Below are 72,089 nucleotides of genomic sequence, written 5' to 3' on the forward strand. Positions count from 1 at the left end.
ACTTCTTTTTTCCAAACTGTATCCCCTTGACCTCCTTTTGTTGTCTGATTGCTATGGCTAGAACTTTGAGAACTATATTGAATAAGTAGGGAGAGAGTGGGCAGTCTTGTCTAGTCCCTGATTTTAGTGGGATTGCTTCAAGTTTCTCTCCATTTAGTTTAATTTTAGCAACTGGTTTGCTGTATATGACTTTTACCATGTTTAGGTATGGGCCTTGAATTCCTATTCTTTCCAGGACTTTTATCATGAAGGGGTGTTGAATTGTGTCAAATGCGTTCTCAGCTCCTAATGAAATGATCATGTGGTTTTGTTCTTTCAGTTTCTTTATATAATGATCACGTCGATGGTTTTCCGTATATTAAACCATCCCTGCATGCCTGGGATGAAGCCTACTTGATCATGGTGGATGATTGTTTTTATGTGCTCTTGGATTCCGTTTGCCAGAATTTTATTGAGTATTTTTGCGTCGATATTCATAAGGGAATTTGGTCTGAAGTTCTCTTTCTTTGTTGGGTCCTTGTGTGGTTTAGGTATGAGAGTAATTGTGGCTTCATAGAAAGAATTCGGTAGTGCTCCATCTTTTTCAATTTTGTGGAATAGTTTGGATAATAGTGATATGAGTCTTCTATGAAGGTCTAATAGAATTCTGCACTAAACCCGTCTGGACCTGGGTTCTTTTTGGTTGGAAGACCTTTAATGACTGCTTCTATTTCCATAGTAGTTATGGGGTTGTTTAACTAGTTTATCTGTTCCTGATTTACCTTCGTTACCTGATATCTGTCTAGTAAATTGTCCATTTCCTGCAGATTTTCAAGTTTTGTTGAATATAGACTTTTATAGAAAGATCTTATGATTTTTTGAATTTCCTCTGAATCTGTAGTTATGTCTCCCTTTTCATTTCTGATTTTGTTAATTTGGACACACACTCTGTGTCCTCTCATTCGTCTGGCTAAGGGTTTATCTATGTTGTTGATTTTCTCAAAGAATCAACTTTTGGTTCATTTGATTCTTTCTATGGTCCTTTTTGTTTCTATTTGGTTGATTTCAGCTCTGACTTTTATTATTTCCTGCCTTCTACTCCTCCTGGTTGTATTTGGTTCTTTTTGTTCTAGAGTTTTAGGTGTGTTGTCAAGCAGGTGACATATGCTCTTTCCTCTTTCGTTCTGCAGGCACTTAGCACTATGAGTCATTCTACTCTTACTGAAGGATGTATTAATTAAATGCAAAATTAGTTTTAAAAGAACTTAAAAGGAAAGTTTTGTTTTATTTTTTTAACTGTCCTATAAGAAATAAACTGTAGTTTGGTCATTTTGCTTATTAATGTACCAAGGAGTAATAATGTAAGGATATAATTCTGTGACATAGAAATTTTGCATACACAATATCCATCCCATCAAATTATTCTTGTTATATTTGATTTTGCATTCCATTGCAATTCAAAATAAGTATCTTATATTTTCTGGCACTTTAGCAATAGGATATTCTCATTTCTCAAATAACATGTTTTTACATTTTTATCTCAAAATATTTATCAACAAATTAGGAAAAATAAATGTACTACAGAGTTTCCTTTATGCCTGTACTTAATATCAAAATATATCCTGTAAATTTTAGCTATTTTCGCAATTCCATTCACCATGATACATCAGATTTATTCTGGCTCTACATGTTTGACAGATTCAGCCGCACAAAAATGGTTGTCGTTATCACATAACAGACAAAAATGTTGGCAACTAAGAAGGTTGCAATAAAAACCAGTCAATTAGAATTAAAGGGGTAAATAATGAAGAAGATCAATGCATGCTAGCTGGTAAACAGTACGGACCAACAAAACTGCACACGTATGAGCTTTAAATTTTAAGTAAAATATATTGTATGGAAATATGAACCCGTTCTAAAATGATAATCCTTATATCCTATTAGAATATCTAAAATATTTATATTATTCTTTTGAATGTATAAGGTTATTTTAAGTTTTATAGTGAGTCTTTTCTTAGAGGCACTTGTCTCTTTACATTCTTGTTTGCTTTATGATTAGAGAGTGGAGAGCCTGGATTCCATCCCTCCACTATACCACAGCACGTTTAACAATTTTTAAATGAATTCATTTCCTAATTTTATACTAAGTGTGAAAGTCATACACACAGATAGTACTGCTTCATATAAAGAATTATATTCATAGTATTGCATTCAATCAATTAATAACTTTATATATTCACAGTTTAAAAGGATGTTTCTATGTGTCTGAAAATACATGGAAGATACCTGTATCCCAACACTGACCCAATACTCTCTATTGCTGTCTTATCCCATAAAAACCTTTTTGAGAGTATATCAAGCTATGTTGAAAAATATGCCAATGATTCTTCAACCAATAAATGTAATAAAAACAGCTGTCTATTTTTCTTTCCAATGATTCTGTGTGTTCATATAAGAAAATGGAACTATTATTTCAATTGCATTTCTTTAAAAACATGAAATACTACAGTCTGCTGACCCTTGCCTTTCATATATAACAAAGATTCTTGAATCTTTTAAGTTAAACCAGCATCTAGAAACTCTCTCATTTCTTTGAGGTAAGCCTCCTGCTCCTTTCTCACTCATTTCCTTCTTTTCTTATTGGAAATTGTGTGTATTTACATTTCAAATGTTATACCCTTTCCTGTTTCCCCTCTCTCCCATCGACCCTTTCCATGTTTCTGTGAGTTTTCTACGATTACTGCCTGCCCACTCACACCTCAACACTCTGGCATTCCCTACACTAGAGAAACCAGACTTCATAGGACCAAGTCCTTTCATCCTATTCATTCCAGAAAATGCCATGCTCTTCTATATATGAGGCTGAAGCCATGGATACCTCCATGTGTACTCTTTGATTGGTATTTAATCCCTCACTTCCTTCTTCATTCACTGGACAAAAGCTTATTATGATTCACTGCTGTCAGTGCTGTCCTTGCAGTAGGGAAAACAATGGTCAGTGATCCTGGACCTCAATAAGCTGAATGTTCAGACAAATGCATGAACACATGTAACCAGAGCTTGGTTCCCACTAAAAAAAAGCATGCAAATATTTTCCAAATGTTGTGTAATGAACACTTGCCGTGGGGTTCAATGCTGTTTCAAAATACTATTGCCAGTATTACTTGGTGGCCATCTCCATGAGTGAGTGGGTCATCATTTATTTGAGATTATTTATTTAGTGTTGAATATTGAGAGCCTCAGACAAATTTCTTCCAGCAGATCTTTACACACACACATGGTTCTTTATATGTTTTTTGTTTTCTTTGGTTTGGTTTTGTATCAATATATATAGAGCACAAAACTTAGCACTCTATCATTTTTGTACAGTACTCAGCATCTCTGGTGTGTGCCTGTCACACCCTCTCTGACCCAGATCTTTTTGAATTTATGGAGCTGAGATGCCATGCATTTTACACATAGTAACCATCTTCCTTCTCTCTCCTCCCAGACCCCAAATCTCCTGCTTCTTACCACTGTTGATAAATACTTTATATACACTGATATATGCAGGACCAGAAAATACCTGTCTTTTTTGCTATTAACTTGGCATCCTCAGGCTCCTTCCATGCAGCATATGTCAAATGCCTGAGTGATATTACACCCCAAGGAGAGCCTAAAGCTGATAACTCTACAAACTAAAACTTTATTTTTTCCAAATATCACTATTTGTTGATGACTCTTAAAATCTTTAACCTCCCTCTAGCCCTCCAGGCACCAGCGGTAAAAGAAAAAGAAAGGATGGGGGCATTGTGGAGTGGGGGTGGTGTCCCTCTTTAGAAAGGTTCATTGGAGCAACTCCCATCTGTGTTCTCTGGAAACCAGAATTTCAGTTCTCAAGTTGGAATAGGCAGCTTGTTCCATTAGCAAACATTTCATGAATACACTAGTAGTTCTGGTCTGTAGACTTGTCATAACAAACAGGAAAGAGCAGCAGTGGCACAATCTAGTATAACAGCCAGGCTTCTGTCAGTAACCTGGACAGAGAGACATTCTATGTTGTGGTTCTCTCAGGGAATTGAAGATCAACAGAGACTCAAGATGCAAAACATTGTTCCTGCTGCTTTATTTGTTTGTCATAGTCTATATTGCCAGATTTCCCTTGGAAATATATAAGGTGTTTGAAACGTTTGCTGCTACAAATATATTACTGTTGCTGAGTAATCCTGTACAACATTTTCTCCTCAGAGGTATAGAGACTATTCCAATCCTTTAGAGCTATTGCCGCTAATGGTGAAATGGGTAATCCAATATGTGATCAGAGGAGATGCTTTGACCATGTTTCCAAAATAAGAAGTTTAAAAACCTGTGAGCTTTAATGGTACTGCAAACTCTTAAAACCACCTCAATAGCAGTTACTTATTCTTACCCTTGTATGTAATAAAATAAAGTTAGTTAAAAAAGGTGAAAACAAGGTGTTTTTGAATGTGTAAGCCTGATGGTGCCTTTGATCAAAATGATAATTATCAAAACTATGATTTCAAGCAAGTTTATAAACTAATGTTTGCAAGATGTGAAGCTCCTATTTTATTATTCCTATTATGTTTGGCTAAAGGCACATGGCATCTAGTTGTAGGGATAAGGAATCACTTATTTTTGGAGAAAGTGTATGAGTGAGTTAGAGAAATAAAGGACATCATTTCAATCCCCAAGTACATAGAAGTCGGATTGGTAGAACCATCATCATGTTAAACAAGCAGAAATGAGTACTAAGACAGAGCCATTTAGCAATAACATCATTTTTCTCTTATTTGGCTAAACCATATACATCATGCCTAGGGAAATTCTTTTAAAGCAAGGATTTTGCTTTTTAAAAGCATGTATGTATGTATGTATGCATGTATGTATGTATGTATGTATGTGTATGTCTATATGTGTATGAGTACATAAGGACATATGTTTATATATTGTACATATATTTATATTTGTATATGTATATATGTATATATTTGTATATATGTGTATGTGGCCACATGTATATATGTGTGTGTGTGTGTGTGTGTGTATATATATGTTTATATATGTGTGTACATATATATATATATGTGTCTGTACGTGTATATATGTAACATACAAATGCACTCTATTTTCTAATTTTATGAAACAATTCTGATGTATACATTAGTACTCAAGAATTTTAAAAGCTGCTTTATAAATTTTGATTCAGGTTAAATTTCAGTTCAGAAAACAGATTCAATAAAGATAATTAATTTTTATGCTATCAAATTTCTCAACTATTTCATAAAAACATAAATATTTACTTTAGTTATGTGACTGTATACCTTTTAGCATGAAACATAACTAATTAGCTTTTCCAGCATGTGATATAATTAGAAGATAATACTAGACCTATGTGAGGGAGAAAATATATCAAAGTACTGCAATATGTGATAGATCAGAGTGATAGATAGATAGATACATACATACATACATACATACATTCATACATACATACATACATACATACATGCATATTTACACTGATTAAAGATCACAGATGATATTGTCTACTTTCCTGTCCATCACCGCTAACCTCTACCCCTCACCTTTTATAGTGATTGTCCCCTCCACATTGATATCCCCTTACTTAATGTCCCAGACAAATAAATAATCCAAACTTTTAAAATTGGTTAGAGTGCTAAACCAAGAATTCTCAACTGAGGTACCTCAATAGCTGAGAAAAACATCAAGAAATGTTCAGCATCCATACTTATCTGAAAAAGGCAAATCAAAATGAACCAGAGATTCTACATTACACCAATCTCAATGACTAAGATAAAAAACTGATGCAGTAGCAGAGTAAGCTAGGATGTAGACAAATGGAACACTCCCTCACTGCTGGTGTTATTAGTACCTGTAGAGCCACTTTGGATAGCAATATGGACGTTCAGAGAAAATTGCAAATAGCTTTACCTGAAGACCCAGCTTTACCACTCACTTCAACACATATACTCAACCTTGATCCACATACAAAAAGGACATGAGGTTGAACAGGTTCACAACAGCCTTACTTACAATAGTCGAATGCTGGGCACAAGCGTGATTTACCTCAACTCCACTGAGGAATAAATAGAGAAAGTGTGCTATATTTAAACAAAGGAACACTACTAAGGTATTAAAAATGAGGACACCAAGAACTTTGTAGGCAAAGGGATGGTGCTGGAAATTAGTGAAGTAACAGAGATCAAAAAGGACATAACATGGGATGAACTTAGTGACAAATGGATGTTAGCCATAAAGCTCAGAACTCCCATTATTGAGAGCATTTATCACATGAAAGGTAACATGTTAGGAGGCCAGATTGCAAATCCTTGCAAACAACTTAGAAAGGAGAACAAAATAATCATGGAAGGCAGAGGGACGGAGGGACTTATTTAGAGGTAGAGAATGATGGACAAAGTGGGGGGAGTTGCAACAATGAAAAGAGACAGGAGAGAATTCCAGAGGAAAAGTGTAATAAATGACAATAAACATCAGTGGTTGGTGGTGAACTTGGGTTTCCCCAGGAAAGGCCCAGGTGCCAGGGATGCAAGAGGTTCTGATAAACCTAATGGGATGATGGTAATTGAAATACCAAGCAGCAAAGAGATAGAACCATTAGAGACTGCCTCCTGTAGCTAGACGTGCCCACCAGTGAAGGAATGGTGCTTCCCACACAATTCAAAATCTTTATCCTATATACATCCAAGGTCTAAAAAAAGACAAATACAAAAACAGAGCAAAAACTGAAGGAAAGGCCCTTCAGAAACACACCACCATAAGAAACATTTCTTCCACAGACTCTAAATCCTGGCCCTATTCCTGATTTCAAATGTGCTTACAGATAAGACCCTAATATGTTTGCCCTCTGAGGGGCTCTGCCATCACCTGACTGTGACAGATGCAGAAACACCTAAGCATTTGAGAGCACCTGACAGCCACAAAAGAAGAGTTAGGGGAATGCCTTAAGTATCTGGAGGGGATTGCAACCCAATTTGAAGAATAACAGTATCAACTAAATATAACCTTCAGAGCCTCAGGAAATTTTCCACATCCTAGCGTATGCTTTGCCCAGTCGAAGACTTCTGCTACACAAATAGCAGAGTATATGGTGAAGACAACTGCCTCATCTGCCATATGTGTGAAGGGAGGCAATTGGTCCTGTGGAGACTTCATATCCCAGAGAAGGGGGATGTTAGAGGACTAAAGCGGAAGTGCGCATGTAGATGGGGGAGCACCATATTAGAAAAATGAGGAACAGAATAGCTTAGGGGATTCCAGAAAGAAAGACCAGTTTGGGAAATGACATTTGAAATGTAAGCAAATAAATAGATTATTTTACATATATAATGTATATAATTAATATTTTTTAACAGCAGAGATATTCCCATCTGTCTCCTTAAGGACTGTATATTGCATTATCTGTACTATAGCTTTATTGATAGTTGAAATCCATAAGTACTGTGAGTTTCTTATTATTGAAATTTCACATAGAAACACCCAATCAATGTTTTATCTTCTGTCCTTATAGCTTTAAATCTTTAGTTTGACAAAAAACATAATTAAATAAAAAAATAGTTTTTATTTCTGTTGCATATGGTTTTCATTCAATGCCTCAAACGTCTCCCAATTTAACTGTACATCTCTGCATTCCCTCCATTGTCATACTCTTCCCACTCTTTTCACATTTGACATTCCTGTACCTGACAGTGTTCCTCTGCAATCCATAAGTACATTTGTACATCACAAAGTGAGGATAGTCTGGACCACATCCCTTGACTTTTACACTAAACTAATCAAACTGATACAGTGTGGAGAATTAATATTCAGATTAAAGTGAAAATATATCCCATTTTTCTCTTAGGTCCGGATTATCTCATCTATGATGACTTTCACATGATCCATTCATTATCCTGAAAATTACATGCTTTCCTTTTCCAATCTGTAAAAGCACCACATTTTCTTTATGCATTCATTTGTTAAAAAACAACGTGAATATTTCTAAATATTCAAGAGTCTCTATACTAGCATGAATCAACATTTGGATATATTTTCCTCTCGTTATATCTTTAGGTGCATACATTTCCATGTTCCTGAAGAAACATCATACTGATTTCCAAAGTTGCTGTTGAGGTTTGCATTCCCACCAGAAGAATATCATTGTTCCCCTCTCCCCATAACACAGCAAACATAAGTTGACTCATGTGTTATAAAACTAAAATTTCTGAAAGGGAGTAAAAAAATCTCAGAATAATTTTGATTTGCATTTCTGTATTGTATAAGGATGATAAATATTTCACTTTCGATTCTTAGTCACTTGAGTTTCTTCACTTTTGAATATTTTGCTTAGACATGTAGCCAAATTTAATTATGTTTTCTTGATATATAGTGTTTTAGTTTTTTCTATTATTATTATTTATAGAAGCCCCTTTTTGAACATGTACATGGAAATAATGCTTACTATTTTTGAAAATAGCCACTTTAAACTTATTAAGATCAAATTACATAATGCACATATTCAACTCACAGAATTGGCAGATCTGTTTTAACCAAGCGAAATCATAAGGTCGCTTCATGAAGTATCCCTATATAATAAAATATTTTCTATGTACATAACATTGAGGAATAGAGTTCATATATTTTATTCTTTGAGAATTTCCGCCAATGAATTTTGATGATAATCTTTCAATTTATTTTACCCACTCACTCTATTTCTTTGAATCCTAAATTTGTATATCTTCTACATTAAAGTACTGTTTAATAACTCTATTATAAACCCTTACAAATAATTTTTTATATACAGCAGTTTTTAGGCCTTTTCACTGCATTCGTGACTGTTGACTGGCTTGAAGCTTTGCAGGAAACCACAGCTGCTATGTGACATGAGGGCAGCACCTCTTGTATCAAGAAGACGCTTTATGTCTGATCCCATCCACAATTTTGGGGACCTATAGTCTTTTTGCATCTTGTTTCAGGATGGCTTTTTAGCCTTGGGGAAGGGGTATAGCATGTATATCCAACTCATCATGGCTGAAATCAATAAAATGTAGACAAATGTAGACAATATAATGAATGAAAGGAAGGGGTCACTCTTGGAAAGTATTAACAGGATCGTCATAACCTCTGGCCATGTTAGGTAATGAAAGGTTTGAATTAATAAAATGAAAGAGAAAATCGGAAACATGGAGAAAACACAGATTATTTATATTTACAGTCCAAAATCTAGAATTTTTTTAAAGCATTCGGATTTACTGTGGGGAGCGGGTATAGCGGCAATCCCAAAATGGAGCCCGGGACTGCTGCCGCGTCTCATTAATAGCACCTGAAATTAAGCCATTCCCCATCGTGAGAGCTGCGCAGGCGCACCATGACGATATATCAGACCATGTGACGTGGACCTAGGAATGGAGGTCACGCAGACTGGACGGTTGAGGTGGTTGAGGGAGGATACAAGGGAGTGGGCTCGGGGGCTGGATGGAGGCATTGTTCCTGCTTGCAGACAAAAGGGTTCCTGAAAAAACTGCTTTGAGAAGAATGTGTGGTGTCTCTCCTTTCCTGCTGGTCGGGGTTGGAAGTGACAGTAAATACTAGATGTATTTATATACCAATATTAAATCAGCTCATTTTGCATAATTTAAAAAGCTCTATACTAAACAATTACAAAGAATCAGGTTTTTAATTTCTCCCACCTGAAATATCATAGGACCACATGTATTCAGTTGAAAAGAAATGAATATACGTTTAAATAGCATTTAAAGTGTCTAAGACTATTCAATAAAGTAGACAAAAGGATTGAATACATTAAAATTGTATTTTGAATCTGGTATTATCTAACAATGACAGACAAAATAAGGAGAGAGAATGAGACATGGGGACAATGAGGCAAAAGGGAAGGTAATGAGAGAGGGAGAAAGAGTTACAAACGACTGACACAAAGAGAGGAAGAGAGAGAATTACACACTAATTTACACATATACACACATATTCTCAATAAAATACTTGTGAACAGATTCAAGTCAACATTAAAAATAATCTTCTACCATATAAGCTTTCTTCAAATCCCAACATAAAAGTTTGATTCGTCCTGGGGAAGCTGTAGATATGGAGGATATAGTTCAACATAATAAAGGCAAGGTACAAGAAGCCCAGCACAAGCATCGTGCTAAAGAGAGAAAAATTCAAAGCAGTTCCACTACAAGCAGGAAGAAGACAAGAATAAACACTGGTTTCACAACTATGTATTACAGTATGTGTAATTTTAGCTAGAGCAATATGACAACCGAAGAAGATCCAGGGAATAAAATGAAAAATGAAGAAATGAAAGTGTTCTCATTTGCAGATGTCATGATACCATTTTAAAAACTCTAAAAATATGTCAGTCTCTTAAGACTGAAAAATACAGTCATAATAGCAGAATATCATACGAACACACAACATTCCTTAGCCTCCTTTATGCCAATCCAAACCATACTGTGAGGAAATATGGGTGAAATTTCCCTCACAATACTCTGAAAATACAAAACAAAATATTGTGGACGAAAGTATTTAAAATGCAAAGAGCACTATGAATTAGCTAGACGTGATCCTGAATAGAGACAATTTTTCTTTAAAAGATTAAGTTTCTTAAAGCTGAAAATGCATTCATGAAATAGTAGAATTCAAAGTGAACACTCAAAACACGTTATCTTTTTGTTTTCCAATTTCAAACTATGGGCGAGTCATCAGGGAAATATTCCACTTAAACACTCTTAAAATATATATCAAATACCCTGAATTCGCATTGTTAGAAAGAACACAGTGAGTTAGAAGACATATGAAGTAACCATGATACATCCAGATTATACATAAGAACGTTCCAGCTGATGTTCTGAAGGACCTTACAGCCTTGAATGAATCAAATCTTTTATAGTTTTAAGGATAACTAGATAGTATAATAATGTCAATTTTTGATTAATTAATAAAGTTAATGCCATAAATATTGATTAGAATATTTTACTACTACAAATCACCCACTTTTATGAAAATCAAAAATTTGACTATACTATTTCTATGGGACATAAGATAACTTAAAACGACAAAGTGCTAACATGTTTAGGGAGATAATTTTAAAGAGAAAAATGTGGGAGGAAAAATATGAGATTAAAAAAGTAAGTTACATACACAGTGTGATTTTGTTGGCAGAGTGAATATGTCAAAAGTTTGGAGTGACTTGGATTTATTTATTAATTTAAAAGGGTAGGTTACATGCCAGCAGGAGGATGGACTATCAGATCAGATCTCAAGAAAATGTCAAATGTTCCAGTTAGTATGACTATGTTATAGTAAACATAAAAATGCCAGTGTGGGAAATTGAAGGTTTAATTCACCTCACAAGTTCCAGTTCATAATCAATGGAATCCAAGAAAAGAACATAAGGCAGCAGCATGAAAATAAAGAGGAACTCTGCTTACTAATCTGCTCAGCTACCTTTTCTCTGTAACCTCCTCAGCTTACTAGTGCTGTTACCATCCACAGTGGGCTAAGTCACCTTACATAAACTAACCATCAAGAAAATGCAAAATACTGATGCCCGCAAGCCATTCTTATGGAGTCAGTTGCTCAATAATGCATTATTTAGACAGTCACAATAAGCAATCACAGCAAGCCATAAAAGCAAAATAGAAAACTTAGCCAACGAAAGATAAGAGTACCCCTTCATGAATGGAATTTGAGGTCAAAGTGAAGTTCTATGTGAGGAAGAAATTAGAAGGAATTATGCCAGATATCACACTTTATTTAAAATAAAAAGTGAAAAAAAGACAAAGCCACAATTAAAATATTGTTATGTTTGACACTTTGAAACCTCTTCTGGATTGCAGGGTAGAGTCAGGACTTGGTTTTTGGCTGGCAGCTCAATTGATAGTCCAGTATTTTGGTGGAGGATTTTGCATCAGAAGCCTTAGCTTTACCACAGAGGCTAGATCCAAGTTAAAAATCATAGTCAGTCAACAGTTTGCCAGATCTTGTGCTCCAAAGAAAGGAGCAGTTCATTTAGTGATGATTTGGTGATGACTCTAATTCATTTCAGAGTCATAGATATTGCCAGCATATAGAAAACCACAAGACCCATTGTCAAACACCAATATTCTCTGCATTGCCCACAGTCACCATAGTAATATCAGTGTTGAGCTCTACAGTATGATTTTTTTTCTCTTTCCTGTTGTTGCAGCTTATAAACCTTGTTTCTTTGACCCACAGAGAAGTTTCAAATAAAATAATGACAAACTTTTGCATTGAAAGCTATTGGTGACTTGTAGTTGTAGTTAAAAATGAGGACCTCAAGCAATCTTCACTCAGTCCTCTTCTTTTAGGATTGGGTTGATTAGCTATTGCTTTTGCTTTTGGTTTCATTTTGGTGATTTTTTGTTTTATTTTGTTTTCTTTTTCTTTTTGTTCTTTTCTACATGCAGAGATCAAGAGTGGTTAGAAGAATTTCAAGTACAAATTCAGATGGCTGGAAAGAGACCAGTCTTTCTAACAGGTCCACATTGTTTGCTGTACTAGGGATTTTTCTCTTGCCTTTAATGTTGCCCATTTCCACTTTTTGGATCCTTTTATCCTGGCATAATTAATACTACATATATATTATAATTATTTAAATTTCAACTCTGAATCAAAGTGCTCTATCTCCCTCCCAAAACCAGAGACATGGATTGAGTCTTGTTTGCTATTGTTTTGATTCGTAGATCGGGAATCATCCTGCGAACACTGAAGGTCCTGTTCCCAAATTGATTCTCTATAGTTCAATAAAGATGCTCTTGGCCAATCAGTTGTGTGGATTTCTACCAACAGGCTAGTAGACACAAGGGTGGAGAAAGGATTTAGGGTGGAGCAAGAGTTACCAGTCATGTGAGATCTAGTATGGAGTGGCCATTGGTGTAGCAGGCAGGATGTTAAAAAAACATTAAGATGAGTGCATATTTGGGGTGCTGAGCTATGGCTAATGTCAATTGAGAAATTGAGTAGTGCAGATTTAGAGGTGTTGAGAAGGGGGTAAAAAGGACAGCTTGCTATTTGGTAGAGGCTTAAAAAAACCTGACAATAGAGCTAAAGCACATCAAAAGTTCCTAAGCATATGTGGCTTTCAAGTGCATTGTAAGGGAACTTGAACAGCTCTTGTAGCTTGGAATTCCTGGAGCTTAAAGTGAGGCAGTAGGAACAACCTTCTGCAGAGTATTATGAGAGCAATCCATGACCATAAGGAGCATGTGCAAAGTCATCTTGACCATGAGAGTTAGACTGTCCCACATGTATCTTTTGATTATAACCATTTCTTCTTTGTGATCTTTTAGTGTTCCATTTGCTTAAAACTATTACTGAAAAGGGTAAAATGATTCTAAAGGCTACTCTTCATTGTCAACTATTCATTGGAGATTAATTAAACCCCAACGATAGAGGGAATATGTGAAGAATTTCTGCATAATATAAGGTCAATGTCAAATGAACTTCTTATATGTATCTTTGTGGCAGGATGTTTCAACTTTAACCTAGATCTTTATCAAGAAATATTCTTTCTATTATTTTTTCAGGCATCTGCAGATACATCCTTTTGAGGAATGAATTCTTCTTACTGGAGACTATAGAGGGGACCTGCATTTCAGTGATAATTAAACGTCACTTCAAGACACCAAAGCAAAATATCAAAGTGAGAATGGAATAAATTTATTAAGACAGTGTTTTGCAAACAACTTCTTTCACAAACATCTTTGGCAGGAGAATTCTGAAATTTTGCATTTCCTATTTGACTTTGCTGGTACTCTGACAGAATCAACTCTCAATTGTTTGGGACTTTATGGGGAATTAAACACTACAAACAGAGATGAATGCATCATATGCTCTGCCGTCTGTGTTAATATGGCTTCAGTGAAGAACAACTATGCTACAGCTATTCTTCTGTTTTTTCAAATATTATCCTCATACAAAGTGTGGAATCTAAGGGTTGCTGGATGGATAGGTCGAGAACACTGGCTGAGAGCTACAAATGCAGAAGTGGGATGGTACATGCTTGGGGCGTAAAAAGCCTGTGTGTAGATCATAAACAACTTCAAAATATTCATTGCTTTAATAATTACTTGGAAGTAGACTTCTGTAAAATGACTTCAGCAGACCAGCATGGTAGAGAAACAGTAACTGATTCCCTGGAGATTTAAATGCACTGGATTGTGAAACATGGACTTTGAGGTAGAGACAAGTCAGTGAATGAAGACTGGATTATCAATCCTCTGTTGTCTCTTAAGTTTCCCTGCCCCATGGTTTGAGGCCTACAGCAACAGATTTTTTGGAATGAGGAATAGAATGAAAGCCAATTTGTTGAAAATCCCAGTCATAAGAAAATACTGACATCATCTGTGACAAACATCAAGTCTCAGCATGGCTTCAGCATGTCTGAATGTCTGCTGTCAGCATGGGCTTTTACTGCCATCCCTTTAATAAATGCAGAGCTCCAATCTGCTTCAGCCACATCATCATCTCTTCATTCTGTTGCAGGTAGATTAGATCACTGTGTCTGCCTATGCAGTCTTTCTCTACATATAAGGACCCAAGGAACAATTCTCACTCCAGGGAGCTGTTGAAAGTAATCTTGAATTGCATTGGTGTTGTTAGTAGATGTAATGTCTTCAAATCCCAGAAGACCATGTTTGCAAAGGAGTTGATTGAGGAAGTCTTGGGTATTTCAGTATTAGGGGCAGGTTGGATCGATGAACAGGACCGCCTTCCCAGACTAGATCTTGCAGTTCACATACACGTGAGCCATGCTGACAGGGAGCAGCTTCCAAGAAAAGAATGTTTAGTTGAAGATATTGGTCTGTTTGAGAATGGCAAACCCAATGTATTCTAAACCATGCATTCTATTTGAATCCCCGTAGAAAACATGGAAGAAAGAAGCCTTTACTTTTTCATTTTTGCACTCACAGTGATACCAAATCCTCATAGACATTAGAACCTGCATACTGAATATTTATCCATATGTCAATGACCAGATAAGACATCTTGCCTTTTGGACTAATAAACTAATGGATTCTAGGACTTTAAAAATAGTCAGTCATTGTTAAATTATGTGTTCCATAGTCTGTGATCATTGTGACTAGTCCGATTTCTCTGTACAGAGAGATTCATCCTTTACTGTCTGTTGGGGAACACCAACTACTGCACCAGATATCTAGAGAAGACCTTTTATGGCATTTTGTCTCTAGTAAGAGTTTCAGGTCAGTTACAAATTTCCAATGGCCACATTACCTTAGTCGGATTTTCATATGATGCTTTGATACAGTCCTTCTTTTTTTCTATAGTTCTTGGCAACATAATTAAAATAGCAATTGTAACCTATTAAAGAAATGCACAGTAATCTATTTGCATGAATGCAGCAGAGAGGATTATAGGATAAACAAGAATTGGAAAGCAAGATATCCTTCCTTCCTAGGACCAAGACCAGGAAATCTTAACTACATAAAAATCTGAGACAAGTTGTCTGAAGTTTGTTCTTTTCTTCAATCATGGGGATCCTAGTGAAGGAGCTCAAGTCTGAAGAGTTGGCAAAAATTACCTTCATTTCTGATCCAGGTCAACTGCTGAATACCTCATTCATGGACCTGAAGAAACTCTGTATCCATCCTTCTATAATGTGTATATATCAATGTATCATTCATAGAATGGACACTTTACTGTTGGTTTGAAAGCAACAATTTGTCCCTGGAGAGACACAGATTTCTTCTTTCGCACATTATTTGACAGGCTGATGGTGGGTCTCATAAGTTCATTCCGGGATTTGCTTTACAATAATCATTCAGTTATCTGGAAGAAACACTTTTTAATGTAGTGAGATCTACTAGAACAATATCAACCATCATCTTCCATTCCCAGTTTAATGCTGAATCATTCTCCACTAATTGTCTGTGGTCTCTGATGACAGCAGCATCTCCACAGACTAGTCTGAATATTGCTCTTAGCACTGCATTTAGGATACATCAATGTGATTTCCTTACCACTTTCATTCCCAGGAGAGTTTTTCAATTCATTTCATCTGATGCGTCTAATCTACATTGTCAGCCAGGATGAGTTTTGAGAGTTTTTCTAAAAAAATAAAGAAAAAATGGAAGAAATGAAAGAAAGGAATCCGGCAAGTATATCTCACCAATTGACTCAGAAATCTAAAGTGTTAGTCAGTGGAAATACTAGTGGAAAGTCTGAGATCATGAAGTCTCAACTAGAAGCGCTTCTCTCTCCAAGGTATTAGTGTAGGAGAGAAACTGCACTATTGGTATCCAAAGCATGGAGAAGTTTACTCTGAGCAGAGGACACAATACTTGCCTTTTATTTCTTACTTAGGACCTTTTTATAATTGACAAAAAGAATAAATGCAATGAGCTCTCAGTAAAACATCTGTTACCTTCAAAATTCTTGGCATTTGGAATAAAGAAATGAATGATATAAAAACTCTGACTTCCAGGAGCCATAAGAACTGCGAAGTCCAGATGTTTCTGAGAGGCTCCCAGCTCTAGATTCCCATATGCAGAAGGCTCAGAACAAGTCTATCTCTTCAGTGATCCTACTCAACTCCTACAAGGACACACTGAGCTTTCCGAAGTACCATGTATTTCATCCTTTTTTTATAACAAGACAGAAGACCACCTTCCTTCTTCCCATCTCTGATCTCATCATCCTCTTCCTTCTCACTCCACAATGACTGTTTACTCTCGATTAGAGTTAAATTAGTAAACACTAGAGGTACTGAGGGGATATCTGAAGGGAGTTGCAGTCACGACAACACTTGTGACATCACAGAAGAAGCTAGTCCTCTCCAGGTTTCAATAGATGTTTCAGGGAGGGCCTACTGATTATGTCATTGTGATGTGCCATGGCTTACCTGTAAAACATCTTTCCTTACATTGACCAGATTCAAGGGTGCCCATTCCACGTATGTCTCATGTGACACAGTAGAAACCATTATGTACTCCATCTCTCTAAAGCTAGAGACTTCTCTTTGCTTTATTAGCAGTTACAAACTTGGGATGGAGAAAGGTAGTCAGTGGCTTGGCATGGGTAGAAAAGATTTTGGAACATCTAGTGTAGAAGATTCTTCTAGATAATATTTTTATTCTCAGGTTCATTCCTGAGATATAGAGTTCAATTTTCTTTGTTATCTATGTATCACAAAGGCCAGTATTTTCCCTACAGACCTTTAATTAAATGAATATTGTATATCACTTTCTTATTGTACTTTCCTTGACAGGGGACTTCATAAATATTCCTGAATGTGTACTGAAAAATTCTTTTTTCCTATTCCATTATCTGTAACAAAGTGATTTTGGCAACAAAGTGTGCCCAGCTATAGAGTGAGCATAACAGTGTGAGTACTGTGTACTCACTTCAATTAATAAACTCCTAAAAGCTTCTTTTATGTAAAAATTACCAGGCATCAGAAAAGCAAAGGGCAACATGGACTACAGAATTCGGTTCTCAAGTCCCATTCGATATCAAACCTGCACTACCTATCTTCCTGTGTTCCCATGGCCAGAATTAAGGGTTTTGGATGTTTTATCATTATTCGTCCTTAAGTAGCAACCTTAGATACAGGAGGATAGGCAGGGAGAAGAATGACATGTTTATCAGTCAAACCTCAAACTCAATATGTTCATAATACAGGAGGGAGTCTATTTGACATTGTCATTTCTGAATTCTACATTCTTGACCTAGTTTGGCAGATTCTATGTTAATATTCCAACGAACCACCTAGATGTAGGAGCCACCAAAAGTGTATCTATGTGTGTATATATATATATATATATATATATATATATATATATATATATATACACACACACACATCTGGCACCAAAATGATATAAAATTGATGAGCCTAAGAACTGCAATCGGCCAGGAATCATATATAGACATTTCCTGAGAGACACTGCTAAAGTATGTGAAATACAGAGGTAAATGATAGTGGCAAACCCATGAACTGAAAATGGACTTCTTGTTGGTAAATGTTGAGAAAGGATTACAAGATCTGAATGGGGCTTTAATCCCCACAAGGACAATGCCAATACACGAAACCTTTCTGGTACTAAATCAATATTCAAAGACTGCTCATGGGCAGACCAATGTCTCCAACTGCAAATGTAGCAGAAGATGGCCTTCGTGACACCAATGAAAAAAGAGGCCCTTGGTCCTCCCTAGATTTGATTCCCAGTTCAATGGACTGTCAAGAGGCAGTAAGGGGGTTATTGAAAAAGGGGAGGGGGACAGGTTAGGGCTCTTATGGACAGGAAACTGAGAAAGGAAATTACATTTGAAATGTAAATATAGAAGTATCCAATTAGAAACGCAATAAAAATTCCTAAAGAAATGATAGAGTTAAAAGAAAAGAAAACTGTCAATGAATCACACATATTGATACAGAAATCTAAAGGGTAACTGTCATGGAATGGTAATCAGAGAAATACTAGTGGAAAGACTGAGATGATGATGTCTGAACTAGATGCACATCTCTGTCCCAGATATCTGTGTCAGAAACAAAGTGCACTATAGGAATCCAAATCAAGGAGGAGTTTACCTTGAGATGACATGACGATACAATACTTGTTGTCCCTCCTTCCTCAGGACTATTTTTCCTGGGGAAAAAGAATGAAAGCCATTAGCTCTCAGAAAAACAACTGTAAACTTCCGAATACCTGACTTTTGGAATAAAGAAATTAATGATAAACAACCTCTGACTTCCAGGAACCATAACAAGCAATGAAATCCAGATGCTACCGAGAGGCTCCCACCTCCTGAATCCCATATTGGGAAGGCTCAGATCAAGGCTATGTGTTCAGTGAACCCTCACAACCCCTACACAGCACTCCTTGTGCTTTCCCATGTACCACATATTTCTTCGTTTTTTGAACTAAAACTTCCTAGGCCAACTTCCTTCTCCCCATCTCTGATATCTACATCTTCTTTGATCTTCCTCACAAATAGCTGTTTACACTGAAATAAAGGCCAATTAATAAACCCTAGAGGTACTGAATGAATGTCTGAGAGGCAGTTGCAGTCTGGAAAACACTGTGACATCACAGGAGAAGCTAGGGATCTCCAGTATACAAGAGATTTTTCAGGGCCAGCCTAATGATGATGTCACTGAGAACTGCCATGGCCGACCTGCTAAAGAGCTTTCTTTATATTGACCAGATTCTAAGGTGACCTTTCCAGGTGTGTCTCCTTTGACACAGTGGACACATTTATGTAGAACATCACTCTAAAGCTTGACAGTTCTCTTTGCTTTATTAGTGGTTACATGCTCTGAATGGAGAAAGTTATTACGGGTTTTGCATGTGTAGAAAAGATCTAGGAACATGGGATGTAGGACAATCTTCTGGATTATAATTTTATTCCCAGTTCCATTCCTGTGACAAACAGTTCAATTTCCTAAGTTCTATCTGTTTCCCAAAGGCCATTGTTTCCCTACAGATATTTAATTGAGTGGATTTTGTATTTCATTTTCTAATTGTTCATTCCTTGATAGGGCACATTATAGATATTCCTGAATATGTACTCAAAAATTCTGTTTTGCAATTCTAGTTTTTTGCAATGATTTTCGCAACAAAGCTGCTCAAGCTAAAGAGTGAATGTAATAGTGTAAATATTGTGTTCCTACTTCAAGTGATAAACTCCCAAATTTTTATTTTATGCAAAAATTACCAGACATCAGTAAATCAAAGGACAGCATGGACTATAGCATGGGGTTCTGTAGTCCCATTAGGTATCATTTCTGGAATATCTACCTTCCTGTGTTCCAAGGGTGAGACTTCAGGCTTTTAGATATTTTACCATGATTCTTTATTCAGGCCATACAAAAGATACAGGATGATGGGAAGGGAGAGGAATGCCTTGAGGCCCAGTAAAAGCTCAACTTCGATAGGCGCATAAGAACAGGAGGGAGTATATTTGGTATTGGCATTTGTGGATTCTCCATTCTTGACCTAGGACCTCAGAATCCATGTTAAAATTTCAACTAATTTCATAGATGTATAAGCCATCAAATATATGTACATATATATAAAAATAGATATAGATAAATAGATATAGATATATAGAGATAGAGAAGAGATAGAGCTAGAGACAGAGGCAGAGATAGATAGATAAATATATGCATAGATAGATAGATAGATAGATAGATAGATAGATAGATAGATAGATAGATGGATAGATAAATAAATAGATCAGACACCAAAACTAGATACGATTCAGATTAATAAAGCTAAGAAGTGCATGCTGCCAGTAACAGTTTATAGATCTTCCCTGAGAGACACAACTAGAGCATGTCAGTTACCGAAGTGAATGCTAGTGGCAAACCAGAGAATTGTAAATGGACCTCTTGTTGATAAATTTTCAGAAAGGATTACAAGAGCTGAAGAGGCTATCAACCCCATCAGAACAATGAACAAGAACTTTCTGGTACTATACAGATAATCAAAGACTGTACATGGACAGGCCTATTGCTCCAACTGCATATGTAGCAGAGGATGGCATTGGTGGACACCAAAGGAAGGTCCTCCCTAGGTTTGACTCCCAGTTCAAGGATATGTCAAGGGAGAGTAAGGGTGGTTTAAATGTCAAGGAATGGAAACATTTAGGTCTCTTATGGAGAGGAAACTGGGAAAGGAAATAACATTTAAATGTAGATATAGAAATATCCAAAAAATATTAAAATTAGCTTAAATTAAAAAAAAATTATGAAAGAGATAAAAGTAAATAAAACTGCAAGGTAATCAGACATATTGATTCAGAATCTAGAGGGACACTGTTAGGGAATGGTAGTCAGCATAACACTAGTGGAAAGACTGATATGATTAAGTCTGAACTAGAAGCATTTCTCCCTCCCAGATATCAGTGTCAGACACAAACTACAGTGTAGAAATCATGTACACGAAGGAGTTTACTCTGAGCTGAGGATACAATACTTGTCTTTCCCTTCCTCCTCAGGACGTTTTCCTTCTGGAAGAAAAAATAGAAGCCATGTGCTCTCAAAAAAAAAAAAAAAAAAAAAGCTGTACCCATCCCAACACCTGACTTTTGGAATAATGAAATTAATGATAAAAAAAAAAAAACCTCTGACTTTCAGGAACCATAACGAGCAAGGAAATCCAGTTGCTACTAAGAGGCTCCCACTTCCTGAATCCCATATGTGGAAGGCTCATGTGTTCAGTGAACCCTCACAAACCCTACACAGCACTCACTGCACTTTCCCATGTACCACATATTTTTTTTCATTTTTTTCAAACTAAAACAGAAAGCCAACTTTCTTCTACTCATTTTTGTTATATACATCCTCTTTGTTCTCTTTTCCAAATGGCTGTTTGCACTGAAATAGAGGCCACTTAGTAATCCCTAGAGGTACTGCAGGAATATATGTGATGCAGTTTTTTGTGACATCACAAAATTAGGGCTCTCCAGGGAACAAGAAATTTTTCAGGGAGGGTCAAATGATGATGTCAGTGAGAACTGCCATGGCCTACCTCCTAAATAGCTTTCCTTACATTGACCAGATTCGAGTTTGCATTTTCCAGGAATGTCTACTGTGACACATTGGTAACATTTATGTACTACATCTCTCTACAGCTGGAAACTTCACTTTGCTTCATCAGTGGTTACAGGCTCTACATGGAGAAACTCAGTTAGGGGCTTGTATTGAGTAGAAAAGATCGAGGAACATGGGATGTAGGAGATACTTTTGGATAATAATTCTATTCCCAGTTCCATTCCTCTGACAAACAGATCAATTTCCTATTTTTTCCCTGTTTCCCACAGGCCATTTTTTCTTTACAGATGTTTAATTGAGTGAATATTGTATTTCATTTTCTAATTGTTCATTCCTTGAAAGGGGTCTTTATAGATATTCCTGAATGTGTACTCAAGTATTCTGTTTTCAAATTCCAGTTTTTTGGCAATGATTTTGGCAACAAACGTGGCTAAGCTATGAAGTGAATTTAACAGTGTAAATATTGTGTACCTACTTAAAATGATAAACTCCCAAATTTTTATTTTGTGCAAAGAAATAACTGCCTGAGTAAATCAAAGGACAGTGTGGACTATGTAGTCCCATTAGATATGATCTCTGTAATATCAACCTTGTCGTGTTCCAAGGGTGAGATTTCAGGGTTTTGGATGTTTTAAAATGATTCTTTCTTCACGCCAAAGATAAGATACAGGAGGATTGGCAGGGAGGGAAGAACTAGAGGTCCAATGAAACCTCAACTTCATTAGGGTCATAAGAATAGGAGCGAGTCTATTTGGCATTGCCGTTTGTGGATTCTACCTTCTTGACATACCTGCTCAGAATCCATGTTAAAATTGCACGTAATCTCATAGTTGTAGGAACCACCGATATATATATATATATATATATATATATATATATATATATATATATCAGCCACCAAAACTAGATAACTAGATAAGATTGATGAACCTAAGAAGCACATTCTGTCAGGAACCAGATATAGATCTTCCCTAAGTGACACAAAAAGAGCATGTCAAATACAGAAGTGAATGTGTTGTTGCAAAAATATAAAAATAAAAAAGTTGTCTTATATCCCGCTATCTCTGGCACTGTAGTTTCCCAAGTCTCTGCTAGATATCTTGGTTGAATACATCACCACTCCTCAGTTGCCCAGTGTCTCTTATTGCCACACATGTTTTTACACTCAAAACCTCACATGAAAGAACACACAACACAATAATCTTTGACCCAATTGATAAGATATAGTAGCCCACATAAGCATACAAAGCCTGGTACGATCCATACCTTAGGGACAATAATAACAACCAGTAAATACACAGAGCAGTATCTTAAATTCACCTGCCATGGCTTCTCACCCTCTCCTATTCCTGTCTCTCCTTTTTCCTCTAGTCTCTTCTACTTCCTTCAAACTTCATTCCTGCCCATACTTCCTTCTCTTCCAATGATAGGCCTGCTTCTATCCTGTACCTGCCCCTCACCTGTACTTCACAAATTTAATGTGAAAGCTGTTCTGTAGAATTCACATGAGTTCTGAGTACAGGACAAGGCAGCTGTCCTTGGAGCAGTGGATTAGCATCAAAATACAGATAACTTTAGTGTAAACAACGTTTCCCCCTTTTTGTCCAGTTAAACAGACATTTCCTTTATATATATCAATTGAGTAAGATTATTACTATTCTACAATTTATAAAGCATTTGATATACTCAAAACCCAGTCTGTCACTATATCAGTTAGAAAGAGCATTTAGTTCTTCATTCCAGCTTCAGAAAGTCTTAAAATCTATATTATGTCTTGGCTAGCTTGTATACTATCTGATAACTATCCAGTAAAATATGTATATTCAGAGTTATACAGCCTGATAAGCAATGAGGCTATAATCCGTCTCCTACCCCGTCAGAAATCTGAGAGTGACAAAATATCTATACACATAGAATGTCTTAGAGGGCTTCTAGAACTGAGAGGTTGTAGAGACAAATCTCCAATAGCACAATCCCCTGTTAGCAACATGTGAGCTTAAGTCTTCAGCCTCCTGACACAAGATCAACTGACAGCCTATTGAAAGGCAGACTTGGAAGGGCTGATTACCCTGTATTGGCAGGGTTTATCCCTCAAATCCTCTGCATAATTTGTCCTTTTCTGGATAGTATTAATCTGCATATGAAACAGGCATTTTTTCCAGTGACTGCCTAACCACAAAGTATTGCCTCATTTGGAGGTAGAGATGTTCAAATTCTTCATTAAATTTGCCAAAGGGGAACAGTTAGGAGAAGATATGACTCAACAAAAGATACGTAATAACTTTAAATCTCAAATTTTGTGGATTTCTTACATTTTTGAAAAGCATCTATCTATCTAAGACAATCTGGACTGTTGTCTTTATATCTTAATTTTTTCTTGATAGTACTCTTACAAAGTCAGATGCATGACTTTAATATTTCAATCTTGACTCACAGGTTTAATCAACTCAGAAGTGTGTAATGACAAAAATAATAGAACTGGCTCTTGTAATTTTAAATTTTTTTCCAATTATTTCTATACCCAAACAAAGATAAGATTAAGCTTAGTTACCAAATACGATTATGACTGTATAACTAAATCTAGCTTATTCCTCCCTGCTAAATTTCAACCAATTTTCAATTCTTTATAAAAACATCTTTAGAATAACCACTTCCAGCCCCACCCCACAAATTCCAGGTAATTGAGACAATGGATCCACCATAACTTCTTCAAGTTGTACATGGGCGTTGAGATATCCTTAGGTGTAGGGGGTAGGAAAAATGAAACAAATGCGATAGCCGATATGTCCTGACTGGACCCAGCTGAAATTCACTGAAACCAGGATTCCAAGTAGGTACACTCTACAAAATACAACTCTCAGGAAAAAGGTTAAGAATCGATATATCTTTTGTTTGATTCTCCCGAATATATATTTGATAGCCGTCTACTGATATCAAACCTGATCAGTATGACTCTGTGAGGTTTCCAGAATCCTAATCACAATTTTTAAAAAGACAAGGACAAAATCTTTCTTCCAAAATACTCTGTTTCTTAATCTGAAACCAGAGAAGCTTGTATCTTGCACTCTCTCCCAGAGTAATAATATAAGCATAAAACTCAGTCACACCCATCCTGAAGATTAAACAATTTTTAAAAAAGGAATTTATGTATAAAATGATCCTGATATAACTCAGTACTTGGTGATATCAGGAAATAAACCCAAAGTTCCCATGGAGCCCACGTTAAGAGAATTTGAACTTGCTATTGTCGTAAATATCAAAAGTAACCACAAATCATCGCTAAGCGTCATCAACGAGCCATATAGTGGGATAATTCATAAAACTAATCGAATACCTTCTATCAATTCTAATATCAATAAGAAAACTTCAAACCAGGACTTTTGCCCAAAATATCTCAGTCTGTTAAGCTCTCTACCTGAAGCCACAGATTTTTCTTTATCGTTAATAACTTCTACAATATATGTCTGCATTCACTTTCCCTGTTGTTACAGACATTTCATCAAAACTCTCTACTTGGTAGTGCCTAATTTTTCCCTAAGTTCTGAGCAGTAGATGAAAATCCCCACCTGATTCAGGTAATCTCTCTACTCTCTTCTTTCTTTTTTTTTTTTATTAACTTGAGTATTTCTTATATACATTTCAAGTGTTATTCCCTTTCCCGGTTTCCGGACAAACATCACCCTCCCCCCTCCCCTTCCTTATGGGTGTTCCCCTCCCAAACCTCCCCCAATTGCCACCCTCCCCGCATAGTCTAGTTCACTGGGGGTTCAGTCTTAGCAGGACCCAGGGCTTCCCCTTCCACTGGTGCTCTTACTAGGATATTCATTGCTACCTATGGGGACAGAGTCCAGGGTCAGTCCATGTATAGTCTTTAGGTAGTGGCTTAGTCCCTGGAAGCTCTGGTTGCTTGACATTGTTGTACTTTTGGGGTCTCGAGCACCTTCAAGCTCTTCCAGTTCTTTCTCTGATTCCTTCAACGGGGGACCTAGTCTCAGTTCAGTGGTTTGCTGCTGGCTTTCGCCTCTGTATTTGCTGTATTCTGACTGTGTCTCTCAGGAGCGATCTACATCCGGCTCCTGTCGGTCTGCACTTCTTTGCTTCATCCATCTTGTCTAATTGGGTGGCTGTATATGTATGGGCCACCTGTGGGGCACGCTCTGAATGGGTGTTCCTTCAGTCTCTGTTTTAATCTTTGCCTCTCCCTTCCCTGCCAAGGGTATTCTTTTTCCTCATTTAAAGAAGGAGTGAAGCATTCACATTTTGATCATCCGTCTTGAGTTTCCTTTGTTCTAGGGATCTAGGGTAATTCAAGCATTTGGGCTAATAGCCACTTATCAATGAGTGCATACCATGTATGTCTTTCTGTGAGTGGGTTAGCTCACTCAGGATGATATTTTCCAGTTCCAGCCATTTGCCTACGAATTTCATAAACTCGTTGTTTTTGATAGCTGAGTAATATTCCATTGTGTAGATGTACCACATTTTCTGTATCCATTCCTCTGTTGAAGGGCATCTGGGTTCTTTCCAGTTTCTGGCTATTATAAATAAGGCTGCGATGAACATAGTGGAGCACGTGTCTCTTTTATATGTTGAGGCATCTTTTGGGTATATGCCCAAGAGGGGTATGGCTGGATCCTCAGGCAGTTCAATGTCCAATTTTCTGAGGAACCTCCAGACTGATTTCCAGAATGGTTTTACCAGTCTGCAATCCCACCAACAATGGAGGAGTGTTCCTCTTTCTCCACATCCTCGCCAGCATCTGTTGTCACCTGAGTTTTTGATCTTAGCCATTTTCACTGGTGTGAGGTGAAATCTCAGGGTTGTTTTGATTTGCATTTCCCTTATGACTAAAGATGTTGAACATTTCTTTAGGTGTTTCTCAGCCGTTCGGCACTCCTCAGCTGTGAATTCTTTGTTTAGCTCTGAACCCCATTTTTTAATAGGGTTATTTGTTTCCCTGCGGTCTAACTTCTTGAGTTCTTTGTATATTTTGGATATAAGGCCTCTATCTGTTATAGGATTGGTAAAGATCTTTTCCCAATCTGTTGGTTGCCGTTTTGTCCTAACCACAGTGTCCTTTGCCTTACAGAAGCTTTGCAGTTTTATGAGATCCCATTTGTCGATTCTTGATCTTAGAGCATAAGACATTGGTGTTTTGTTCAGGAAATTTTTTCCAGTGCCCATGTGTTCCAGATGCTTCCCTAGTTTTTCTTCTATTAGTTTGAGTGTGTCTGGTTTGATGTGGAGGTCCTTGATCCACTTGGACTTAAGCTTTGTACAGGGTGATAAGCATGGATCGATCTGCATTGTTCAACATGTTGCCCTCCAGTTGAACCAGCACCATTTGCTGAAAATGCTATCTTTTTTCCATTGGATGGTTTTGGCTCCTTTGTCAAATATCAAGTGACCATAGGTGTGTGGGTTCATTTCTGGGTCTTCAATTCTATTCCATTGGTCTATCTGTCTGTCTCTGTACCAATACCATGCAGTTTTTATCACTATTGCTCTGTAATACTGCTTGAGTTCAGGGATAGTGATTCCCCCTGAAGTCCTCTTATTGTTGAGGATAGCTTTAGCTATCCTGGGTTTTTTGTTATTCCAGATGAATTTGCAAATTGTTCTGTCTAACTCTTTGAAGAATTGGATTGGTATTTTTATGGGGATTGCATTGAATCTGTAGATTGCTTTTGGTAAAATGGCCATTTTTACTATATTAATCCTGCCAATCCATGAGCATGGGAGATCTTTCCATCTTCTGAGGTCTTCTTCAATTTCTTTCCTCAGTGTCTTGAAGTTCTTATTGTACAGATCTTTTACTTGCTTGGTTAAAGTCACACCGAGGTACTTTACATTATTTGGGTCTATTATGAAGGGTGTCGTTTCCCTAATTTCATTCTCGACTTGTTTCTCTTTTGTATAGAGGAAGGCAACTGATTTATTTGAGTTAATTTTATACCCAGCCACTTTGCTGAAGTTGTTTATCAGCTTTAGTAGTTCTATGGTGGAACTTTTGGGATCACTTAAATATACTATCATGTCGTCTGCAAAGAGTGATATTTTGACCTCTTCTTTTCCGATCTGTATCCCCTTGATCTCCTTTTGTTGTCTGATTGCTCTGGCTAGAACTTCAAGAACTATATTGAATAAGTAGGGAGAGAGTGGGCAGCCTTGTCTAGTCCCTGATTTTAGTGGGATTGCTTCAAGTTTCTCTCCATTTAGTTTAATGTTAGCAACTGGTTTGCTGTATATGGCTTTTACTATGTTTAGGTATGGGCCTTGAATACCTATTCTTTCCAGGACTTTTATCATGAAGGGGTGTTGAATTTTGTCAAATGCTTTCTCAGCATCTAATGAAATGATCATGTGGTTCTGTTCTTTCAGTTTGTTTATATGATGGATCACGTTGATGGTTTTCCTTATATTAAACCATCCCTGCATGCCTGGGATGAAGCCTACTTGATCATGGTGGATGATTGTTTTGATGTGCTCTTGAATTCGGTTTGCCAGAATTTTATTGAGTATTTTTGCGTCGATATTCATAAGGGAAATTGGTCTGAAGTTCTCTTTCTTTGTTGGGTCTTTGTGTGGTTTAGGTATAAGAGTAATTGTGGCTTCATAGAAGGAATTCGGTAGGGCTCCGTCTGTTTCAATTTTGTGGAATAGTTTGGATAATGTTGGTATAAGGTCTTCTATGAAGGTTTGATAGAATTCTGCACTAAACCCGTCTGGACCTGGGCTCTTTTTGGTTGGGAGACCTTTAATGACTGCTTCTATTTCCTTAGGAGTTATGGGGTTGTTTAACTGGTTTATCTGTTCCTGATTTAACTTCGATACTTGGTATCTGTCTAGGAAATTGTCCATTTCCTGAAGATTTTCAAGTTTTGTTGAATATAGGTTTTTATAGTAAGATCTGATGATTTTTTGAATTTCCTCTGAATCTGTAGTTATGTCTCCCTTTTCATTTCTGATTTTGTTAATTTGGACGCACTCTCTGTGTCCTCTCGTTAGTCTGGCTAAGGGTTTGTCTATCTTGTTGATTTTCTCAAAGAACCAACTTTTGATTCTGTTGATTCTTTCTATGGTCCTTTTTGTTTCTACTTGGTTGATTTCAGCTCTGAGTTTGATTATTTCCTGCCTTCTACTCCTCCTGGGTGTATTTGCTTCTTTTTGTTCTAGAGCTTTTAGGTGTGCTGTCAAGCTGCTGACATATGCTCTTTCCTGTTTCTTTCTGCAGGCACTCAGCGCTATGAGTTTTCCTCTTAGCACAGCTTTCATTGTGTCCCATAAGTTTGGGTATGTTGTACCTTCATTTTCATTAAATTCTAAAAAGTTTTTAATTTCTTTCTTTATTTCTTCCTTGACCAGGTTATCATTGAGTAGAGCATTGTTCAATTTCCACGTATATGTGGGCATTCTTCCCTTATTGTTATTGAAGACCAGTTTTAGGCCGTGGTGGTCCGATAGCACGCATGGGATTATTTCTATCTTTCTGTACCTGTTGAGGCCCGTTTTTTGACCAATTATATGGTCAATTTTGGAGAAAGTACCATGAGGAGCTGAGAAGAAGGTATATCCTTTTGCTTTAGGATAGAATGTTCTATAAATATCCGTTAAGTCCATTTGGCTCATGACTTCTCTTAGTCTGTCTACATCTCTGTTTAATTTCTGTTTCCATGATCTGTCCATTGATGAGAGTGGGGTGTTGAAATACTCTCTTCTTTCTTAAATAAAACTTAATCACTTGTTAATAATACCTTAATAGAAGAAGTATCTTGTGTAACTAGGATTTCCACACAAAATTCCCCTGTGGAGCCTATGTTAAAAAGAAAATGTGTATCCTGAAAGACTTACTAAACAACTCTCATTAAAAAGCAGCTTTAATCTCTTAACTCTCTGAACTGCCATTACTTATCACACAGCAGGGGACCAACAGCCTGTCAGCCCTTGCTTCTTCCCCATTTTTGTTTTATATTCTGCTCTTAAGTTATCAAGAATTAATATGGCACAGGTGTCCTCTTACTTAGAAAATAAAAAGGTTCTCTCAACTTTTTGATTACTAGTGGATTCTTGCCCATCACCTTGTTTTGCCATCTGTTGTTGTAAAAAAAAAGAAAACTTGTCTTTTACCATGCTATCACTAGCACCGTAGTGTCCTAATATAATAGGTAGATATCTTGGTGAAAACACATCCCTATTCCCTGTCAGCCCAGTGTCCCTTGCTGCCACACACTTTCCTATACTCAATCCCTCACATAGAAAACACACATCACAAAAATTTTGACCCAATTGCTAAGATATAATTGCGCACTTAAATATACAAAGCCCTTTACCATCCATCCCTTAGGAACATTAATAATAACCTGTAAATACACAGACCATAATTGTAACCTCACCTGCCATGACTTCTCACCCTCTCCTCTTCCTATCTCCCCTTTTTCCTCCAGTCTCCTCCTCTTTCTTCAAACATCTCTCTCACCCATTCTTCCTTCTCCTCCAATGACCTCCTTCTTTACATGGTAAAGAAAAGTTCTTTACATAGTACAAGTAAAGAAAACAAATTACTCCCAAAGCATCCTTCTATCATGTACCTGCCCCACACCTGTACTTTACAAATTCAATAGGGAGGTGATTTTGGTGAAGTCACCTGAGTTCTGAGTACATGAGTAGGCAGCTGTCCTTGGGGCAGTAGAATTAGCATCAAAATACAGATAACTTCAGGGCAAACCACAGCAAATAGCTTTGATATCCTAGTGAAATCTTTCAAGCCAAGTAAAACTGCAAATGTGATAATGTTCTAGTTTCTTCTCATGCTTGATGCTGAAAAGAGTGATAGTGTATGAGAAGAAATATTACATAGTACACGTAAAATAAACAAATTACTCCCAAGGCCAACAAGGCTCATAAGTAAGCAATTTGTTATAGAGTAACAAAGAGTAAGCAAAGTAGTTTTCTCATTCGGTTTCCCTTCACTGTAGGCAGCATTTTGAATTTACAGAGAAATGGTTGATATTGTATCATTTATCTTTAAAAGTACTCTAATAAGAATCTTTTAAAAAGCACAAATCTAAATATGTGTATAAAAATGTCATATCTACTTTAAATGATCAGAATGCACACCTGTGATTGTCAATCCTTATTAAATCCTATCAGAGAGCTGAGGGTACAACTGGGACAGAAATCAGTCCTCAACAGTCCAGCATGTGTGACAGTCACACCATTAGCCTGTGCCACCATTGTTCTTGATCCCTGGCCTTAAAAAGTCCCTGTCTTTTCGAACTTCAAATTGTTCCCTAATTTTTTTTTTTTTTACATCAGAGGCAGTAGTTAAAACATGTTAGCCAGCTTAACAAACAATTTTATTTTTCCAAATGCTTTTTAAGGGTGCTGGTCGTCACTAATTATTCTACATTTCCTTTGGTGATGGTGGAAGCACTGGTCTTCCACAGAGGAAATTCCTAAAAGACCTCGACCACTATTATTGCAAATGCCAATGGTGTTGCTCCCTGAGTGGTGGTAAGCTCCAGGAGGATTTTTATGTACTTCTTAGAATTAGAGAGATATGAGGGGAACAACCGAGCGAAACGCTGCATGAAGTTCTCAGTACAGTTGGTCCTTGGGGCTATGACTCACCAAAGAGCAATGAGGCTGTTCTAAAGAGTGGGCCATACCCCAGGATTTTTAAAATGTTGTGCCATTCCTCCTTCACAGCAATTGGCAATACTCCATGTCAGAACCAAATTTGAACCATGCTTTTACCCTGGATAGAATTTCAAATACTATACTGAATAGGGAGAGTGGGCAGCCTTACCTTGTCCTTCACTTTAATGAATTGTTTTAAGTTTCTTTATATTTAGCTTGACGGTCATTACAGGTTTCCTCTCCCTTGCTTTTACTATGTTTCTCCATAGGATTTGTCTCTCTTATCACTCACAGTCTTTTATCATGAAGTGGGGCTGGAATTGCTTTTTCTGCATCTAATGAGATTATCATGTAATTTTTCCTTCAGTTTCACTTATAGTGGATTATAGTGATGGATTTTCAGAATTTGAACCATCCCAACCTCCGACTAGAAATTAAAAATTACACAGCATAACCTACGGAAGTACTCGCCTGCATGCTCTAACAACCCCCCCCCCGAAAAAAACAAAAACAACATGCAAACAAAAAAAATCATTCACCCTACAGAACAGATTTTATACTAACATACACACTCAAACATCCCACCCAAAAAAAACCAAAAACCAAAATACATGCAAGCAAGAAAACCCTGCACCCACAACATCAAAATAGCATGAAGTTAATATCACTGGTCATTAATACCGTTAAGCATTAGTGGCCTCTATTCAACAACAAAAGGACAGAGGTTAAAATAATTGATGTAAAAACAGGATCTGTCATTCTGTTGCATTCAAGAAGCACACTCCAGCAATTGAGATAGACATAACCTTAGACTAAGGTGTTGGAACATATTTTCCAAGAAATAAAACAAGAAACAAGATGGTGTAGCCACTCTAACATCCAGCAATCAGACTTCCAAACAAAAGTAATCAAAAGAGAAGGGGAAGGACACTTCATATTTATTAGAGGAAAAACCCACCAAAATGGCATCTCAATTCTGGATGTCTATATCCCAAAGACAAAAGTAGCAACATTGGTGAGAGAAATATTGCTGAAGCTCAAATATCACATCGAACCTCACACATTAATAGTGGGGGATATCAATGTCCCATCTCACCAAGGGCAGGCCATTGAGACAGAAACTAAAAATAAAACAATAAAAATAGAATATATAACTGCCAGGGGTTTCAATTAATCTGACCTCATTCATATCTACAGAATATTTCACATGAACACAAAAGTACACACTTTCTTTTCTGTACCTCATGGAACATTATCCTGAACTGATCATGTTCACCCTCAATAAACAAGTCACAACAGACACAGAAAGACTGTGCTAACCATTGGATCTTCTCAGATCACCATGGATTTAAACTGGACTTCAACAATAACAAAAAGTCTATAAACTCATGGATATTCAATAGCTTGCAACTGAAGAACCACAAGTTCAGAGAAGACTTGAAAAAAAAGTTCCTAGAATTCAATGATAATGATGGCATATTGTCTCCAAACTTAAGGTACATAAGGAAAGCAGTGTAAGAGGAACGTGCACATGCAGCACAGAGCAATTTTATAAAGAAACTGGAGAGACCCCATACTAGCAGCTTCCCAGCACACATGAAATCTCTAGAATAAAAAGAAGCAAACACATATTAAAGGAGGGGATAGAAAGAAATGATCAGACTCAGGGTGAGAGTGATCCACCAGAAACAAAAAGAATACTAATATTAACAAAAACAAGAGCTAGTTCCTTGGGAAAATCAAACAGACAGACAAACCCTTAAATAGATAATGTAATACGAGGTAAGACAGCATCCAAATAACAAAATCAGAAATGAACAGTGAGACACATCGATAGACAAAGATGAAAGTCACAGAATCCTTAGGTCTCACTTCCAAAACCTGCTTTCTACAAAATTAGAATCTCTGAATTAAATGGATGTTTGTGTAGATGGATAACACTGACCACAGGTAAACTAAGGTAAGATAAACTATGTAAATAGCTGTACAACCCCTAAAAAGACACAAACAGTAATTGAAAGTTTAACCACTGAAAAATTCTCAGGGCCAGTTTCATTGAGCGCAGACTTCTACCAGATTTTCAAAGAATTCTCAACCTACTCCAAAACACAGAAACAGAAGGAAAATCACCAAACAGATTCCACGACACCACTGTCGCCTTGACACCGAAATCACAAAATGACTCAACAAAGAAAGAATTTCAGACGAATTTTCTTTACAGACAATGGTGGAAAAAATACTAGGTAAAATGCTCAAAAACAAAATGAAAAGCATTTCAAACTGCCATTCAGTGCAATCATGTAAGCTTTCTCCTGAGGATGCAGGAGTGGATCAATCTATGAAAACCCATTAAAGTGATCCACCATATTAACAAACTTAACTGAAAAAAAAATTGTGCCCTCTGCACTTCAAATTAACGTGGGAGCTCCCCTTGGATTTAACTTTTTGGTAGTTGCATATCATAATATATATTTTTTTAATAAAATACATATATATTTTAATAAAGTAACATTAAATTGTTATATCCTAACATCATAATATATAACTAATATTAATATACTATGTTAATATTAACATGTATTTATACATTAAATTATTATATTAATAAGGTAAATATAATTAATATTAATATATTTTGTTACTATATTAAATTAATATATATTGATATAATAATGTAACTGATATATTACATTAATATATCAAAAATAATATATTAATTATTAACATATTTAATATGATTTATTAATATTCACTATTACTCAATGGTGTGAAGGAGCAGAATTAAAGAAAGAAGGAAAAAATGCAAGACTATCTCTTAAATGCTGAAAATGCTTTTGACAAAATCCATCGTCGTTCCATATTTAAGGTCTCAGGGAGACCAGGGATGTCAGGCACATACCTAATGTAATAAAATTCTAAAATAAATACAAAAAATATTACATAAAATGCAATATAGCAAGCCAACAGTTAATATCTAAATAAGGGGTAGGGAAGCAAAAGGCAATTCTACTAAATTGGAGAATGAGAACAGACTGCACACCTCGCAGCATCCTTTCAGTAAAGTCCTTAAATTCCCAGCTAGAGCAATAAGACAACCAAAGGAGGTCAAGGGGATGATATCGCAAAAGGAGAACTCAGTGTATCACCATTCACACATCATATAATAGTGAACATATGTGATCCAAAAGTTTTACCAGAAATGACCTACATATGAAAAACACCTTCAGCCAAGTGGATGGATGAAAAATTAAATGAAAATAATATGCCATGCAAATGACAGAGAGGCTGAGAAGAAATTATGGAAGACATGCCAATCACAATGGATATATATATATATATATATATATATTATGAAATATAAATTAACTCTAACCTAGCACATGAGAAGCATTTCTGGTGTGAACTCCAAGTCTCTGAAAAGAGACACTGAGGAAGATAGCAGAAGACAGAAAGACCTCCCATGCTCACAGACGGGTAGGATTAAGAGAGTTAAAGAGGCCATCTTAGTTTTGGGTGTAGATTCAAAGTTCCTATCTTGCAGTCAGGATGACATGGTTGCCAAGGTGCATGCAGGAGAAGAGGCAATCTTGCAGTCACATGTGGAGTCAAAGATGACATCATCTTGCTGTTTGGGTGTCATATGGTTGCTCATTGTGCACATGTGACATCATTGGCTGTGGAAGCAGGGTCAACCTGAAACATCTCTGGCTTTCTACCATGCAGATGGTGTTACAGTTTCTAAATCACATCAATCACCAAAAATAACCAGGGTAAAAACCTGTGACAGAGGGATGGCAGCCATTACTGGAGAAGGAAATGGCTTTGATGTCCCTAAGAAAAAACTGCTCATGCCATGGCCATTCAGGCAAAGCAAGCATAATGGGATGAGGAGATCTAGATTTAGAGACCGAATGTTTAATGTTTTCTTGTGAAATTTTAGCCTACTCATGACGGTTCACTGTTATCAGAAAATTTTTAAAGTGGAATAATATGCAGGTATGAGCAATAAGGACATTGTGAAGCTGCAGTTAACTAAGTGGAACAAGTTGAGAAACCTGAAACTCCTCTGGGTGAGATCATTGAAAACCTTGAGAAAAAGGAACACTGGACATGGATCACTGAAGAAACAGATATCCACAGAAAATACAAGAGACATGACTGAGGAAGAAACAGCTGTATCTACTGGACTATGGAGCAATAGTTAGAGCCCCTACAAGGGGTGATCTCTATTAACAGAAAATTTGATTCAGAAATACTGTTGAGGAAAGCTTGTTGGAATTTCCAAACCCAATGACCCATAAAGAAAACACACAATTTGGTTATTATAATTATAATCTATAAACGTGTATTGGGTAGATCCAACGTTATCATAACTTATACTCCAACCATAAAACCCCTGCTACATGTGCATTCTTCAGGCCACATGGATTGTTTCCATCATTACTTCCTCCTCTTTTTCTTCAGTCCTCTCCCTTCCCCTCTTACCCTCTTCTGCCTCTCTACCTAACCCCACTGTCATTCCTCCAGTACCAACTTTCCCCTCCGGCTATCAGTAATAGGCTCTAGCATTTACTGACCGGTTAAAATGGGAAGAAGTTTCATATGTGATCACCAGTGTCCATGATAGAGGGCTAGTTGGTGGGGGGAGACCTCCTTTGAGGAAGCAAATAAATATCAGGATACAAATTGCATTTGCTTGGGAAGAGCAAATCTGTATAATGCTATCAATATCTGTCCAGTGGATTGTGAGAAAATGGGGAATATTCTTCCTAAAGACCCAGCTATACTACACCTGGTCTTATATCTGAAAAGACCTCTGCCATGCAGAGAGTACATGTGCTCCATCATGTTCCTAGTGGATTTCTTCATAATGAACAGAAAATAAAAATAAGCCAGATGCCCCTCAACCAAACAGTGGCTACAGATAATTTAGTTCATTTACACTATGAAATACTATACACATATGAAAAATAAGGACCCCAGCTCTGAAAAAAAGAAAAAAAAAGAAAGAAAAATAAGGACATTGAGAAGCTGCGGTCAAGAAGATGGAGTGAGAAAGTATTGTCCTGAATGAAGTAATTGAGACCCAAAATAACATGTATATATTCATTAAAAGAGGGTATTAGCCATTAAGTACAGAATTCACACACTAAGTTCTATGGAACCAAAGAGGATAAACAATAAGAAAGGGCCAAGAAAAATGTTTGAATTTCACTCAGAAGGAGGAACAAAGTAATGAGAAGAGGCAGTTGGAAGGAAAGGATTGGGTGACTGAGGGGATGGGAAGGTAAATAGGGTTTGAGAATCATTTCTTGGGAGAGATGAGCAAGAGGGACAGAGCGCCAAGAGAATAAACTGAAATCAGTGACTGTCCAGGGTTGGTACTATCTCTATGATTTGCCAGCAATCTGGGATGGGTGAGGATACCCTGGCGTCCATGAGGGTGACTTTAGCTGAGACTCATAACAGTGGGGATACGGACACCGAAATGGTCAATTTCTGTAGCCACAGAGGACCCAAGGTGGAAGGATAAGGAACCAAACACATCCCCAAAATTTTGACCCAGAAATTGCCCCCTCTATAAGAGACACACGGAGAGAGATGGAAGAGGAAATGAGGAAATGGCCAAAGGAAAAGTGGCCGGATGTGAGACTTATCCTATGGGCAGACGGCAAACACTGACATTATTAATGGTCCTTTCTTATGTTTGCAGACGGCAGTGTAGCATTATTGTCCTCTGCAAGGCTCCAACGAGCAGCCGACTGATACAGATGCACAGGCACAGGGCTTGATATCAGACAGTGCTCAGTGAGTCTCACTAAAGAGCTGAGGGAAGGACTGAGAGAGGTAGAGGAGCACAATGGTTCTCACATGAGTTCAGTAAACCCGTCGCCTGTCTGTGGATCCTGTTCTCCTACCCGGGCTGCGTTTTCAGGACCTAGTGGGAGACGATGAGTCTAGTCCTGCAGAGACTTTATGTGCCAGGAGACGGGGTGTACCCAGAGGGGTCCTCTACTCAATAAGAGTAGAAGGGGAGAGGATAGGAGGAAGAACTGTAAATGGTGGGTGCCTGGAGGAGTCTGGTGACAGGGCAGAATTCAGAATGTTACCTGGTGAATATATACAACCATTCTAACAAGGGGCCAAGGCATGACATCATGGGGGTGGGGCATGACATCATAGGGGTGGGGGAATGACATCATAGTGGTCGAGGCATGATATCCTGAAGCCAAAGAGAAAATAGATGAAACTAGAAAAAAAAATCAGCCCAAGAGGGAAATGAGACCTAGAGACACAAACATGGCAGGCGTTTACCTATGCATGGTATCGGCTGTGAGATAAATCATATTCCATCTACAATCCACAAATGCAGAGAGGACAAAGGAAAGGAGAAGGCACCTTGAGAAGAAAAGCATCGACCTATCTGAAAGGAAAAACTGGAACAGGTTCTGTGAGTGAGTGAGTGCGACTGAGGACAGGAGCAGAAGTTCAGAGGGGAAGATGGAGGGATAGCGGGGTGTAGAGAGAACCGGCCAGAAATAGAGGACATACGGGTTAATGCAGAAACTCGATGGAAGCACTGGTTAATTCATGATGTCTAGAGGGCCACGTTCCTGAGGATTTATTCTGACAGAGAATGCAGAACATGAACCTGCAATCCTTTGAAATCGAGCAAGTAGGACCTCAGGGTTGGGTATGGGGCACATTTAGTGGAGTCGATTTCTGAGTAGGTAAAATGGAGATCACTGAACAACAGACCGATGCTGGGTCAGAGATTATAAAGATATAGCAATAGAGGACTTCCTGGTACCTTAAGCCTGCAACTGATGTAAGTGCACACAAAAATCCCTTCCTGCTCTCCAAGGTTCGTTTAGCCCTTTTGACCCTGAGTAAATTATATGCACACAACCATAGCGTGTCCCTGAATACCTTCTAACAGAGCTGTGACACTGAAATCCTTGGAAGACACCAAAATTCACTTGCACGCAGACCAATATTTTGCTGACTAACTGTTTCCTGGGTCCACTTCATCCTTTCACACGTTTTATGCACCTGGACACTCTAGGTAGGAGACAAGAGATGAGTGTGTGTGTGTGTGTGTGTGTGTGTGTGTATGTGTGTGTGTGTGTACATAAGTGTGTTTGTGTGTGTGTGTGTCTGTCTGTGTCTGTGTGTGTATCTGTATATTGGTTATCGTCTCTGTGTCTGTGCTTCTGAATATGTGTGTGTGTCTGTGTGTTTGTGTCTGTTTATGTGTGTCTGTGTCTGTGTGTTTGTCTGTTACTGTCAGTCTCTCTGTGTGAATGTCTGTTTGTCTAACTGTCTATGTCTCTTTCTGTGTGTCTCTGTGTATCTGTGTGTGTGTACATACATATGTGTCGGTGTGTGTGTTTGTGTGTTTGTGTATATGTTGTGTGTGTTAGCCATGCATAAGCTAACCATCCTCACACAGAATATCTGGATTGCTTTTCTTTATAGAATGTTGGCGAATCTTTCTCTTGTCCTAAAAGACCACTCTGGTTCTCAACTCTCTCTGTGAAGCCATGACAGTTTGAGTGATTTTCATGTGAGAGGAGTCTGTCCTATTGAAAATTGCTTTCCTGGATACAATATCACTTAAAAAAACACATCTCAACATTTATTTTCCTTATAACGTGATCCCTCGAGGGGATTTTTCCATCATCATCATCATCATCATCATCATCATCATCATCATCACTAATATTATTATTACAGGACTATTCCATTATATTGTTATCTGTGTTGTTACCAGTGTGCTAAAGTTCATTGATGGCACAAAGAAAGATATTGTTTCATGTGGGTCTTGGACAGCCACGATTTTGTTCTTGAAACTGAAAGATTTATTTGCGTGCTCCCATGAGTAAATACATGCAAGTACAGAAAGTTCCTTGGTCTTCTACATGAGAGTGACATCCTCACATAGTCCTCAGATCTACATGAGAAACAGAGAATTTAGATGGGCAATGAAAAGTAGGGTGATCAAAAACCAAGTTGGGGAGAAATAAGACAGTTTTCCACAATGTTTCAGGCTTTGGGGATTGGTAGACATTACATAACCATCTTATTATTCATAGCAGAAATAGTCAAAATTAATAAAGGCAGAAATTTTAACAACATATTTATGCTGGCTAATTTAAATTCCCATATTTCATCTGTGGAACATTATATATTCTCTTTCAGGTTCTTCTTGAAATTATTTGAAGAAGTGAAAACTGGTATGTGTTTATCTATTCACATTCATAAAGCATCACCGTTGCTCTAGTGATGAACAGACTGCACAACTGTCAAGAGACAGACTGACTTTCTTGCCAAAGAAAAAAATCTTCACCTTCATGGAGGCAGTTTCATTCTTAGGTGCAGAAGTTTAAAATCCCCTGAGAATGCTTCCTACAGGTACCATTTCCTGTATATTGTAATATCCTAGAAAATGGGTTTCTTTTTGCATTTTATTTCAAGTGTTAAGATCTACAAACAAGTTTTGAGTGCGTGTACTATTTGTAGATGTAGTCTTTTTTCTTTCCTATAGCTGGATTCTGGTTTGTGGACTCTCAGGCATTTTCTGATCCATCTCTCACAGCAGGGGCTGCAAATGAGATGAGTCTTAATCAGGAATAAAGGAAAGAAGAAAGGTAAGGTAATAGATGATGCCCTTATGTATTTAACCCCTCTGAGTCTGAGATGGCTGTTGTCATCAACATGTATATCTAAACTTTAATTTGAAACAAAGTACACTCACATGAGTTTAAGCCTTTGTACTTTTCATTGTGTAAATATATGCAATAAAGAGAGCTTTCAAAGTAATAAAGTTGTGTGATGTGTGTTACTCATTTAACAGATGCCCTTGTATAACTTAAAAGAATATATAAATGGTTTTCCTTCATGTTGAAGGTAATGAAGACAGTGTCTCTTCTAACAGTATATGTAGTAATTTTGACAACTATTAAATTAAATATGTTCATATCTTGACAAAACATCAACCACAATTGCTTATGGGATACTTCCTATACTTTCTCAGTGTTTTTTCCTAAATATTGACTTTAAAATGCAGTTAGCAGAATTGATATTGAGGAGAATGGCAGGAGAGAGGAAACTGAATGAGAGGGGAGGTTGGGAAGGGAGTGGCCTTTGCAGGAATTAGGTATAGGGAAAGCAGGGAAATGAGAATGGAAGATAACCTCATACTAATACTGTCCAAACTCTTCCACAAAATTGAAACAGATGGAGCACAACCACATTCCTTATATGAATCCACAATTACTCTTATACCTAGCCCACACAAAGACTCAGCACAGAAAGAGGACTTCAGACCAATTTCCCTTAGGGATATTGATGAAAAAATTCTCAATAAAATTCTTGCAATCCGAATATTACAACACATCAAAAAAATCATCCATCATGATCAAGTAGACTTGAACCAAGGGATGGAAGGATGGTTTAATATAGGAAAATTCATAAATGTAATCCATCATGTAAACAAACTCAAAGATAAGGAGCGCAAGGTCATTTCATTAGATGGTGAGAAAGCATTTGACAAAATTCAACAACCCATGTGAATAAAAGTCCTGGCAAAATCACGAACTGAAGGCTCATATCAAAATATAGTGTAAGAAATATACAGGAAACCTGTAGCTAACATCAAACTAAATGGAAAGAAACTTGAAGCAATCCCACTAAAATCAGGGACTAGACAAGGCTGCCCACTCTCTCCCTACTCATTCAAAACAGGACTCCATGTTATAGTCAGAGAAACCAGACCACAAGGGGGTCAAACTGACACAAATTGGAAGGGAAGATATCAAAATATCACCATTTGCAGATGATATGATAGTATATACTTAAGTGACCCAAAAGTACCACCAGAGAACTTCTTAACCTGATAAATAACTTCATCAAAGTGTCAGGGTATAAAATTAACTCAAACATACCAGTAGCCTTCCTCTCCTCAATGGATAAACAGGCTGAGAAAGAAAATATTGAAATCACACACTTCACAATAGACCCAAATAATATAAAATATCTTGGTTTAAGTTTATTCAAGCAAGTGAATGATCTGTATGACAAAAGATCAAGTATCTGAAGAAAGAAATTGAATACTATCTCAGAAGATAGAAAGAGCTTACATGCTCATGGATAGACAGGATTAATATAGTAAAGATGACCATTTTGCCAATCAATTTAATTTTACACATTCAATGCAATCTCCATCAAAATTCCTACTCACTTCTTTAATAGAGATAAAAAGAGAAATTTCCAAATTTATTTAGAAAAGAAAAAACTAGAAGAGCTTAAACTATCCTCCACAAGAAAAGAACTTCGGGGGAATCATCACCCTTGAACTCAAGCAGTATTACAGAGCAATAGTGATAAATACTGCATGGTATTGGTAAAGACACAGATGGATAGACCAGTGGAATAGAAGTGAAGACACAGAAATGAACCCACACACCTATCATTTTATATTTGGAAAAGTAGATAAAAACCATTCAAAGGCAGAAACATAGCATTTTCCAAAAATAATTCTGGTTCAACTGGAAATCAGCATGAAGATGAATGCAAATTATCTCATTTTTATGACCATGTACAAAGCCTAAGTCAAAGTGAATCAAGGACCTACACATCAAACAAGAGGGAGAGGAGAAGGAGAAGGAGAAGAAGAAGAAGAAGAAGAAGAAGAAGAAGAAGAAGAAGAAGAAGAAGAAGAAGAAGAAGAAGAAGAAGAAGAAGAAGAAGAAGAAGAAGAAGAAGAAGAAGAAGAAAGAAGAAGAAGAAGGAGGAGGAGGAGGAGGAGGAGAAGAAGAAGGAGAAGAGGAGGAGGGAGAACAGGAAGAAGAAGAGATTGAGGAGGAGGAAGAAGAGCAGGAAAAAGCAGAAGAGGAAGAAGAAGAAGGAGGAACAGGAGGAAGACAAGGAGGAGGAGACGGAGGAAAAGGAGATGAAGATGAAGAAGAAGGAGGAGGAGAAGAAGAAGAAGAAGAAGAAGAAGAAGAAGAAGAAGAAGAAGAAGAAGAAGAAGAAGAAGAAGAGGAAGAAGGAATTTAAACAGAAAGAGAACTAAACTTCCATTCTTCCCCATTCCCTCTCTTCCTCAGCTGTTGTTTAGGCAGTTGTGTTAGTGAGACGTTAACAATGTAATTTCTGGTGTTACTTTGAGACACCAACTCATAGTAAATTTTAGTCTCTTAAAATCTTTTTTCATGAAGTAAGACACCCATGGCTACATCATTCTCTCTTCTCCAGCACTTCACTTAGTTCTTTTGAATAGGCAGTGTCAATATTATATAGGGTCTGTTCAGATAGATGTAAGTATTTTGAGTTCTGGAGGGCCACAATTGTATCATGCTCAGTGGACAGCACCTCACAGATCTCCTTACCTATTAATAAGCCCTTGAAAGAACCCAAGGCCTGCATATGACCTTATCTCTAATTTGGAAGTTATCTCCATTGGATAATCATGTGAAAATGAAAACTTAGTTTTCTCCAAGGGAATATCACTGGGTACACAAACTAATTTTAAGGGTAGACTGCGTATAAAGCACTAAGGGAACTGAACATCATCTTTGGAGGATCCTTGTCTCATAATGGGTCAGGACTTTTTCTTCAGAATGTCTTTTTCATTTTGTTTTATGTTTATTTATCTATTAATTTTTGCTCTGTATGTTTTGTGTATATATTTTTCCTGGTTTTATGTTTCCATGGAATTCCAGAGTGTGTGAATGGAAGTCTGGGTCTCCGTGTCTGTATCTGATTCTTGACCCTTGTTTTGGCTCTTTTCTATATGCTTGTTTTGTTCTACTCCAATTCATTAACTTTCATTTTATTTTTATCCCTTAGATGATGGTTTGTTTTGAGAGTCAGAAGGATGTAGATACAGATGATAGGAGAGGAATAGAAGGGGGGAATAGAGGGTAGAGTAATCATAATTCAAATATATTGCATGAAAAAGTCTAATTTTAAGAAAAGAATTTTAAAAACATACTTTCTGGGGCCTGTCTGCCCCCTTTTCTCAAAATCCTTACTAGTTTCATATAAAGTTAATGAAAATATTTTAAATCTTTTCCAAGGCAAAGAAAATTGTTTGTTTACATCTGATCTGGAACTGCCACTATGGGAGTGAAGCTTCTGTAGAGTTGCAATAATGCAGTAGGAGAGTCTATAAATGCTTTCAGAGAAATCAATACACTGAGGTTCAGCGGGAGTTTCACATGATTGATGTTACAAATTTTCAATGGGAAGATATACATTTTCGATACTTCAGTTTTCATGAAATTCTTCAAGATCAAATTACAAGTAGTATGGAATACAATCATAAAATAGGTTTGTTCCTTTGAAAATTTCAAAATTACCCCAAATAATACTTAAATATCATTAATAAATCAGAACATTTTGTATCCTAAACCCATATAAACATGACAATTATGAAATAGAAGTAGATGCGTATTTGTGGATAAAAGCTGTTTCTGGAGAGGCACTATTTTATGTCTGGGATAATTTCACTTCATTGGTAGATGGGTTAAATCAAAGTCTGATAATGAAGACCTTGCTGTAAAAGACCATTCTCTCACTAAGGGACTCTAAAACCCTGTTGTATAGAGTGCTAGCATTTCAATGTATCTCTTAATGACATTCCATTGGTTAGATGTCCATATTTCCTGTATTCATTGCTCTGTGGAAGATCATCTGGGTTCTTTCAGCTTCTGGCTATTATAAATAAGGCTACTATGAACATAGTGGTGCTCATGTCTTTGTTATATATTGGGGCATCTTTTGGGTATATGCGCAAGATAGGTGTAGCTGTGTCTTCAGATAACTCAATGTCCAATTTTCTGAGGAACCTCTACACTGATTTCCAGAATGGTTATATCAGTCTGCAATCCCACCAACAATGGAGGAGTGTTCCTCTTTCTCCACATCCTCTCCAGCATTTGCTCTCACCTGAGTTTTTGATCTTAGACATTCTCACTGGTGTGAGGTGGAATATCAGGGTTGTTTTGATTTGCATTTCCCTTATACTATAGTTGTTGAATATTTCTTTAGGTATTTCTCTGCCAATTGATATTCTTCAGCTGTGAATTCTCTGTTTTGCTTTGAACCCCATTTTTCAAATGGTTATTTGTCTCCCTGTAGTCTCACTTCATGTGTTCTTTGTATATTTTGGATATAAGCTGTCTATCAGTTGTAGGATTGGTAAAGATCTTTTTCCAATCTATTGGTTTCCATTTTATCCTAACAACAGTGTCCTGTACCTTACAGAAGTTTTTCAGTTTTTTTAAGATCACATTTGTTGATTCTTCATCTTAGAACATGAGCCTTTGGTGTTTTGTTCAGAAAATTTTCTCCAGTGCCCATGTGTTTGACATGTTTCCACACTTTGTCGTCTATTTGTTGGAGTGTATCTGGTTTGAAGTGGAGGTCCTTGATCCAGTTGTACTTATGCTTTCTACAGGGCAGTAAGAATGGATTGATCTGCAATCTTTTACATACTGACCCACAGTTGAACCAGCACCACATGCTGAAAATGCTGTCTTTTTTTCCATTGGATGGTTTTGACTTCTTTCTCAAAAATTAAGTGACCATGGTTGTAGGGGTTCATTTCTGGGTCTTCAATTCTATTCGACTGGTTTATTTGCCTGCCTCTGTCACAACGCCATACAGTTTTGTTTTTTTTGTTTTTTTTTTTTTATCACTGTTGCCCTGTAATACTTCTTGAGTTTAGGGATAGTGATTCCCATGGAAGTCCTTTTATTGTTGAGGACAGTTTTAGCTATTCTGTGTTTTTTTTTTTATTCCAGATGAATTAATGAATGTTCTGTCTAAATCTTTGACGAATTGGATTGGAATTTTGATGGGGATTGGAATGAATATGTAGGTTGCGTTTAATATAATGGCCATTTTTACTGTATTAATCCTGCCAGTCCATGAACATGGGAGATCTTTCCATCTTCTGAAATCTCCTTCACTTTCTTCAGAGACTTGAGGTTCTGCTCATATGCTCATATTTTTTACTTACTTGGATAATGTCACCCCAAGACATTTTATATTATTTGGGGCTATTGTGAAGGGTGTCATATCCCTACTTTCTTTCTCTGCTTGTTTAGCTTTGTGCAGAGTTATTTTTATACTCAGCCACTTTGCTGAAATGTTTATCAGGCTTAGTAATTCTCTTGTGGAATGTTTGAGGTCACTAAGTATACAATCATATCAACTACAAACAGTGCTATTTTAACTTCTTCTTTTCCAATCTATATCCCTTTGACCTCCTTCAGTGTCTGCTTGCTCTGACTAAGATGTCTAGAACTATATTGAATAAGTTGTGAGAGAGTGGGCACCCTTGTTCAGTCCCTGATTTCAGTGTGATTGCTTTAAGTTTCTCTCCACTTAGTTTAATGTTAGTTACGGATTTGCTGTATATGTTTAGGTGTGGGCCTTAAATTCCTGTGCTTTCCAGGACTTTTTTCATGAAGTGATGTTGAATTTTGTCAAAATCTTTCTCAGCATCTAATGAAAGGATCATGTGGTTTTTATCTTGGAGTTTATATAGTGAATTATGGTGTTTGTTTTCTGTATATTAAAGTATCCCTGCAAGCCTGGGATGAATCCTACTTAAACATAGTAGATGATTGTTTAAAGTGTTGTATGAATAGGTTTGCAAGAATTTCATTGAGTATTTTTGTGTTGATATTGATAAGAGAAATTGGTCTGAGTTATCTTTCTTTGTTGAGTCTTTCTTTGTTTTAGTTATAAGAGTAATTGTGACTTCATGAAAGCAATTTGGTAGTACTCCATCTGTTTCAATTTTATGGAATAGTTTGGACAGTATAGTTATGAATTTTTCAATGAATTTTGGATGGATTTCTGCACTAAACCCATCTAATCCTGGACTCTTTTTGGGTGGGAGAGTTTTGATGATTGCTTGTATTCCTTTGGGAGTTATGGGTTGTTTAAATGGTTTATCTTTTCCTGATTTAGGTTTGGTATCTTGTATTTGTCTGGAAAATTGTCTTTTTTTTTCCAGATTTTCAAGTTTTTTGAACCTAGGCTTTTGTAGTACAGCAATTTTTTTTTTTAATTTCCTCTGATTCTGCTGTTCTGTCTCCCTTTTTAATATTTGATTTTGTTAATTTGGACACACTCTCTGTATCCTCTGCTTAGTCTAGCTTTGGGTTAATATATCCTGTTGATTTTTTCAGAGAATCAGGTATTGGTTCTGTTGATTCTTTGTATGGTCCCTTTTTTTCTACTTGGTTGATTACAGCCCTGAATTTGATTATTTTCTGCCTTCTACTACTCCTGCATGTATTTGCTTCTTTTTGTTCTAGAGCTTTTAGGTGTGCTGTCAAGCTGCTGATGTATGCTCTCTCCTGTTTCTTTCTGCAGGCACTCAGAGCTATGAGTTTTCCTCTTAGCACAGCTTTCATTGTGTTCCAAGAGTTTGGGTGTGTTGTACCTTCATTTTCAGTGAATTCTAAGAAGTCTTTAATTTCTTCCTTTATTTCTTCCTTGACCAAGTTATCATTGAGTAAAAAAATTGTTCAACTTCCATGTATATGTGGGCGTTCTTTCCTAATTTTTATTGAAGAACAGCCTTAGCCCATGGTGGTCTGATAGGATGCGTTGGATTATTTCTATCTTTCTGTATGCTTTGAGGCCTGCTTTTTGACTGATTATATGATTAATGTTGGAGAAAGTGCCAGGAGGCTGTGAGAAGAAGGTTTATCTTTCTGTTTTAGGATAGAATGTTCTGTAAATATCTGTTAAGTCCATTTGGTTTATACCTTCTGCTAGTCTGTCTATATCTCTGTTTAATTTCTGATTCTGTGATCTGTCCAGTGATGAGAATGGGGTGTTGTAATCTTATACTATTATTTTTTTGCGGTGCAATATGTGCTTTGATCTTTAGTAAGGTTTCTTATGTGTATGTAGGAGCCCTTGTAATTGGAGCATAGACATTTATGATTTTGAGTTCATCTTGGTGGATTTTTCCCTTGACGAATATGAAGTGTCCTTCCTTATGCTTTTTGATGACTTTTGGTTGAAAGTCGATTTTATATATTCTTCAGACCATTTGCTTGGAAAATTGTTTTCCAGCCTTTTACTCTGAGGTAGTGTCTGTCTTTGTCTCTGAAGTGTGTTTCCTGTAGTGCAAAATGCTGGGTCCTCATTACATATTGTGTGTCAATCTGTGTATTTTTAGTGAGGAATGAGTCTATTGATGTTGGAGATATTAAAGAATAGTGATGGTCACATTCTGTTATTTTCATAATTGGAGGTTAGTTTATGTTTGTGTGCTTCTCTTCTCTATGTGTTGTTGTGAAAAGATTAATTTCTTGCTTTATCTATGGTTTTACTTGAATCCTTGTGTTCGGTCTTGCCAGTTAGTGTCCTTTGTAAGACTAGATATGTAGAAAGGTATTGTGTAAATTTCGTTTTGTCATGGGATATCTTGGATTCTCCGTCTTTGTTAATTGAGAGTTTTGATGGATACAGTACCCTGGGATGGTGTTTTTATTCTCTTAGTGTCTGTATGACATCTGTCTATGATCTTCTGACTTTCATAGTATCTGGAAAGAATTCTGATTTAATTATGATAGCTTTGTCTTTATATATTACTTGACCTTTTTCCTTACAGTTTTTAACATTTTTATTTGTTTTGTGCATTTGGTGTTTTGACTATTATGTGATGGGAGGATATCCTTTTCTGGTCCAATCTATTTGGAGTTCTGTAGGCTTTGTGTATGTTTATGGGCATCTCTTTCTTTAGATTAGGGAAGTTTTACTCTATAATTTTGTTGAAGATATTACTGTCCCTTGATGTTGACAGTCTTCACTTTCTTCTATACCTGTTAAGACTAGGTTTGATCTTCTCATTGTGTCCTGGATATCCTTTATGTTTTGAGCTAGGTCTTTTCTGTTTTACATTATGTTTGACAGTTGTGTGATTCTTCTGCTCCTTAGATTATGTCTTCTATGTCTTTTATCCTGTTGGTGATTCTCACTTCTATGACTCCTGGTCTCTGTCCTAGGTTTTCCATTTCCAGGGTTATCTTCCTTGTGCTTACTTTATTGTTTCTATTTCCATTTTTAACTCCTGGGTGGTTTTGTTTATTTCCTTCTCCTGTTATGCTGTTTTTCAAGTAGTTCTTTAAGGTAGTTTTGTGTTCCCTCTTTCTTGCATTATATTTGTTTACTTCAGTTTTTTCTATTGTCCTGCATTTTCTTAAGGGAGTTATTATTCTTAACATCCTCCATCGTCATGATAAATGTGAAATTAAATTTAGATCTTCCTTTTCTGGTGTGTTTAGATATCCAGTGTTTGTTTTGATGGGAGAATTGGGTTCTGTTGAGCCCAAGTAGTCTTGGTTTCTGTTGTTTGTGTTCCTGTGCTTTCTTGTGGCCATCAGGTGGTCTCTGGAATTAGCTTGTCTTGCTCTTTCTGACAGTGGCTTGACCGTCCTGTAGGCTCGTGTGTCAGGGCTGCTGTAGACCTGTTTTCCTGTTTTCTTTTACCCAGTTAAGGGAACAGAGTATTCTGCTCTCAGGCACGTAGTTGCTCCTGTCCACTTACTTTCAGCTGTCCCTGTGGGCGGGAACCAGAAGGAACTTCCCATACTTCTCCTAGGTCCCTCTGTGGGGGGAGGGGGCACAGATGGTACAAGGTGTTTTCCTTTTGAGTCAGGAATCTGGGCAGAGAGTAGTCTCCTCTGATTTCCCAGGAGTGTCTGCTTCTCTGAGGCTCTAGTTACCCCACCATCATGATTTGGGTACAGGGAGCTGTTTGACAAGGTCAGTTCCGATCCAGGCACAGTCTGGAACATGGCGCTCCAGTAGATTTACTCCTCCTCTATTCCAGAGTCACTATGCAATTTTGTCTTGGGCCAGAGATGTGGGCAATTGTGGGCAGAAGTGGTAGTCTGTGTGCATTGTATGCTCAGTATTGCCCACACTCCTGGGTGATCAGCTCTCTCTCCCACAGTTTCTAGGAGAAGGGAGCTTTGTGCCGGAATCAGCAAGGTTCAGGAGCCAGCTAGAAACTGGAAATGCCTGATCCCAGAGGAGTTCTGCCTTTGCATGTCCTGAGTCAACCAGTGAGCTCGCTTCAAGCAGAAAAGTTGGAATCACCTCTTCTCTTAGGCCTGAACTCACTTGTTGGGCTGACTTTCAGCTTTCCATAAGGGCTGCAACCAGAAGTGTCTTGACCCTACTGCTCCTAGGTTCCTATGCACAGGAGGCCCAGATGGAGCTAGGTGTTTTTTTCTTGAGTCAGGAATTTGAGCAGAGTTCTCATGGGTTTCTGCCCCTCTGACAGTGTAATACTTCCCCACCCCTCATGACATTTGGGTGTAGAATACTGTTTGGACAAGTTCAGATTCAGCTGCAGTTTGGACTGCAGGGCTCCTGCAGATTGACTGCTCCTATATTCATGTGTCCAGTGGCACTATGCAGTTTCCTCTTGGGCTAGGGATCTGAGCACATGTGGGAAGAAGTAGCAGGGTCTCCTCGCTGAGGTCTCAGTATTGCACACTCTTCTGGGTGTTCAGCTCTTGTCCCACAGACTTTCCAAAGGATTTCAAATGTTCACTCCCTATCTTACAGGTCCTCAGTCTTTCCAGTTCTCCTCCAAATTTTGTTGGAGAAGACGCCTCTGGTTAAGGGGAGGTACAACAGGCCCAATCAGAAAAAAAAAAGGGGGGGCTGGAAATCTTCTTCTCTTAAAGGTAATCTCAGTGATTTCTCATATTCCACAAGTGGAATAAGTCCTGCCCCTTCTCCAGAAGAGACTTTAATACCTTTGCCAGCTGCCAAAGCAGGGCAGAGAGCTCTGTCCATTCACAAAGACAGTCAAAGATGTGCCCTATCTCCACCAACGTGCTTATGAAATCTGCTTCGGGTAAAATGAGTTTGAAACCTGATTCTGCTGACAAAGCGGATTGCAGAACTACCCTATTAAGCCAAGAGGACATTCAAAGTCCTCCACTATTAAAAATGCGCTTAAATCATCACTTATGATCCAAGGCGTACAAAATACAGTTACAAATACCCAAGTGAACCTCATAACACACATACCAGCCCAAGAAGAGACAAAATTTTCTGCATGTACACCATTAGATCAAGGACCATTGACAGTTTCAGAAGGGGCTCTTGAGAGTTCCACACCCACGCAAGATGTGGTAGAAATTTCTGAATCCACCGATGGAACTCCTGTGCCTTCTGCACATAAAAAATATGTTCTAGCAGCCTCACCATATCCCCCAGTACTTCAAATGTCCCTACATAATAGAGAATTATTCAAATATCCTCTACCACTGAAGGGACCCTCCTGACATCCCATTAGGCCCACAAAAGCCAAGTTTATAAAAACACACTGTCAATGAGCCATGCAGACTCCATATTTATACAATGTGCAGAGAAGATATTTTATATCCCCTACCTCCTCAGGGGACTCTAAGTCGTTCTGTACTGAAAGCAGAGGCTCCAAAATTTTCCACATATACATCAGAGATGCTAGAACTTCCCAAAACTGAGCAGTATTCTCTGAGTATTACTCTATCTCAAAAAGAGACTGTGGGACAAGAAACTTCTACAAAAGGAGGTCTACCCATAGCCACATCTTTAGAAATGTCTTGTGGATGTGACACATATACAAAAGATATTCTAGGACAGATTCCATCTGTAGAGAAGGTTATGGACCCAACCATATGTGAACCATGAAATGCGAACACCAGAGTCTGTAGCATCCTCAACAACTGAGGAAAGGGATTCCTTGTATTCCATTAGTGTAAAAGAATGAATACGACCTCCACAAATTCCACAGTAGGCTATAGGAACTTCCTTATCTCCTCAAAATCAGCCATCTTCCCCAACTACAGAAGATGCTACACACTCTTCCAAATATTCAGAAAAGATTGCCATTCCTTCTTTATACCCACAAGCAGACCCAGAACATCTGCCAAATACCTCAAAAGCTCTGGATTTTACCTCATCTTCTGAAGGGGCTTTAGAGCCTGTTTTGCCTCTCAAGCAGGCTAGGGAACCTGACACTTCTATAGGAAAGTCGGTTTCCACTTCTCCAGCAGAAGAAAAATTCTCTTGGAACTTCCACAGTTACAAAACAATATCTAGAATATGTCTATGATGCTCAGGGAGAGGTCACATTTTCAGAGGTAGCTCTAATACATACCCTCCATTCTGATATCACAGTAAGGATTCTACACGTATACACGGTACATTAAGACCTTCCTCATCTGAGAAGGATGTCTTAGGATCTACTGCATCTGAACAGCATGTTTTAGAACTATCCCCATATACCTAAGTAGATTTATTTAACATGTCCACTCTGGGGATAAAGAGGCGACATTCTCCCTCTACCAAAGGGGACCACAGGCATCCAGTTTCTATAAAAAAAAAAGGTTAAGATTTGATCCTTCTGATGTAGTCTTGAGAAATTTCCTCTAAAGAAGATAGTTTCAAACATCCCCCTTCTGCCAAAAGGGATCTTGTGCCATCTTCTGCAGCCAAAGAGACAGCAAAAGCTACATCTTCTCCTCAGGTGAGTCCTAACCTTCTCCATCTGTCCAAAGGGCCATGGAATTTCCAAAAAATATTAAGGGATTTTGCAAAGATGCCATTCCTTGAAAGGACTTGCTGGACATTCCATATTGTCCCAAGATGCTCAAGTAACTCCTCCTTCTACAAAAAAGGCATGTTCACCGTCTACCCTAGGGTTTAAGAGAATTTCTTCACCCCTCTCTAGGGCTCCAGAAAGTGTTCTCCATGCTCAAAGTGGTTTGTCATTGTGCAAATTAGACTTCAAACATATAAAACCTTTTTTTTTATATTACCAAAGGTCTGAGGGAAAGTCCACATCGAAAAAAAATCATTTAGACCTTGTGCCATTAGTCCAAGTATATCAGAAAAATTCCATGTCTTTTAAAGCACCTAAAAATCTATCTTGCTCTAGCACTCGTCCTAGAAAACAATTACCTTTAGTCATACAATCCCTAGGATCATTGAAATACAAAAAGGGGTATCTAGAAACTTTACCATCTGCCAAAAGGTCTTTAGGATGTTCACCAACTTCTCCAAGAGCTCGGTTAACCCATAGAAGAACAAAAGAACTAAAGCCATCTGCTCAGGGTGTTTTCCAAAAACCACTTATTTCTTCTTTACTTTTATACCAAGACAAGAGGCCAGCTTCCTCATCCCCATCTCTGATCCCTTCTTCCTATTTGTTCTCTCTCCCAAATCGCTCTGTACTCTGAATTAGATGACAATTACTAAACCATAGACATATGGAAGGAGGTAGTTGCTGTCAAAACAAAACTTGTGATATCACAGAAGAAGCTACGGCTCTCCAGGACACAATTGAATTTTCAAGGAGGGCCTAATGATGATGGAACTGCCATAGCCTACCTGCTCAAGAGCTTCCTTGCATTGACCAGATTTGGTTGTGCACTTTCCAGTAGTGTCTCCTGTGACACAGTAGAAACATTTACATGCTACATCTCTGTACAGCTAGAGCCTTCTCTCTGCTTTATTAGTGATTACATGCTCTGAATGAAGAAAGTTAGTCAGGGGCTTGTCATGGGTAGAAAAGATCTAGGAACACAGGAGGAAAGATATTCTTCTCGAGATTAATTTTATTCTCTGGTCAAATCCTGTGACATAAAGTTCAATTCCCTAGGTTTTCCCTGTTTCGCTGGTGCCAGTATTTTCCCTACAGAACTTTAATTGAGTGAATATTGTTTTATATTTTCTGATTGTAAATTCATTTACAGGGGACATTATATATGTTCCTGCATGTGTATTCAAAATTTCATTTTTCAAATTCCATTTTTTGCAATGAATTTGGTATCAAACGTGGCTCAGCTATAGAGTGAATATAAGAGTGGAAATATTGTGTACCTACTTCTAATGATCAACTCCCAAATCCATATTTTATCCATTAATTACAAGACATCAGTAAAGCAAAGGACAACATGGAGTATAGAATGTGGTTCTGAAGTTCTATTAGATATCAGTCCTCTAATATCTACCTTCTTGTGTTCCCAGGGATAGGCTTGAGGGTTTTGGATGTTTTACCATGATTCTTTCTTCAGGCCACACATCAGTTTCTGAGTGATGGGCAGTGATAGGAATGGCTTGTGGTCCAATGAAACCTCAAATTCAATAGGTTATAAAAAACAGGAGGGAGTCTATTTGCAATTGTCACTTGTGGATCCTATAGTCTTCACCTTGTTATGCAGAATCCATCCAAATATTAAACCAAAATTCCTAGTTGTAGGATCCACCAAAATTGTATATATATATATATATATATATATATATATATATATATGTATATGTATGTATATAAATGTATATATATATATGTATATATGTATATATATGTATATATATGTATATATGTGTGTGTATGTATTCACTTATATATATATGTATGTATTCATATATGTATGTATGTATATATATATGTGTGTATATATATACATATACATACATACATATATATATATATATATATATATATATATATATATCAGGCACAAAAACTAGATAAGATTGATGAAGATAAAATTGCATTCTGCCAATAAATGGTTTTAGATCTTTCATGAGAGACACAGCTAGAGCATGTCAAATACAGAAGTGATTGCTAGTGGCAAACCAGAGAACTGAATACAGACCCCTTGTTTGTAGATGTTGAGAAAGGATTACAAGAGCTGAATGGGCTTTCAACCACCATAAGAACAACAAGTTCAATTAACCAGGGCTTTCTGGTATTAAACCAATATTCCATGACTGTTTATGTACAGACCTGTGGCTCCAACTGCATATGTGGCATAGTATGGTGATGTTGATCATCAATGGAAGGAGAAGCCCTTGGTTCTCCCTAGTTAAAGGGAATGTCAAAGCACAGTAAAGGTTATAGATAAGGATAAGGGGACCAGCTAGGAATATTAAGGACAGGAAACTGGGAAAGGAAATAACATTTGAAATGTAAATATAGAAATATCCAATTAAAAAAGGTATATACGGGGCTGGGGATTTAGATCAGTGGTAGAGCGCTCACCTAGGAAGCGCATGGCCCTGGGTTCGGTCCCCAGCTCCGAAAAAAAGAACCAAAAAAAAAAAAGGTATAAAATTTGCTAAAAAAAAAAGGAAAAAAAAAACAAAAGATAATTAGCAGCTAATCAGACCTATTGAGTCAGTAATCCAAAGGGTTCCTGTCAGGGATTTATAGTCAGAATAATACTAGTGGAAAGATTGAGATGATGAAGATCAAATTTGGAGCACTTCTCTCTCCCAAATACCAGTATCAGACACTTACTGCTCTATAAGTATCCAAATAATTGAGGAGTTTACTCTGAGCTGAGGAAAGTATACTTATTTTTCACTTCTTCCTTAGGACCATTTTCTTCTGGGCAATAAGAACAAAAATCCATGAGCTCTAAGGAAAAGAACAGTGTCCTTCCAAACACCTGGCTTTTGGGAGAAAGAAATTAATGATATAAACTCTCTGACTTCCAGGAACCATTAGAAGCAGGGAAGTCCAGATTCTTCTGAGAGGCTCCCAGCTCCTGATCCCATGTGTGGAAGGATCAGATCAATTCTATCTCTTCAACTTACATATTCCACTCCTACCAAGGCTTCAGTGAGATTTCTCAGGGATGATGTATTTCTTCCTTCTTTTATACCAAGACAGAAGACCAGCTTCGTTCTCCCCATCTCTGATTTCTTCATCGTCTTTGTTCTCCCTCCCTAATGACTGTTTCCCCTGAATTTGAGGCCAATTAGTAAAACCTATAGGTACTGAAGTAATATCTGAGAGGCATTTGCAGTCAGGACAACACTTATTACATCACAGAAGAAGCTAGTGCTCTCAAGGATACAAGAGATTTTTCAGGGAGAGCCTAATGATATTGTCACTGAGAACTGCCATGGCCTGACTCTAAACAGCTTTCCTTACATTAACCAGTTTTGAGGGTGCCAATTTAGGTATGTCTCCTGTGACACAGTGGAAACTTTCGTTCTCCATCTCTCTAAAGCTAGTGACTTCTGAATGGAGAAAATGAGTCAGGGGCATGGCATGGATAGAAATTATTTAGGAACTTGGAGTGGAGGAGATTCTTCTGGATAATATTTTTATTCCCAGGTCAATTCCTGTGACATACAGTTCAATTTTCTAGGTTTTCTTAATTTTATAAAGGCCAGTACTTTACCTACACACCTTTCGTTGAATGAATATTGTATTTCACTTTCCTATTGTACATTCCTTCATAGGGGACATTATAAATATTCCTGAATATGTACTCAAAAATTCTGTTTTCAAATTCCATTCTCTGCTATGATTTTGGAAACAAAGTGGGCCCATCTATAGACTGAGAATAACAGTGTAAATATGGTGTACCTACTTCAATTATAAATTCCCAAATCCTTATGTTATTCAAAAATTACCAACATCAATAAAGCAAAGGACCACATGGAGTATACAATTCTTTTCTCTATTCACATTTGATATCTGTACTACACTATCTACTTCCTGTGTTCCCATGGCCAGACTTGAAGGTTTTAGATGTGTTGCCATGATTCTTCCTTAATGTCATATATAAGAAACAGGAGCATGGGCAGGGGGAAGAAAGACTTGAGGAATAGTGAAACCTCAACTCAATACCTTCATAAGTACAGGAGGGAGTCTCTTTGATATACTCATTTGCAAACTCTACATTCTTGACCTAGTTGTGCAGAATCCATGTAATCATTCCACCTAACCTAATAGGTGTAGGAAGCACCTAAAGTATATATATATATATATATATATATATATATATATATATATATATATATATATATATATATATATTCAACCACCAAAACTGGATAACATTGATGAAGCTAAGAAATGCATTCTGCCAGGAAACAGATATAGATATTTCCTGAGACACAAAGCTAGAGCATGTCAAATACAAATGTGAATGTCAATGGCAAACCAGTAAACTGGAAATGGAGTTCCAGTTGGTAGATTCTGAGAAAGGATAATAAGAGCTGAAAAGGCTTTCAACCCTTAAGAACAAAAATGCCAATGAACCAGATCTTTCTGGTACGAGACCAATATTCAAAGGTGGAAAATGGAAAGACCTAAGGCTCCAACTGCATTTGTGGTAGAGGATGGCCTTGTTGGGCACCAAAGGAAGGTTAAGCCCTTGGTCCTCCCTTGGTTTGACTTGCATTTAAAGGGAATGTGAAGGGACAGTAATGGGATGGTTTATAGAAGAAGTGGAGAGGGACCTGTTAGGGATCGTACGGGAGGAAATTCTAAAAGGAAACAGTATTTTAAATATAAATATATAAATATACATTTTAAAAAAAGAAATAAAATTTGTAAAAAATAAAAGATATAAGAAATAAAAGAAAAGAAAACTACCAGCTAGTTACAGCTATTGACTCAGAAATCTAATGAGTCACTATCAGGTAATGACAGTCATAGAAATAATAGTTGAAGGACTGAGATGATGATGTTTAAAATAGAAGCTCTTCTCTATCCCAGATATCAGGGTCAGGCACAAACTGCACTATAGGAATCTAAAGCATGGAGGAGTTTACACAGAGCTAGGGTTATAAAACTTGTCCTTCCTGTGTTCTTTAAGTCCCTTTTCTTCTTGTCAAAAAGAATAAAGGCCATGCACTCTCAGGAAAACAACTGTGCCCTTTCCATCCCTTGGCTTTTGGAATAAAGAAATGAATGATATAAACTCTCTGACTTCCAGGAACCATAAGAACAGGTAAGTCCAGATGATTTTGAGAGGCTCCCATGTCCTCATTCCCATATGTGGAAAGCTGAGATGAAGGCTGTCTCTTCAGGGAACCCACTAAACACCTACCCCGGACTCACTGAGCTCTCAAATGGACCAGGTAATTCTTCCTTTTTGATACCAAAACAGAAGGGAAGCTTTCTTTGAACATCTCTGATTTCTTCATCCTCTTTGTTCTCCCTTCAAAAATGTCTGTTTATTCTGAATTAAAGGCCAATTAGTAAGCTCTAGGGGTACTGAAGAAATATCTGAGGGGCAGATGCTATCAGGACAACACTTGTGACCTCACAAAAGTAGCTAGGGCTCTCTAGGTTACAAGAGATTTTTCAGAGAGGGCCTAATGATAATGTCTCTTAGAACGCCCATGGCCTACATGCTGAACAGCTTTCCTTACATTGACCAGTTTCAAGAGTGCCTTTTCCAGGAGAGTCTCTTGTGTCACAGTGGAAACATTTACGTACTCCATCTCTCTATAAAGTTAGATACTTCTCTTTTCTTCATTAGTGGTTACATGCTCTGAATGGTGAAAGTTAGTCAGGGGCATGTCACGGGTAGAAAAGATTTAGGAAGATGGAGTGGAGGTGATTCTTCTAGATAATATTTATACTCCCAGGATTATTCCTGTGACATACAGTTCAATTTTCTAGGTTTTCTCTGTTTCGCAACGGGCAGTATTTTCCCTATAGACCTTTAATTTATTGAATATTGTATTACAAATGTGATCATATTCTAGTTTTCTTCTCTTGCTTAGTGATGAAAAAAGTGATACCCAGTACTGTATTAGAACAAACATTATATAGTACACCTAAAGAAAACAAATTGCTCCCAAGGTCAACGTAACTTCATAAGTAAGCAATTTGAATTCACAGAGAAATGGTAAAGTATTGTATTATTTATCCTTAAAAGGATACTTGTAAGAATCTTTTAGAAACAGAAATCTAAACATCTGTATAAAAATGTTATATCTGCTTTAAATGATCAGAATGCACATCTGTGATTGGCAAACCTTATTAAATCCTATCAGGAAGCTGAGGGTAAAACTGGTTCAGAAAGCAGTCATCAACAGTCCAGCATTTGTGACAGTCACACCATTAGCCTGTGCCGCCATAGTTCTTGATCCCTGACCTTAAAAGATCCCAGCCTTTCCGAACTACAAATTGTTCCATACATTGTTTTTTATATCAGAGTCAGTAGGGAAAAGATCTTAGCCAGCTTCACAAACAATTTTATTTTTCCAAAAGCTTTTAATGGGTTGTGGTCCTCGCTAATCATTCTACATTTCCTCGGGCAATGATAGAAGCAATGATCTACCCCAGAGGCAATTGCTAAAAGACCTGTATCACTCTTATTGCAAATGCCAATGGCACTGCCCTCTGAGTGGTAGAAAGCTCCATGAGGATTTTCATGCACTTCTTAGATTAAGAGAGGATGAGTGCAATAACTGAGCACCACTCTGCCTGAAATCCTCGTGGGGTTCATGACTCACCAAGGTCCAACGAGACTGTGCTGAAGAGTGGGCCATACCCCAGGATTTCTAAAGCTCTGTGCCATTCCTCCTTCACAGGCCTTGGCAATACTCCATTTCAGAACCAAATTTGAACTATGCTTTTACCCTAGATATAATTTCAAATACTATACTAATTAGGGAGAGTGTGCAGCCTTACATTGTCCTTGACTTTAATGGAATTGCTTTACATTTCTTTCCATTTAGGTTGATGCTGGGTACCGGCCTGCTGTCCATTGCCTCTATTATGTTTCTGCATAGGACTCGTATCCCTGATTGCTCTCACCCTTTTAACATGAAGGTGGGTTGGAATATTTTTGCAAGCTTTTTAAATATCTAATGAGATTATCATGTGATTTTTCTCTTTCAGTTTCATTATATAGTGAATTATATTGATGGATTTTCAGAAATTGAAACATCTCTGCCTCCCCCTAGAAATTAATAATTACACAGCATAACCTACAGAAAGGATCTCACATTCACATGCATACTCCAATAGCTCCTCAAAAACACAAAAAAAAAATACAAACAAAAAAAAATCATGCACCCTACTGAACAGATATAATACTCACATACATACTCAAACATCCTAATCGAAAACACAAAAACCAAAAAAACATGCAAGCAAAAAAAAAAAAAAAAAAAAAAAAAAAAAACCCTGCTCCCGCAACATCTCATTAATACCTTTAAGAATTAATGTCCTCTACTCAACAGTAAAAGGACACAGGCTAACACAATGGATTTAAAATCAGGATCTATCCTTCTGTTGCACTCAAGAAACACAATCCAGCAACCAAGATAGACACAACCTCAGACCAAGGGGTTGGAAAAGATTTCCAACCTAATGGACACAAGAAACAAGATGGTGTAGCCATTCTAACATCCAGCAAATCAGACTTTCTACCAAAAGTAATCAAAAGAGACGGGGAAGGATACTTCATATGCATCAGAGGAAAAATCCACCAAAATGACATCTCAATTCTGGATGTCTATAGGCCAAAGCCAAAAAGCAGAAATATTGGTGAGAGAAATATTGCTAAAGCGTAAATATCACATCGAACCTCACACATTAATAGTGGGTGACATCAATGTCCCATCTCACCAAAGGCAGGCCATTGAGACAGAAATTAAAAAAATAAATAAATAAATGATTTAACAAACACGGGGTTCAATAAAATTGACCTCACTGATATCTACAGAATAGTTCACACAAACACAAAAGTACACACTCTCTTTTCAGTACCTCATGGAACCTTATCCTAAAATGAACATGTTCTCCCACTCTAAAGAAGCCACAATGGATACAGAAATACTGCACTAACCATTGGATCTTCTCAGATCACCATGGATTAAAACTGGACTTCAACAATAAGAAAAAGTGTATAAACTCATTGAAATTCAATAGCTGGCAACTTAAGATCCACCAGTTCAGGGAAGAGATGAAAAACAAAAAGTGCTCCTAGAATTTAATGAAAATGAAGGCACAACTTCTCCAAACTTACCTGCATATGCAGCACAGGGTGCTTTTATAAAGAAACCGGAGAGACCCCACACTAGCAACTTCCCAGCACACCCTAGATCTCTAAAATAAAAAGAAGCAAATACATATTAAAGGAGGAGACAGCAAGAAATGATCAGACTCAGGGTGATCCATCAGAAACAAAGAGAATACAAAGATCAAAAAAACAAAAAAAAAAAAAAAACAAAACAAAAAAAAAAAAAAAACAAAAAAACAAGAGCTGGTTCCTTGGGAACATCAATCCGACAGACAAATCCTCAGACAGATAATGTAATAGGAGGAGAGAGCATCCAAATAACAAATTCAGAAATGAACAGGGAGCCATATCAATGTACAATGATGAAAGTCACATAATCATTAGTTCTCACTTTAAAGTGGATGATTGTGTAGACTGATTGCACTGACCACAGGTAAATTTAGGTAAGATAAACTCTGTAAATAGCTCTACAACACCTAATGAGACACAAACAGTAATTAAGTTTCCCTACTGAAAGAGCCCAAGGGCCAGATTGTTTGAGTGCAGACTCCTACCAGGTTTTCAAAGAATTCTCGACCTACACCAAAAAAACAGAAACAGGAGGAAAACGCCAAAATGATTCCATGACACCAGTGTCGCCCTGACACATAAATCACAAACGACACAACAAAGAAAGAATTTCAGAAGAATTTCCCTTACCAACATTGGTGGAAAAAATACTAGGTAAAATGCTCGAAAATAAAATCCAAGGGCATATCAAAACCGCCATTCAGTGCCATCATGTAGGCTACCTCCTGAGGCTGCAGGAGTGGATCAATCTATCAAAACCCATCAAAGTGATCCACTATATAAGCAAACTGAACTGAAAAAAAAAATATTCTGCCCTCAGCATTTCACATTAACGTGCGAGCTCCACCTGGAGTTAACTTTGTGGATGTTGCATACCATGCAGTATATATATAAACACATATATATTTTTATATTGTATATAAATACATATATATATATACACATATATAAAATATTATTATAATAAATTAATATATTAAAGTGATATGTACAATCATTATAATAATATAATTAATAATATACTATATTAACATATTAAAGAATATTATTATTAAAATAAATAATATAGTCATATTTTATTAATACATTATATTATTATATATTTATATCATAATAAAATATAATTGATACTAATATATTATGTTAGTATATTAAATTATTATATAGTAATAAACTATACCTCTCTTACCCTCTTCTGACTCTCTACCTAACCACACCCTCAGTACTCCAGTATCAACTTTCCCCTCTGGCTCACTGTCATAGGCTTTAACATTTAAAGAACAGTTAAAAGGGACAGAAGGTTCATATGCGATCTCCTTAATCCATGAAAGAGGACTAGTCAGGGGCAACCTCCTTTGAGGAAGCAGATAAATATCAGGATACAGATAACATTTGCTGGGGGAAGATCAAATTCGAATAATGACTTTGCATATCTATCCAGTGTATTCTGAGAAAATGGGGAATATTCTTCCTAAAGACCCAGCTATACTACTCCTGGCCTTATATCTGAAAAAACCTCTGCCATACCGCAAGGACATGTGCTCCATAATGTTCTAACTGCTTTCTTCATAATGAGCAGAAAATAGAAATAACCCAGAAGCCCCTCAACCAAAGAATGGCTACAGAAAATGTGGTTCATTTACACTATGGAATACTACACAGTTATGAAAAATAAGGACATTGTGAAGATGCAGTGGAGTAGATGGAATGAGAAAGTATTGTTCTGAATGAAGTAACTGAGTCCCAAAATAACATGTACATACTCACTTAAAAGAGGGTATTAGCCATAAAGTACAGAATTCAAACACTAAGATCTAAGGAACCAAAGAGGCTAAACAAGAAGAAAGACCCAAGAAAAATTATTGAATTTCACTCAGAAGGAGGAATAAAATAATGAGAGGAGGCAGATGGAAGGAAAGGAATGGGTGGCTGAGGGGATGGGACGGGAAATGGGGTTTGAGAATCATTTCTTGAGAGAGACGAGCAAGAGGGACAGAGGGCCAAGAGAATAAAGAGAAATCAGTGACTGTCCAGGGTGGGTGCTATCTCTAAGATTTGCCTGCAATCTGGGATTGGTGAGGCTACCCTAGCGTGTATGAGGGTGACTTTAGTTGAGACTCGGAGCAGTGGGGATACAAATACTGAAATGGTCACTTTCCATAGCCACAGAGGACCAAAAGTGGAAGGATAAGGACACAAAGCCACCCCCAAAATTTTGACACAGAAATTGCCCTCTCTATAAAAGACACAGGTACAGAGATGGAAGAGAAATGAGGGAATGGACAAAGGATAAGTAGCCGGATGTGAGACTTATCCTACGGGCAAACCTCAAACACTGACATGTTTGCAGACGGGAGGATAGCATTATTGTTCTCTGCAAGGCTCCACCGAGCAGCTGACTGACACAGAAGCAGAGGTGCACAGCCAAAGATCGGATAGAGCTCAGAGAGTCTAACCAAAGAGCTGAGGAAAGGACTGAAAGAGGCAGAGGAGCACAGTGGTCTTCACGAGGGTTCACTAAACCCGTCGCCTGTCTTTGGATCCTGTTCTCCTACTCGAGCTTCGTTTTCAGGACCTGGTGGGAGATGATGAATCTAACCCTGCAAAGACTTGATGTGCCAGGGGAGAGGGTGCACTCATTAGGGCACTCCACTCGCCCAGAGAAGGTGGGGAGAGGATAGAAAGAGGGACTGTAATTGGTGGGAGCCTGGAGGAGTGTGGTGACAGTGCAGCATTCAGAATGTTACCTGGTGAATATATACAACCATTCTTGCAAGGGGCACAGGCATGACATCACGGGGATGGTGGCGTGACATCATGGGTGTGGCTCATGACATCGTGTAGGTGGGGCATGACATCATGGGAGTGGGGCATATCCTCATGGGGATGGGGTCATGCTATCATGAAGCTTCATGGAAAATAGTTGAAACTAGAAAAAAAAAAAAAAAAAAAAACAGCCCGAGAGCGAGCTGAGACCTAGAGACACAAACATGGCGCGTGTTTACCTATGGATGGTATCAGGTGTGAGGCAAATCATATTCTATCTACAATCCACAAATGGAGAGAGGACAAAGGAAAGGAGAAGGCCGGTGAGAGGGAAAGCATCAACCTCTCTGAAAGGAAAACTGTAACAGATTCTGTGATTGAAGTGCGGACGACTGAGACAGGAGCTGAAGGTTGGTGGGGAAGAAGGAGGGATAGAGCTGTGCAGAGAGAACCGGCCAGAACTGGGGGACATATAGGTTAATGCAGAAACTCAATGGATGCACTTGTTAGTTCATGGCGTCTAGAGAACAACCTCCCGAGTATTTAATCTGATAGAGAACGCAGAGTCTGAACCTTCAATCTTTTGAAATCAAGCAAGTGGAACCTCAGGTTTTGGGATGGGGCACATTCAGTGGAGTCGGTTTCTGAGGAGGTCAAATGGAGATCCCTGAATAACAGACCGATGCTGGGACAGAGATTATAAAAAGATTATAAAAGCTCAAGCAAATGAGCCCTTCTGGTACCTTAAGCCTCCATCGATGTAAATCCACCCGAAAACCCCTTCCCGATCTTCAAGGTTTGTGTAGCCCTTGTTCAACCTGAGTAAAATATATGCACACAGCGCGTCCCTGAATACCTTCTAACAGAGCTGTGACACTGAATACCTTGGAGCAACCCCCAACTCACTTGCAGGCAGACCAAGATTCTGTTGACCGACTAATTCCAGAGGCCACTTCATCCTTTTGCACCTGGACACTCTAAGAAGCATACATCAGAGATGTCTGTGTGTGTGTGTGTGTGTGTGTGTGTGTGTGTGTGTCTATTTGTCTGTGTGTGTGTCTGTGTATCTGTGTGTCTGTCTGTGTATCTATGTGTCTGTCTGTGTGTCTGTGTGTGTATTTTTATGTGTGTGAGTGTTTGTGTGTGTTTGCATCTGTGTGTGTCTATCTCTGTGTATGTGTGTGTATGTGTGTTTATGTGTGTGTATGTGTGTTCCTGTGTTGTGTCTCTCTGTATGTATTTTTATGCGTGTGAGTGTTTGTATGTGTGTATGTCTCTCTGTGTGTATGTGTGTGTATGTGTGTTTATGTGTGTGTATGTGTGTGTATCTGTGTGTGTGTATCTGTCTGTTTGTCTGTCTGTGTCTCTCTTGGTGTGTCTGTGTGTATGTGTGTGTGTCTGTGTGTGTGTGGATATGTGTGTTTGTGTGTGTGTGTGTGTGTGTGTGTGTGTGTATGTGTGTGTGTGTGTGTTAGTCATGCACAAGCTAACCATCCTCACACAGACTGTCTGGTTTGCTTTTCTTTTTGGAAAGTTGGCAAATCTTTCTCCTGTCCTAAGAAAAGACCACCCTGGTTCTCAAATCTCTCTGTGAAGTCATGAAAGGTTGAGTGATTTTCATGTATGAGGAGTCTGTCCTAGTGAAAATAGCTTTCATGGGTAAAATAACCCTTGAAAAACATGTCTCAATATTTACTTTACTTAGTCTGTGATCCCTTGAGGGGATTATTCTATTATTATTATTATTATTATTATTATTATTATTAAAATAATCATCATTATATTATTATTATTATTATTATTATTATTATTATTATTATTACTATTCCAGGATTATTACATTATTTTATTGTCTGTGCTGTTACCAGTGTGCTAATGTTCACTGATGGCAGGAAGATTATTTTCCATGTGTGTCCCATTCGACGGCCATGTTTTAGTTCTTGAAACTGAAAGTTTCATTTACATGTTCCCAAGAGCAAATACATGCAAGTACAGAAAGTTCCTTGGTCTTCTACATGAGAGTGACACCCTCACATAGTCTTCTGATCTATTTGAGGAACAGAATTTAGATAGTCAATGAGAAGGTTGGTGACCAAAGACCCAAGTTATGGAGAAATAAGACAGTTTTCACAATATTACAGGTTTTGGGGGTTGGTAGACATTACATAACCATCTTTTCATTTATAGCAGGAAGAGTCAAAATTATTAAAATATTGTAGGCAGAAAATTTTAACAACATATTAATGCTGGCTAATTTAAATTCCTGTATTTTTTTCTCTGGAACATTATATATTATCTTTCAGGTTCTTCTTGAAATTATTTGAAGATGTGAAAACCGGTATGTGTTTATCTGTACACATTCATATAGCATGGCCGTCACTCTAGTGAAGGACAGACTGCACGACTGTCAAGAGAAAGACTGACTTTCTTGCCAAAGGAATAAACCTTCATGTTGACGGAGGCAGTTTCGATCTTAGGTGCAGATGTTTAAAATCCCCTGAATGCTTCCTACAGCTACCGTTTCCAATATGTGGTTATAACCTCGGATGTGGTTTGTTCTTTGAATTTTTTTTTTAAAACTACAAGAAAGTTTCGATTGCATATACTATTTGGAGATGTTGTCTTTTATCTTTTCTATCGATGTACTCTGGGTTGTAGACCGTTAGGCATTTTATGATCTATCTCTCACAGCAGGGGCTGCCGATGAGTTGAGTCTTCATCAGGAATAAAGGAAAGAAGACAGGTAAGGTAATAGAGAACTCCCTGATGTATTTATCCCCTGTGAATCTGAGATGGCTGTTGTCATCAACCCGTATATATAAACTTTAACTTTACAACAAAGTATACTCACATGAGTTTAAACCTTTGTACTTTTCATTGTGTAAATATTTGCAATAAAGAGAGTTTTCAAAGTAATAAAGTTGTGTGATGTGTGTAACACTTTTAATAGATTCTCTTGTATAACTTAAAAGAATATATAAATGGTTTTCCTTCATGTTGAATATAATGTAGACAGTGTCTCTTCTAACAATATATGTTGTAATTTAGGCCTCTATAAAATTAAATATGTTCATGTCTTGCCTAAACTTCCACCACAAGTACTTATGGAATACTTCCTATACTTGCTTAGTGTTTTTTCCTAAATATTGACTTTAAAATGCATTCAGCAGAATAGATATTGAGGCGGATGGAGGGAGGGAGGAAACTGAATAGAAGGGGAGGTAGAGAAGGGAGTATGTTGGAGGAATTAAGTATAGTGAGTTTGGAAGAATTAGGTATAGTGATTGCAGGGAAAAGGGAATGGAAATCACAAGTGTGGGGTGCACATCTCTAGAAATTGCCAGAGAATGGTAAAAGGCGAATCCCCAGGGTGTCTATTGGGGTGAGTCTAGCAATAGAGATACAGAACCTTAATTTGCCATTTCTGTAGCCAGGCATGACTCCCAATGATGTGACACGGAAGAAAACACACCCACAAAACGTTCAAACCAAAATGAACACAGCCTACAAGATCTTCTGAGACAAATATAGATACAACAGACATGGAAGGAACGTCCAACCAATGGTTAGCATAGATTGAGAACTACCTCGTGGTCAAGCACCGATCCCTGACACTATTAAAGATACTCTATCGTGATTGTAGACAGATTCCTAGCATAACTGTCCTTTGAGTGACTCCACCCAACAGCTGAGAGAAACAAGTGTAAAGATTCATGACCAAACACTAGCTGGAGCTTGGGAAATCTTAAAAAAAAAACAAAGAAAAACAGGTGAAGAATTGAGGCCCAGATGATATGAGGGACTCCATAGGAAGAACAATAGAGTCAACTCACAGTGATTCTTGTGATCTGCCAAAGACTGAACTACCAATCAGAGAGTGAAAGTGGACAGAACCTGAGCCCCCAGGACATAGGTAGCAAATGTGTAGCTTTGTCTTTTTACAGGTGCCATCGAAAATGAGTGTTGCCATCCCATGAAGACGGAGCACCGATTTTTGGATGTAAAGTGAGTAAGTAAATAAATGAATTTTAAAGAAACAGATATCCCATCAACAGACAATATGTTTTGGGAAATTCCAATTCTAGTTGTTAGGTATCCACATGAAGACAAAGACTGTGGAGTGCCTATGTCCTTAGAGGCCATAAACTTTTTCATTCTATTCTTCCATCAGAATCCCCAAGCTCCAACTGTGGTTTGACTAATGGGTTTTTGCATCTGACTGAGTGAGCAGATTTGTGGAGTCTCTGAGACTAGACTCCTGTCTGCAAGCATAGCAGAGTGTCATTAATAGTGTCAAGGATCGGTGCTGATCCATGGGGGACTTCTCAATCTGTACTAACCATTGGATGACCATTCCTCACTCTCTGCTCTATGCACGGACCCTGCATTTCCTGTGGTCAGAATACATTTGGGTCAAAAGTTAGTGTCTCTATCACTCCATTTTGGTTGCTCTCTGGCTACAGGAGGAGGGCTCTTCAGGTGGATATCACTGAGGCTGTGAGTCTCAAGTAAGGAAAAACCCATTGATTCATGGGCAACATTCTTACCCCAGGTCTAGGCCTCTTTCTGTATATGACCTCAACCTCCCCACCCCTATCCATCTAGACTGATGTGTCTGGACTCAGTGGCAGAGGATGTGACTAGCATCACAGAGACTGGACATGCATCATGAAAGAATAACCCTGTGGGGTCTGAAACTCCTTAGAGGAGAAAGGGCTGGGAGATAGATTGTGAGAAGTGTGAACTAGAGGGGGCCAGAGTGCAGTATGTAAAGTGCATAAATAAACAAATAACTATATAAATAACTAGGTCTACTTGAAGGAAGGATGCAGTTGTGTGTGTGTGTGTGTGTGTGTGTGTTGTGTGTGTGAGAATATATATATATATATATATATATATATATATATATATATATATATATATATATGAAGGTAAGAAGCAATTCTGTGAATTTAATATTAAATTATCACATTTGAGACAACAGTGGTCTATGCAGAAGACAGGCAGCTTAGGCACTATATTTACAAAAAAAATGGCGTTTGCTGAATATGAAGAAATGATTCGGTGATTAATAGCACTATCTGTACTTGCAGAGGACCCAGGGCCAATCCCCAGCTCCCATGTTACAGCTTACAGGTGGCTGTAATTTCAGCATCACGGAATCTCACATGCTCTTCAACCTCCTGGGCAGAAGGCATGCATATGTCTCACATGTAGACAAGCAGGTAATACACTTACATAAGTACAACAAAAAGTACTAAGCTGTTCCTTGTTGAAATCATTTGATTTACCTGAATATTCAAAGTGATAATCACAGTCAAATAAAAATTGTATTGATCCATAATAATCAAAGCCAGAAAAAGTTAGCAATCACCTGAGTCACTTTAAATCTATTTATTTAAAAAATTGTAATAAAAATTTGCAGTAATAAAATTTAAATTTTATTAATATACATATAATATACCTTAGTATACTCATACATAGCTGAAAAATTATACTTTCCACATATTTGTTTAACTTTTATAAAGGTTTCAGTTTGTGGTTAGTTTTTGTTGGATATTGTAGGTGTTTATTTTCAAGTATTAGCTCATAGAGTCTCTAAACTCATGCAGAATATATTACAGGAACTGAGGTCCTCTTCTGTTGAATCCAGGAATGCTGCTATCTGTTTTTCTTGTTGTCTGATCATTTTTCTCTATGTATATATGAACAAGGATATTCATGTTCTGGATTTCTTCCAGTTTTGTCAAGCTGATACCTGATAGCTGATAGCTGATAACTGGAGAATATATAATTTTTGAAGATCATTTTAGGAACTATTTCTGATATCTGCACTATCAATGTTGTAGACTTTCTAATACATGTTCAAATGAATGGCTATTCAGGGAGTAAACATGCCTTAGTTACTGTTGTTTTGTCTTTTTAAAAGAAGAAATGTGAAAGGGATGGGGGTTGAGGTAAGGGACTCTGAGGGGGAAAATAGGAAGGAGGGCAGCATTTGAGACATAAAGAAATTAATAAAATGAATAAATACAAAAAATAAGCAGAAGTCAAAATATACAGAAAAATATCAGATTTAATTGATAGGAAACAATACTCTTTTGTATCGTACCCCACTCCTGAATTTTATATTACATAATCCATCTAATAACTAATTCTCAAAAATTAGATAATTGAAAAAAAAACATATTACAAGTACCACAGTAGGTTGACCAAATCATAAAAGCAATGTTTGTACTACTGTACACTTTCTATATTCTATGCCCATATCCAATCCAGAAATCCATTGACATTCAATTATTACATACTGTACGTTATTCTATTCTGTGATAATTCATTACTATTTTTATCTTCTATGACCAGACCTTTGAAGAGAAATAATTACTTTGGTAGAATGTCTCTGATTTTGGATTTGCCTAGCGTTTTTTTTCTTTTTTACGTTGAGATTGTATGTACTTGATGCAGATACCAAAAATTGTTTCCTGCTTTTTTTGTCTCAGTTCAGCACTAGGTGGACACCTGGCATCTTAATATCGCCCCATTAGGGAGCAATGAAATTATTTTAAATTATTTTCCTTTGATAGTTAAAAAATATTTTAATGTATTTTTCTATTGGATTTCCTTTTAAAGTAATAGAAGTTTTAGAAGAATTACTTAAATACTATGAAAAGACTGTGTGTCTCTTCAAAATTTTAGGCTTTGTTTTCAGTTTCTCGGTCATTTTTTTTCCAAAACTTTGGCCTTAATGGCCCTTCCTACCTCTAAGTAGACTCAAAACAAGACTTCTGAGGAAAATATAATCAATGTCTTAATGTTTGGGTGACTCATGACTCAAACAATACTCTAGTTTTAGTATCACTGTAATTTATATTTTAAAATCTTCCATATTGTCTGCACACCAAAATGGAATTCTATTTTTCTTTCATTATACACATAAAGACCCAAGATTCTAATTTTATTTTATTGGGGAATAAAAACCAGTATCTAATTTTCTAACACTAGCTGACCTTTTATATTAGTCTTCTGTCACTTGTAAACTCACTTATTTTCCTTTATAATGTGTGCATGCATGCAGATGTGTTTGTGTGTGTGTGTGTGTGTGTGTGTGTGTGTGTGTTTGTGTTTATCTGAAACTATGATGTTGATTTTGAGAATCACCTGGCTGAAATTCTTTTCCAACACCCTGTTAGAAATCATAAAAGGGAAGAATGATTACTCCTGTTCCAAAATCATAGGCGCTGGGTGCCCAAATCTGACATGTGGACTGACCAAATGGTACACAAAGCAGAGTCTAACAATTCACTCCCCTGAGAACTACTTAGGAGTTCCAGTCCAGTGAAATGAATTTACATGTACTGAGGAATATGGAATTGTAGCAAAATGAGCTGAGATCACTTGGAAGTATTTCTTGGAAGATCTCCAAATAGCTAAGAAAGGATACAGAGAACTTTCAAGGACCCTGAGACATTAGCATGTGGTTTAAACTCTGCCCAGATCAAAATATTTAAGTACTGGACTAATCTACTAAACTTATTTAATAGTAATCGTACTTTACCACTGTTTGCAATTAAGAATGGTGGTGAATGTAGAGAACACTCTAAAACAAAGTTATGTTTCTAAAAGTTTGTTTCAAGACAGCCAGAAAGAGCACAGTGGTTTTGTTTTCTTTCTTTCACAGACTATGCACCTTTTTGAAAAAGCACTTTGTGATCCTCAATTACCTATTTGTTATCACAACTTTCTTCAGACCCAGAGTTTTTCTCAATGCAGCCTTGACTTCTTGTTTATTTAGGCTTTAGATGATGGTGTTCATCATGAATGTCACTGCTGTATAGACCAAGAGATTATCAACTCCTGATGGGTGATTAGATTTGGGCCTCAAGTAGTTTTGTCCCAAACCTACAGGGCATCCCATTCTCCATGAAATAATTGCCAAATGGACACACAGACCGCGACTCATTTGGGTTGCATAGTGAAGCTGGGCCATACGCTGGGCAAAGGCATGGGTGCCAATATGCATCACTCAGTTATACCAAAAAGTGTGAAGAAAAACATCTGTGTGGTACATCCCTCCTGAGAGAGTCGTAAGTACAAGGCTCTCCACACCTTAGGTGTGACAAAGCCCATGTAACCAATTTCCAGGATACATAAGTTCACCAGAAAGAAGTACATGGGGGTGTGTAGAGATGGACTGGTGAAGATAGCTAAGGCAATGAGAGAAGAATGTGGGTGAACAGAAGGAAGCATTCTCCAGGGACCTCAGAGAACTTGGCATTTGCAAAGCATTTGACAGTCAAGCCCTTCTCCTGCCACAAAGAGCAATTGACATAATTGACACTCATCTCCAGAAACACAGAACAGTAAGCAATTTTTAGGATTATTGTAGATGAGAGATATTAATTTTTTAGTATTTTAAAGCCTCAGTTACTTCAGAGTCAAAGTCAGTCTGCAGTTACAAAAATCAAAGCTTAGAAAAGATTTTTTTCTCACATAATTTCATATCTTATACTTTCTCTCTTAACACCAGGGAATTTTTCAAAGTGTGCTAAGCATTGAGCCAAGTGTCCAAATATTTACAAAAGAATTTGGAAACATGTAGTCCTGGACTAATGATGATCAGGCGGAAGATTTACCTTCGGTTTAAGTTCAGTTTCACAGGCTGTATAAGCAATCATTCAAACGAAGGAAAAGAAAACCTTGAGTGTATCTCGATTTTTACACATTCTTATCATTAACTAGTTATCAATGTTATACAGAAAAACTGATCCACCCACTCATCTCTATGCTTTCCTGATGCCACAGGTATAGTCTCTCCAACCACCCTGTGTGTGTGTGTGTGTGTGTTTGTGTGTGTGTGTGTGTGTGTGTGTGTTTGTGTGTGTATGTGTGTGTTGGGCCCAGATTTTTCTCTGTTTGCCATTATGAATATTCAAACCCACACAATAAAGTTATCATTTCCTCAAGACTCATCATTTTTGAAGATGAATTAAAATCAAATAATCATTGGATAAATAAATAATTACTGGTTTACATACATAAATTTAAAGGCAGTGAACATCTAGATGTCTGCACAATAATGATGTGTACAGAAACAAATCTTAAGAAGTGTAAAATGAGCCATGAAAGAGAAGAAGGATCAACCAAACAACACCATAATTCTTCATGATGCATCGTTCAATATGGCAGCTGTTATCTGTAACTTAATAGTTCCAGTCTCTTTTTTTTTTTGGTTC

The 72,089-nt window shown here is 37.4% G+C and overlaps 1 long non-coding RNA gene across 4 annotated transcripts; it reads right to left on the reverse strand.

Annotated features, from left to right (window-relative positions):
* Positions 1-13,677: 13,677 nt before the first annotated feature.
* LOC120099680 (uncharacterized) lies at positions 13,678-57,534 on the reverse strand. Of its 4 annotated transcripts, none has more exon segments than NR_190836.1 (3): positions 13,678-16,107; positions 18,590-18,647; positions 57,091-57,534. It is a non-coding gene; the product is annotated as an uncharacterized LOC120099680 (long non-coding RNA).
* Positions 57,535-72,089: the final 14,555 nt, after the last annotated feature.

Source organism: Rattus norvegicus, chromosome Y (genome assembly GCF_021556685.1).
Source record: "Rattus norvegicus strain SHRSP/BbbUtx chromosome Y, alternate assembly SHRSP_T2T, whole genome shotgun sequence".
Taxonomy (NCBI): domain Eukaryota; kingdom Metazoa; phylum Chordata; class Mammalia; order Rodentia; family Muridae; genus Rattus; species Rattus norvegicus.